Raw genomic sequence first — 72,089 nt, forward strand, 5'->3', positions numbered from 1 at the left:
GTAAGAGAGGACCATGAGTCCTAACTTCGCCACTGTTAAAGACAAATAAATAAATAAATAAATAAATAAATAAATAAATAAATAAATAAATAAATAAATAAATAAATAAATAAATAAATAAATAAATAAATAAATAAATAAATAAATAAATAAATAAATGTTTGTACAGTGTACAGCGAGAATAAGTATGGAACTGACTCAGACTATAAGATATAGTTGTGGAAGAGTGTGTCTTGTGGTTGCTTAGTTTGGAAGCGGTAGTGGGAAAAACTAGTGTGACTGAGTGATGAGAACAGAAAGAGAGCGTGAACTGGTGGAATCGTGTGACTGTGTAAGCCTAGGTTATGGTCCTGTTGTGCCTGTTTAGTTGTGTAGTGTTAGATGGTAAGTCCTAGAGTAAACGCTACCAGTTGTGTGTTTATTTACCTGCCCTCCGTCACGTTACAATGCGGACAGTTGTATTCGAACCCACTATCTCTCGGATGCAAGCTGACAGCCGCGCGCCCCTAACCGCACGGGCAACTCGCCCGGTGCTGCAAAAAGCAATCTTCCTCTACCCTCGCCGACACACACGTGGCACTGGAAGAGTGCGAGAAAGTGGTTTCATTAACTTAGATGTTTTGCTGATCCTCCCTCTGTATGTAGAAACAACAAATATTTTCTATCTTGGCTTTGTTATGCTCTACAACATAAGAGTTGTAGATCATATACCAAGCCTATCGGAAAAACCTAAACATGATATGGTCAAATAGCTTACCTTAAACATTATTTTATTTCCTTTATTATACATTTTATAACCCAGGAAATCGTCCTCGGCTGCCTAACTAAACCCATCGTACCATCTGTGTGTACAGAATCGTACAACAGCCCCCGTAGTTTATGAACAATCTAAAAATATTGGTCTTTGTTCCTATAAATAATTACTATACTTTTATGGTTCACCGTAGGCTCGACAATACGGACGAAATCCTTAACGCCAATTATATTCCAGTGATGAAAACTAATGAATACATGAAACGATGGCAGATAAGAATAACACTTACATTATAACAGGAAGCGTACATGATGCCCATGAACAGGAGCAGTACAGCTGACCAGCACAGTGCAACGAGGGTAACTATTTTATGAATGCAAGCTCTCAACCGACCGACCGCAACCCCACGGCCAACTCGCTTGGTAGTCTTTCTTTTTGTACTGTTACTATTTTTCTCTTTTTTTTTTCGCTAGTTGCTTTACGACGCACCGACACAGATAGGTCTTATGGCGACGATGGGACAGGGAAGGGCTAGGAGTGGGAAGGAAGCGGCCGTGGCCTTAATGAAGGTACAGCCCCAGCATTTGCCTGGTGTGAAAATGAGAAACCACGGAAAACCATTTTCAGGGCTGCCGACAGTGGGGTTCGAACCTACTATCTCCCGAATACTGGATACTGGCCGCACTTAAGCGACTGCAGCTATCGAGCTCGGTTATTTTTCTCTTGGTTCTACATATATCAGTTTCATGATTGTGGTTTCTATTGCTTTTTGTTATCACAGTTTTGTCTTCTAGAGCAAAAATGTTCGCCTTACAAGACTAAAGACTGCACACCAAGTAACATGTGTAACTCTTCAGAATATGCTTTTCCGTATAAGTACGGGCGAGTTGGCTGTGCGGATACGGGCGCGCAGCTGTGAGCTTGCATCCAGGAGTTAGTGGCTTCGAACCCGACTGTCGGCAGCCCTGATGATGGATTTCCGTAGTTACCCATTTTCATACCAAGCAAATGCTAGGGCTGTACCTTAATTCAGGCCACGGCCGCTTTTTTCTCACTCCTAGGCCTTTCCTGTCCCATTGTCGCCATAAGACCTATCTGTGTCGGTGCGACGTAAAGCCAGTTGTAAAAGAAAAAAAAGTACTAGAAGTTAATCCATCAGTGTCTAACACTACTGTATGTCATTTCACTTTTCATATGTCCTTCTAAATTCCATGTTCATATTCAGACCCTAATAAAAAGTAATGTAATGTACGTTTTTTTGTACGTTACGTTACGTTATATCAACGAAGTTTAGGTTATAGGTCACGTTCTATAGGTTACAATATTTGTGTTAATGTGCTGTAGTTTAGTCACTTCACATTTCGCACTGGTATGTTATACAGTATGATCGTACTTACTGGCATTTACTATCATTCAGTGACAGTGAAACGGCCGTAGCCGTGTTGAAACACCGGATCCCGTGAGATCTCCGAAGTTAAGCAACATGGGGCGTGGTCAAGATTTGGATGGGTTGCCACGCGCTGTTGGTGAGGGTTAAGGGAATGGAAGAGCGGAAAGGAACTGGCCACGCTACTTTATGTAAATTCCGGCTCAGGCACACCTCTGCGGAGGTTCGGACCTGCTCTTCGAGCAGAATACACCCTTACCTCATCTTAGTGACAGTGACAACCTTCCCAGCCATCATTGGGTACGGCCAATCGCAGTTTACATGCAACCTGTTCTAACCGCTCCACCGAGATAGTCGGAGATAAGATTTGAAGTCGCAATTTACGTACGTTTGTCAAGTCACTGCTACACAATGGTCAAGCTTGAAGTAGTTCTACGAAATCTAGGCCGTTCTTTACAGGGAGCATTTAATCAAAGAGAATGTCAGCCTGCAAAAGAAACGATAATTATACTGAATGCAAGATTAGATGGAACATTGCGTGCTTTCTAGGAAATAACAATCACGCACATCCTCTGACACCATTGCGAAGCTGTTCGGATGGAATATTCATCTGTGATACTGAAAGTAAAAAGAATCAGTCTGAGGTCATTAGAGCATTTGAGCGAACAACATGGACTTTGACTGTAACTTACCATCACGGTAGGATACAGATCCCTACATTTCTAACTTTTCATCAACGTTATTACATACTCTAATGACATAGGACTGAGAATTAAGTTACTATGACGGTTGTATGTTATTTTCTTGGCCCAGGCCATGTTTAAAAAGAAAAGTAAATTAATATTGGATACAGTCAGCAAGATTCTAACTGTACGATATTATAATTATACGTACGTATTATATTTCCACAATCCTCTGTGAAAGCTATTCTAAGTTGTGTGACTGAGGCGTTTCTAAAGAAGGAAGTTTGCATTTAGGTTTCATGTAGACTACATGTCCTGGGACATGCAGAAAATTCTTTCTTATCATTCATCTGGAGAAGTGATATTCGGAAACCGAAACTCGATATTGAAATCCACCGTACAAGTACTGTTCCGGTCTTGATTGGGATTAATTAACCGTTAATTTATTTTCGTCAGCCTCTGTGGTGTAGTGGTTAGTGTGATTAACTGCCACCCCCGGAGGTCCGGGTTCGATTTCCGGCTCTGCCACGAAATTTGAAAAGTGGTACGAGGGCTGAAACGGGGTCCACTCAGCCTTGGGAGGTCAACTGAGTAGAGGTGGGTTCGATTTCAACCTCAGCCATCCTGGAAGTGGTTATCCGTGGTTTCCCACTTCTCCTCCAGGTAAATGCCGGGATGTTACCTAAATTAAGGCCACGGCCGCTTCCTTCCCTCCTTGTCTATCCCTTCTACTCTTCCCATCCCACCAAGGCCCCTGTTCAGCACAGCAGGTGAGGCCGCCTGGGCGAGGTACTGGTCATCCTCCCCAGTTGTATCCCCGACCCAGAGTCTGAAGCTCCAGGACACTGCCCTTGAGGCGGTAGAGGTTGAATCTCTCGCTGAGTCCGAGGGAAAAACCAACCCTGGAGGGTAAACAGATTAAGTAAGTAAGTAAGTAAGTAAGTAAGTAAGTAAGTAAGTAAGTAAGTACTAGAAAGTAGTAGAACGAAATAATTGCAGTTATGCACATCGCTAGCCCCGTGGTATTGGAGTAACGTGCCTGCTTCTTATCTGGAGACCTCGACTTTGAATTACGTCCAGTCCAGGGATTTTAATTCTGGATCGAGGGCCTGCAACTGAATTCAGTCAGCATCATGAAACCAACGGAGGAGCTGTCTGATACAACAGGCAGACGACCCCGTCAAGAAAGCCAAACAATACGGTCGAACATGTCACCGCATTGATTGCCAGACTCTACAGTGTCTGTATTGTACCATTCTGTTAATTCATTAATAAGCGATATTTAACGCAGAAGTAGTATTGCGCAGCATGACGCCAACTGTAAGGGTATGATGCCATATAGAACGCGGGAACTCAGGAGGTGATTACCTAGGCAGGGTGTGGCTATGCACAAGTGAAACAGAAGATATGTGGGAGGAGGAAAGAGAGATAAGAATTTTGTTTTGGGAAGTACCATACCAGGTTCACCACGTCACAGGAATTGAGTGATATCTCCTCTATCTGAAGGCTTTCGAGGATAATAAAAGGATGAAAATTATCTCCAGAATTTTAAGAAGGCAATGATACGTTTAAAGCTGTTAATAAGTAATGAGATTAATAACTACGTAATAATCCAACTACCGTGGGAAACTGTTTAGTGGCTGCATACCAAACTCAAGAGGGTTTCGAGGGAGTTTCCCCAGCGTCGCTTTGCTTTCTGCTCCTTAAAAGAGCTGAGAGATATGGAGGGAGGTTGTTCATTCGACGGTGAGATTGCTGCTAGTGCTTGTCGCGTGTCTGTCTGTATTTGCGCAAGAAACATTTGTTTAGGACAAAGACTGTGATTACTTTAGTGCAGTTGCGCTAACGTTTATTCAGTGGATCGGTGATCCATAAACCTTCCAGTAATTAATCAATTGTATGATTGCATTTAGACGTTTTACAGTGAGGTCGCGAGTGCCTAATTAACCGACTGTAGAAAATGCCGTACATATAGACTTCATCATGAAGCTGTACGGGTAACCATGTAAATATATTACGAAGTGCGGTAAAAGTGCAAGTACAAACTAAAGCCATTTGTGTTATTCCCGCTAGACTTACGAGTCTGAATCAGTCGAGCATGAGATAATGACAATTTGTTCGACCGATTAAGTTGCTGATTTCAGATAGTAGATATATTCCTTACATACATTCGTGCGCGGTTAAGCAGCTAAAGGGGAACAATAATTTTTAACGTCGCAGATAGCCAGCACTGATTTCTGTCTCAAAAATTAAATAAAAGTACCGGGAGTGATGTACTGTTAATAAATTAGGCATTTCATTCTAGTGAAGAGTGTGCCGTGTTTCAAGAGACGTGTGATACGAGGCCTTCCGACCACAACCTCAAAAAGACGGCTTCCTGAACGAGCTACCCATGGAGACTGGACCCAGAGGATCGACCCAGGACCACATCGCTACCATGATGGGCTGACCAGGCACAGCCTAACCCTGACAGGGATAAGAAGGTCACCAAAATGATAGATAAGTGAACCACACTTGTAAGCATGTGTTAGGGTTAGGGGGTCGTTACGCAGAAATGTAGTAATGGAGTATGTAAATAATTGAATATGACGGGATTATAGCCCATCAGGATGGTTATTAAAGTGATTTTGAATCACTAAATTGTAAGGCATAGATGTTTTTATGTAGCAAATAGCGACGTGAGCTATGTTACGTGCTGGGAAGAAGAATGCCTGTTGTTACTTAAGGTCGTTTAGTGAATATTAGATCAGTATATTCCTTAGTATCTGGCGTCGGATAAAATTTCCCTGTATGTAAGGATCATTTGGATTAGTTTATCGCTCCCTCTATTGGGAAGAATAGATATATCTGCGTAACGAAGTGTTTGCATGGTGCATGAATACGATTTATATGCATGTATCTATTCGATTGAATCCTGGTAAATTAAAACCATGTTGTATGCAGTGTCATTAAAATCTTTGACTTCGTTTCACTCTGCCAAGCATGGACCCGAACCGCGGACCTCGAGGGTAACAGGCACGTCATAAATATAGATGGTCGTGATTTTACGAGAAATAGTACGGTATAGTACTTTGTATGAAATGAATTAGGCCCGAGATGGTCAGTTATTAGAGCCAGATATGTGTTGTTGTTTGAGTCATCAGTCCATAGACTGGTTTGATGCAGCTCTCCATGCCATCCTATCTTTTGCTAACCTTTTCATTTCTACGTAACTATTGCATCCTACATCTGCTCTAATCTGCTTGTCATATTCATACCTTCGTCTACCCCTAGCGTTCTTACCACCTACACTTCCTTCAAAAACTAACTGAACAAGTCCTGGGTGTCTTAAGATGTGCCCTATCATTCTATCTCTTCTTCTCGACAAATTTAGCCAAATCGATCTCCTCTCACCAATTCGATTCAGTATCTCTTCATTCATGATTCGGTCTATCCATCTCACCTTCAACATTCTTCTGTAACACCACATTTCAAAAGCTTCTATTCTCTTTCTTTCTGAGCTAGTTATCGTCCATGTTTCACATCCATACAATGCCACGCTCCACACGAAAGTCTTCAAAAACATCTTTCTGATTCCGATATCAATGTTTGAAGTGAGCAAATTTCTTTTCTTAAGAAAGCTCTTCCTTGCTTGTGCTAGTCTGCATTTTATGTCCTGCTTACTTCTGCCATCGTTAGTTATTTTACTACCCAAGTAACAATATTCATCTACTTCCCTTAAGACTTCATTTCCTAATCTAATGTTTCCTACATCACCTGCCTTCATTCGACTGCACTCCATTACTTTTGTTATGGACTTATTTATTTTCATCTGGTACTCCCTACCCAATACTTCATCCATACCATTCAGCAACTTCTCGAGATCTTTTGCAGTCTCAGATAAAATAACAATATCATCGGCAAATCTCAAGGTTTTGATTTCCTCTCCTTGGACTGTGATTCCCTTTCCAAATTTCTCTTTGATTTCTTTTACTGCCTGTTCTATGTAAACATTGAAAGGGAGAGGGGACAAACTGCAGCCTTGCCTCACTCCTTTCTGGATTGCTGCTTCTTTTTCAAAGCCCTCGATTCTTATCAATGCAGACAGATTTTTATACAGATTGAAGACAATTCTTCGTTCTCGGTATCTGATCCGTATCATCTTCAAAATCATAACTAGCTTGGTCCAATCAACATTATCGAATGCCTTTTCTAGATCTACGAATGCCATGTACGTGGGCTTGTCCTTCTTGATTCGATCCTCTAAGATCAGACGTAAAGTCAGGATTGCTTCACGTGTTCCTACATTTCTTCTGAAGCCAAATTGATCTTCTCCCAACTCAGCTTCAACTTGTTTTTCCATTCTTCTGTAAATAATACGTGTTAAAATTTTGCAGGCATGAGATACTAAACTAATGGTGCGGTAGTTTTCACACCTGTCAGCACCGGCTTTCTTGGGAATAGGTATAACAACATTCTGCCGAAAATCTGATGGAACTTCTCCTGTCTCATACATCTTGCACACTAAATGAAATAACCTTGCCATGCTGGTTTCTCCTAAGGCAGTCAGTAATTCAGAGGGAATGTCATCAATTCCAGGTGCCTTGTTCCTATTTAGGTCACTCACAGCTCTGTCAAACTCTGACCTCAAAATTGGGTCTTCCATTTCATCAGCATCAACAGCCTCTTCACGTTCCAGAACCAAATTATCTACATCTTTACCTTGATACAACTGTTGGATATGCTCCTGCCATCTTTCTGCTTTGTCTTCTTTCCCTAGAAGTGGCTTCCCATCTGAGCTCTTAATATTCATACACTTAGATTTCCTTTCTCCAAAGGTTTCCTTGATTTTCCTGTATGCAGCATCTACCTTTCCCAGGACCATACAGCCTTCGACATCCTTGCACTTCTCCTTCAGCCATTCTTCCTTAGCTACCTTGCACTTTCTATCCACTTGATTCTTTAATCGCCTGTATTCTTTTCTGCCCTCTTCATTTCTAGCATTCTTGTATATTCGTCGTTCATCAATCAGGTCTAGATTCTCCTGAGTTATCCACTGATTCTTAGTTGATCTTTTCTTCCTTCCTAACATTTCTTCAGCAGTCCTACTGACTTCATTTTTCATGGCTCTCCACTCTTCCTCTACAGTGTTCCCTTCAGCCTTTTCATTTAGTCCTTGTGCAACACGTTCCTTGAAACAATCTCTCACACTCTTTTCTTTCAACTTGTCTAGATCCCATCTTTTTGCATTCTTTCCTTTCTTCAATTTCTTCAACTTCAGATGGCATTTCATGACCAACAAGTTGTGGTCATAGTCCACGTCTGCTCCTGGGAAAGTTTTGCAATCCAACACCTGGTTTCTGAATCGCTGCCTAATCATAATGAAGTCTATTTGATACCTTCCAGTGTCTCCAGGTCTCGTCCATGTATACAGCTGTCGTTTGTGGTGTTTGAACCACGTATTGGCAAGGACTAAATTATGATCAGTGCAGAATTCAACCAGCCGACTTCCTCTTTCGTTCCTTTGTCCCAATCCAAATTCTCCTACTGTACTACCCTCTCTTCCTTGGCCTACCACTGCATTCCAGTCTCCCACCACAATTAGATTCTCGTCACCTTTTACATATTGTATTAAATCTTCTATCTCCTCATATATTCTTTCTATTTCTTCATCATCCGCTGAACTAGTAGGCATATAAACCTGCACTATTGTGGTGGGCATTGGTTTGGTGTCTATCTTGACGACAATAATTCTTTCACTATGCTGGTCGTAGTAGCTTAAACGCTGCCCTATTTTCTTATTCATTATTAAACCAACTCCTGCATTTCCCCTGTTTGATTTTGTGTTGATAATTCGGTAGTCACCTGACCAAGAATCTTGTTCTTCCTGCCAACGTACTTCACTTATACCAACTACATCTAACTTTAGCCTATCCATCTCCCTTTTCAGATTCTCTAACCTACCACAACGATTCAAACTTCTAACATTCCACGCTCCGACTCTCAGAATGTCAGTATCCATCTTCCTGACGATCGCCCCCTCTCGTGTAGTCCCCACCCGGAGATCCGAATGGGGGACTAGTTTACGTCCGGAATATTTTACCCGGGAGGAAGCCATCATCAGTACACCATTCATACAGAGAGAGCTGCATGTCCTCGGGAGGTAGTTACGGCTGTAGTTTCCCGTTGCTTTCAGCCGTGTAGCAGTATCAACACAGCTAAGCCATGTTGAGTATTATTACAAGGTCGTATCAGTCAATCATCTAGACTGCCGCCCTTGCAACTACCGAAAGGCTGCTACCCCCCTTTCGATGAACCATTCGTTAGTCTGGTCTCTCAACAGATACCCATCCGATATGGTTGCACCTGCGGCTCGGCTATCTGCATCATTGGGACACGCAAGCCTCCCCACCGCGGCAAGGTCACATGGTTCGCAGAGGAGGAGAGCCAGATATATAGAACGAGAATTGGCTCCTTATTTTGTTGTAGGCTTAGGTTTGTCAAAAGAAAAAACGAAATGAGAACCCTCTTGTGATACTGTGTCCCGAACGTAGTGGAACTGGGTCGCTGGCTGCCTTGTTTACAATTTTTTTAAAGCGAGGGGCAGGCTTTCATGGCTAGACGGACCGGTCAATGGCCCATGGCTAGACGGACCGGTCAATGGCCCAACACGGTATTCCAAGAAGTCGCAGACATTTTTAAAAGCCAAGATTGTAAGGGATTCTTTCTTTCATGCTGAGAGTTGTGTGTGACAACGATTCTTCCTTTCCTTTTTGTTTCTCTTTTTCTTTTCCACTTACTTGTCAATATACATGTGTATTTATATATATGATATCTTGGTACTAAGGAATTAGGATTATTAGTTTATCTAGTATGTATAAAGATTACTCAGAGGGTATGGGTTCACATCCCCATGTATTTTATATGTGGTCGGGTAACGTGTAGCTTCAGCGTTGGGTTTATCTTAGTCGGCGTTTGTAACATGCATTGTTGCTATTTAGATGTAAATATTTCCCCAAAATGTGAGGGAACCTTTAGTAATACTGTTATTTCTGCGAAACATCTCTAATCCTGGCATCACGTTTTATTTTATAGATCTATTGTTGCTGTTCCATATAAAGGACCTATTTTCTGTTCACTGATCTACTCCAACGCAAAGCATCATCACGCTATTTTATTTTGTACCGCCATTCATTCTATTCTTTGGAAATTATAGATGTAAGCCTTTAGGGCGTTTATCTTTTGCACTACGAGTGCGATCTGTTGTAAAAAAAACAGGAAAATGGTTTGTAAAAACAGACTTATGATTGATCAAATTATATATTTAAATAGCAACTGAGTTCCTCATTTCCGTAATTTAAGGTAATAGATTTATATACCTGTCCTAACGTACTCTCGTCACAAGAACCCCAAATCGACCGTCTACCGGTTGCAGCTAGGCTGGTGCAGTTATTTACTGACAGGTAAGCAGGTAAGTTCAGTAAGGAATTATCGTTTACGCCCTGTAGGGTATAGTATGGACCACCAGATTCGGCAACAGTCAAATTGCCAGGCCATGGCCCTCTAGGGCTGTTGTTATGCACCTACAAATTACAGAGATTTTACCTAAGGGTTCACACTCCGAAAGTGACGGTGGTGGTGAGGATGATCATTTTAAGGAGAAAGGCTCTGAGATCATCATCCTCTATTAACTCCAATCAGGGAAGGAAGTATGAACGTACCAGAAGAAGGAAAGAGAGGTCAAGGCCTTTCACAATAACACCGTTAGGATCGCAAGTGAACTATAATTACAGTCCAGATAAAAACATGACTCGACGAGCTTAGCACAAATGAGGAAAACGAATGTCAGACTCACAAGAGAGAGTTGCTGAGTTCGAACAAGGAAGAAATGTACGGAGAGCGCGCAGTTACAAATTGCACTGCGTTCTTGGATTTCCACCCCCAGCAGGGTCAGAGAACGTAGTATTTAAGTTTGGATCTGGAAGTAATACAGTAATAGCTCCAGCAAGGACGGGTATGGAGAGGAGAAGAAGTAGAACTGTAATAACTACTGCTCATACAAATACACGAGTCTGATCTAAATATATACCTGGATCACGCATATTAATAGTTGTAGTAATAAAATTAACAGCTCCCAGAATACAAGAAACCCTCACTAAATGTACCAAGAAAATTGGTAAATCAACAGAAGCCCCATCGAGGGCGATTCCTGAAGATAGCTCAGGGTACATAGTTCAACCCTTACCTGCACCGCTTTCCACCAGGTAACTTCTAAGTAATAGTGTGAGTGTGGGAGGTAATTTTAAAAAGCTGTCCGAATCCACTAATAAATGGTTAGCGTTCTGGCCTTTGGTTCAAGGGGCCCGAGTTCGATTCCCTACCGGGTCGGGGATTTTAACCTTAATCGGTTATTTCCACTAGCTCGTGGACTGGGGGTGTGTGTGTCGTCCTTAAACAGGAAATAAAAGGAAAAACAAGTAAAAAGTAAGAAAACATCAGAAAATGGAAATAGTTAATATGTATGAAAGGACAACAAGAAGAAAAAGAAACATATTTAAAAATATGCTTATACTGTATTGTTTATTGGAGAGAATGCCATGTCAGGGGCACCAAATATAAGTTGAACTAATCAATTTCCGAATCCCCCAATTACAGTAGGCATTACTATGAAGAAAATTATTACAAATGCGTGGGTTTTAACAAATCGTACCCACTATTCTCGCCCAAGCACCGAAACTGAAATATAATGTAGCAATAACTTTATGATTAGTAGAGAAAATTCATTGTTGCCGTAGGATGGCTGAGGTTATAGGCGTAAACTGTAAATTTATTTGGGAGAATTTTCTCTCCTACCAGGCTTTATGTCAATAATGACATTATACTGCAGTTCTAATGGAGTAATGTAACTACTAGGGCTTAAAAATGTCTTTAGTTATAGCTTCGAAGGCTATTTATTTAGTTACGTTGAAGCCTTAAAGCATGGAGTAGACGACGGAACTAAAAGGTAAACCTGTGAGAGCAAGTACAACAGGGAAGAGCTGAGAGAGTTCATTAGGGTTAACGTTCATTCGGTATGGGAGAAGAGAAATGCGTTAAATGTTAATCGAAGGTAGTAGAAGAAGGTTAAAAGAGTTATGATTACCATAATGATTACAATGAATTGGTAGTTTGTATCGGTTAGGGTTTGAACGATCAATCACTTGGTGAAAATAAAAGGAAAGGAGAATAGAAATGCGTTAAATGTTAATCGAAGGTAGTAGAACAAGGTTAAAAAAGTTATTATTACCATAATGATTACAATGAATTGGTAGTTTGTATCGGTTAGGGTTTGAACGATCAATCACTTGGTGAAAATAAAAGGAAAGGAGAATAGAAATGCGTTAAATGTTAATCGAAGGTAGTAGAACAAGGTTAAAAAAGTTATGATTACCATAATGATTACAATGAATTGGTAGTTTGTATCGGTTGGGGTTTGAACGATCAATCACTTGGTGAAAATAAAAGGAAAGGAGGTAACCCACATATAGATAAAAGGAGAAGGAATATACAGCACTTTGCAAATTAATCGTTGGTCAAATTTAAAAAGGTTTGGTTAATATCGTAGATGTGACGGGTGCTGAATACTAGCAAAATAGATAAACTCAGGAATGTGTAAGTGATATAGTATAGTTCTCATATATTCTCCGTCCACTATTGAAGAAACTATCCAATCAACATGGTTGATTGAAGTTTAAGCTATTAATTTCTGTAAAGAATTTTGGTTTGAACCTCGGTTTAAAACTTAGCGAGGCAATGTTTTGTCACGTTATCAAAATGAAGCAGTTCTTTCATCTTAACCCCTCTATTGTTCCCGGAAACCAAAAATGGAAGAGGGCGGCTGCCATTTTTAATAACAACGCTGAAGAGATTAGAGTTTGAAATATTCTAGAATCTGTAATGAAAGGATTACTTGAAAATTTTAAATATGAGGATGATAGAGAAGAGTAGTATAGCTGAATGCAAGTGTTTGCTCTAGGAAGTATTTCAATGAAGCTCCTTTCGATATAAAGACTTTTGTGTTGGTTATCAAGGGGATAAAGAATAGCAAGTTAATTTTCTATCCCATTCAAACCCCAAACCACGAAGTGGGCGGAACGGCAATGCGCATACCTAGCACTCAAGTGGCGGTAAACAGCAGCTTTGTAGGAGTTTCTTTTCTATTTGCTTTACGTCGCACCGGCACAGATAGGTCTTATGGCGGCGATGGGACAGGAAAGGCCTAGGAATGGGAAGGATGCGGACGTGGCATTAATTAAGGTACAGCCCCAGCATTTGCCTGGTGTGAAAATGGGAAAAAACGGAAAACCATCTTCAGGGCTGCCGACAGTCGGGTTCGAACCCACTATCTCCCGGATGCGAGCTGACAGCTGCGCACCCGTAATCACACGGCCATCTCGCCCGGTCGTTTTAGGAATATTAAAGATTAAAAAGGAGGACAATCTTATTTACGAGGTATGAAGCACGTAAGTTTTTGATACTTTAGGGACTAGTTTATGTATATTAGATACATAGAACGTAAATAATTACATGATTTACTCAGTTAGAGTAATCGTTTTAAACAAGGCATTTCATTGCTAAAATTTTTTTAAGTACATGTGTTAACGAATGGTGCACGTGGGATTAATCACATATAATTACTTATGGTTGAGAGATATTTGCGGTCACGTCTGGAGTTGCACGCTCAAGTTGCACATCTGTGCAATTTGGGGTGACGTCGAATTTTAAAAAAATGGGGAGGGGTCTTTATTTCTAATTGAATTAAATATAGTTGATTTAAGTTAGCAAGGGTTTTGGGGCCAACAAAAATTTTCGATTTTTTGGTCGAGGGCGAATTTAAGATTGAATTTAGTATAGCTGACTAAGTTTAGTCGCAATTTTTGGTCAATTTCAATAGTATTAAATATATATATATATAATTAGTAACATATAGAAAGTGTATTTATAAATAATAACTTATTGATGTGCAGGCTCCTAATAACCTAGTATTCTTTGTTTACAAGTTGCTTTACGTCGCACCGATGATAGGATAGAAAAGGGCTAGGAGTTGGAAGGAAGCGGCCATGGCCTTAATTAAGATACAGCCCCAACATTTGGCTGGTGAGCAAATGGGAAACCACGTAAAACCATTTTCATGGCTACCGACAGTGGGATCGAACCAACGATCTCCCGAATGCAAGCACACAGCTACGTGCCCCTAACCGCACCGCCAACTTTCTCGGTATATCCTAGTTAAGACCTATAAATGAGAGGCAGAAAAGTGGATCTGAAAGATATTTCTATCACTGTAGGGTGAATTAATCTACATATCTATATATATAAAGTAGCTTGTCCTGACTGACTGACTGACTGACTGACTGATTCATCATCGCCGAGCCAAAACTACTGGACATAAAGAAATGAAATTTTGGGGATATATTCATATTAAGATGTAGGTGCGCGCTAAGAGAGGATTTTTGGATATTCCGTCGCTAAGGGGGTGAAAAGGGGGGTGAAATTTTAAAATGAGTGTGTCTATATCTCAAAACTTTAAAAGTTTACAGATGTGAAAATTGGTATTTAGAATCTTCCTTAAAAATAAGGAAACACGTATTTTTTTGTTTCAGAAAATCCCAATAGGAGGGGTGAAAAAGGGGTGAAAAAGGGGTTGAATGCCTTTAATCAGGATACCGGTACTTATATTTCAGAAACTGAAGATATTACAGACCTCAAAATGGTACTTTTGATCTCTTTCAAAAATAAAGAAACACGTCTTTTTTTGTTCTTGGAAAATTCAATTAATGGGAGGGTGAAGAGGGGGTGAATTTTAAAATGAGTGAATCTATATCTCCAAACATTTAAAGTTTGCAGATGTAAAAACTGGTATTTAGAATCTTCATTAAAAATAAAGAAACACGTATTTTTTTGTTTTCGGAAAATCGCAATAGGAGGAGTGAAAAGGGTTGGAAAAAGGGTTGAATGCCTTCAATGAGGCTACTTATATCTCAGAAACTGAAATATTACAGACCTGAAAATCGGTGTTTGAGATCTCCTTTAAAAGGAAAGAAACACGTATTTTTTTGTTTCTGGAAAATCCAATTAAGGAGGAGGTGAAAAGGGGGTAATATTTTAAAATGAGTGTATCTATATCTCAAAACTTTTAAAGGTTATAGATGTGAAAATTGGTATTTAGAATCTCCTTTAAAAATAAAGAAACACGTATATTTTGTTTTCGGAAAATCCTAATAGGAAGGGTGGAAAAGGTTGAAGAAAGGGTCGAATGCCTTTCATGAGTCTACTCATATTTCAGATCCTGAAGATATTACAGACCTGAAAATTGGTGTTTGGGATCTCCTTTAAAAAAGAAACACGTAATTTTTTGTTTTTGGAACATCCAAATATTGGGGGGGGGGGGAGTGTGAAATGGGGGTGATGTTTTAAAATGTGTGTATCTATATCTCAAAACTTTTAAAGTTTATAGATGTAAAAATTGGTATTTAGAATCTCCTTTAAAAATAAAGAAACACGTATATTTTGTTTCCGGAAAATCCCAATAGAAAGGGTGTAAAAGGGTGAATAATGGGTTGAATGCCTTTAACGAGGCTACTTATATTTCAGAACCTGAAGATATTACAGACCTGAAAATTGGTATTTGGGATCTACTTTAAAAGTAAAGAAACACGTATTTTTCGTTTTTGGAAAATCCAAATATTGGAGGGGGGGTGAAAAGAGGGGTGAATTTTTTTAAATGAGTGTGTCTACATCTTAACACTTTAAAATTTACAGATGTAAAAATTGGTAGTTAGAATCTCCTCTAAAAATAAAGGAACACGTATTTTTTGTTTCCTGTAAATCCCAATAGGAGGGGTGTAAAAGGGTGAAAATGGGTTGAATGCCTTTAATGAGGATACATATATGTCAGAAACGAAACATATTACAGAACTGAATATTTGTATATAGGATCTCCTTTAAAAATAAAGAAACATGTATTTTTTAGTTTTTGGAAAATCCAATTAATGGCGGTTAAACAGGAGTGACAAATTGGGGTGAATTTTTTGAAAGACTATATCTACAGAATATCTTGGAAACGTAAAATGTTACAGACGTAAAAAGTGGGTGTTTGGAATCTCCTGTAAATGTAAAGAAACATAGGTGATTTGTTTTTGGAAACTCCACTTAAGGGGAACTCAAAAGGGGTGAAATTTAAAAATGGGAATTTCTACAGTATATCTAAAAAACTTAACATGTTACAGAAGTGAAAAATGGTATTTTTTATCTCTAATAAACATAAAGAAACGTGTATTTTTAGTTTTCGGAAATATCACTTGGGAGGAAGGGGGTAAAAGTGACTGAAAATGGTGTTAAATTCTTTTAATTCGGCTACTGATATATCAAAAATGAAGATGTTACAGACGTGAAATTTGATATTTTCAATCTGCTTTAAAAGTAAAGAAACACGTATTCTCTTAAAATCCAATGAAGCGTGGGGGGGGGGGGGGTGTGAAAGAATTGAAACATTAATTGGCTTAATTGTATGAGAATACATACATCTAATAAAAACTAAGGGAACACGTATTTTTTTGTTTCCTGTAAATTCCAATAGGAGGGGTGTAAATGGGTAAAAAACGGGTTGAATGCCTTTAATGAGGATACATATATGTCAGAAACGAAAGATATTACAGAACTGAAAATTCGTATTTGGATCTCCTTTAAAAACAAAGAAAAACGCGTTTTGGGCGGGAAACCATCTTGGAGGGCAGGAGTGTAAATGAGTTGAATTCCTTTCATGAGGACACATAAATCAAAAACTGAAGAAGTTAGAGTCATGATAATGGGTATTTAGAAGATCCTTTACTATTAAAGAAACAAATATTTTTTGCGGGAAATTTCACTTAGTGGGGGGGGGGGGGAGTAGTGTGAAATGAAGTGAAAAAAGTAAATTACTTTTATGGGGATACTTATATCTCAAAACTGAAGGTAATAGACGTGAACATAGGTGTTTGGAATCCCCCTTAAACATAAAGAAACAAGCCTTCTTTTAATTTTTTGGGAGGGGGGTGGCGGTAAATAAACTTGATGGCGGTGGGGTGTAGAAGGAGGTGAGATCAATTGATTTTACTCTTATTAATGTTCTTATAAGGATCCTCCGTTGCTCAGGCGGCACCGTGCCGGCCTCTCACAGCTGGGTTCCATGGTTCAAATCCCGGTCACTCCATGTGACATTCGTGCTGGACAAAACGGAGGCGGGACAGGTTTTCTCCGGATACTCCGGTTTTCTCTGTCATCAGCCATTCGAGCAACACATAATAATAATAATAATAATAATAATAATAATAATAATAATAATAATAATAATAATAATAATAATAATAATAATAATAATAATAATAATAATAATAATGTTCCGGACCGTCGTCAAATCTGCGGACCGCGCTGGTAACGGCTCCTGGACGGGTAATAACTAAGAATGCAGTCCGGCCGCGGGTTCAGTGCCGCCAGGGCACCCAATATGACACCATTCCGGATCTCCTGAAGGATTTTATCCATATTTAAAATGATTAAAGGAAAAGATGGCAAAGATTTACGGACCCAACTGACAGGGAGGAATACCTGAGCCTAGCCCGGGAAGTACGAAATCGATTGCTGGAAAGGAAGATTGAAAAATGGGAGGAAACGTGCTGTAAAATAATAGAAAACGAGTCAGATCGGGAATTTTGGTGGATTCTCGCAGAAAACGAGTCAGATCACGAATTTCGGCGGATTATATATCTAAAACAATAAGCATTCAATTATAAATTTCAGTATAATACCGCAGCGAAGCACGGGTATCTTGCTAGTATCTATATATATATAAAGTAGCTTGTCCTGACTGACTGACTGATTCATCATCGCCGAGCCAAAACTACTGGACATAAAGAAATGAAAGTTTGGGGATATATTCATATTAAGAGGTAGGTGCTCGCTAAGAGAGAATTTTTGGATATTCCGTCGCTAAGGGGGTGAAAAGGGGGGTGAAATTTTAAAATGAGTGTGTCTATATCTCAAAAATTTTAAAGGTTTACAGATGTGAAAATTGATATTTAGAATCTTCTTTAAAAATAAGGAAACACGTATTTTTTTGTTTTCAGACAATCCCAATAGGAGTGGTGAAAAAGGGTGGAAAAAGGGTTGAATGCCTTTAATCAGGATACCGCTACTTATATCTCAGAAACTGAAGATATTACAGACCTCAAAATTGGTACTTTTGATCGCTGTCAAAAATAAAGAAACACATATTTTTTTGTTTTTGGAAAATCCAATTAATGCGAGGGTGAAAGGGGGGGTGAATTTTTAAAATGAGTGCATCTATATCTCAAAAGTTTTAAAGTTTAGAGATGTAAAAATTGGTATTTAGAATCTTCATTAAAAATAAAGGAACACGTATTTTTTTGTTTTCGGAAAATCCCAATAGGAGGGATGAAAAGGGGTGAAAAATGGGTTGAATGCCTTTAAAGAGAATACTTATATCTCAGAAACCGAAGATATTACAGACCTCATAATTGGTACTTTTGAACGCTTTCAAAAATAAAGAAACACATATTTTTTTGTTTTTGGAAAATCCAATTAATGCGAGGGCGAAAAGGGGGGTGAATTTTTAAAATAAGTGCATCTATATCTCAAAAGTTTTAAAGTTCAGAGATGTAAAAATTGGTATTTAGAATCTTCATTAAAAATAAAGGAACACGTATTTTTTGTTTTCGGAAAATCCCAATAGGAGGGGTGAAAAGGGGTGGAAACTGGGTTGAATGCCTTTAAAGAGAATACTTATATCATAGAAACTGAATATATTACAGACCTGAAAATTGGTATTTGGGATCTACTTTAAAAATAAAGAAACAGGTATTTTTCGTTTTGAGAAAATCCAAATAATGGGGGGGTGAAAAGGGGGGATGGATTTTTTAAACTGAGTGTCTATATCTCAAAACTTTTACAGTTTATAGATGTAAAATTTGGTATTTAAAATCTCCTTAAAAAATAAAGAAACACTCATTTTTTGTTTTCGGAAAATTCCAATAGGAAGGGTGGAAAAGGGTGAAAATGGGTTGAATGACTTTAATGAGGCTACTTATATTTCAGAACCTGAAAAATGGTGTTTGGGATCTCCTTTAAAAGTAAAGAAACACGTATTTTTGGTTTTTGGATAATCCAATTCATTGGGGGGGGGGGGGTGAAATGGGGGCGAATTTTTAAAATATGTGTATCTATATCTCAAAACTGTTATAGTTTATAGATGTAACAATTGGTATTTAGAATCTCCTTTAAAATAAAGAAACACGTATTTTTTGTTTTCGGAAAATCCCAATGGGAAGTGTGAAAAAGGGTGAAAAATGGGTTGAATGCCTTTAATGAGGCTACTTATATTTCAGAACCTGAAGATGTTACAGACCTGAAAATAGGTATTTGGGATCTACTTTAAAAATAAAGAAGCAGGGATTTTTTCGTTTTTGCAAAGTCCAAATAATGGGGGGTGAAGGGGGGGGGTGAATTTTTAAAATGAGTGTGTCTACATCTTAAAACTTTAAAAGTTTACAGATGTAAAAACTGGTATTTAGAATCTCCTTTAAAAATAAAGAAACACGTATATTTCGTTTTCTGTAAATCCCAATAGGAGGGGTGTAAAAGGGTTGAATGCCTTTAATGAGGATATATATATCTAAGAAACAGAAGATATTAAAGAACTGAGAATTTGTATATGGGATCTCCTTTAAAAATAAAGAAACACGTATTTTTTGTTTTTGGATAATCCAATTAATGGCGGTTAAACAGGAGTGACAAATTGGGGTGAATTTTTCGAAAGACGATATCTACAGAATATCTGAGAAAGGTAAAATGTTACAGACGTAAAAAGTGGGTATTTGGAATTTCCTGTAAATGTAAAGTAACATAGGTGATTTGTTTTTGGAATATCTCCTTAAGGGGAATTAAAAAGGATTGAAGTTTTAAAATGAGAATTTCTACAGTATATATCAAAAAACTTAATATGATACAGAAGTGGAAAATGGTATTTTTTAAATCTGTATCTAAAATATAGAAACGTGTATTCTTAGTTTTCGGAAATACCACTTGTGTGGAGTGGGGGGAGGGTGAAAGTGACTGAAAATGGTGTTGATTTCTTTTAATTAGGCTACTGATATCTCAAAAATGACGATGTTACAGACGTGAAATTTGATATTTGGAATCTGCTTTAAAAGTAAAGAAACACGTATTTTCGGAAACTCCAATGAAGCGGGGGGGGGGGGGGGGGCTTGAAAGAATTGAAAAATTAATTGACTAAATTGTATGAGAACACATACATCTAATAAAAATAAAGTTGTTACAGACGTGAAAATTGGTATTTGGATTTCCTTTAAAAACAAAGAAAAACGCGGTTTGGGGGGAGGAGGAACCATCTTGCGGGGCGGGAGTGAAAAAGAGTTGAATTCCTTTCACGGGGACACATAAATCAAAACTTAGGAACTTATAGTCTTGATAATTGGTATTTAGAAAATCCTTTAGTATTAAAGAAACAAGTAAGTTTTTGCCGGAATAGTCACTTGGCGGGGGAGGGGGGAGGGTGAAATGAAGTGAAAAAAGTGAATTATTCGTGTGAGGTTTCTTATATATCAAAACTGAGGGTAATAGACGTGAACATTTGTGCTTGGAATCTCCTTTAAAAAAAGGAAACACTCCTTCTTTTAATTTTTTGGGGGAGGGAGTAAATAAAATTAACGGCGGTGGGGTGTAAAATGAGGTGAGACCAATTGATTTTACTGTTCATAATGTACTTATAAGGAGCCTCCGTTGCTCAGGCGGCCTCTCACAGCTGGGTTCCGTGGTTGAAATCCCGGTCACTCCGTGTGACATTCGTGCTGGACAAAACGGAAGCGGGGCAGGTTTTTCTCCGGATACTCCGGTTTTCCTGTCATCATTCATTCCAGCAACACTGTCCAATATTTCAATTCATTTGTCATTCATCGACCATTGCTCCAGAGGAGTGCTTCGGCAGCCGGCACAATTCGTATTGTCGCCGCTAGATGGGGCTTTATTCATTCAATTCCTGACCCTGTCGAATGACTGGAAACAGGCTGTAGATTTTGGATGTACTTATTCTGATCATAAAACGATCATTTTTTATCTTTCCTGCGTTCGATTTCAGCAGCCATCTTTTCCTTGGGAGAACGTTCTTAGATTACAGTAGACTCTCCTGGCATATAAATAATAATTTGAGCACATTTGAAATAAACGATAGGAATGAGATTGACCGTCAAATTGTTCACCTCTATAATAAGGTCAATAATGCACGGAAGTATGTCATTCGTATCGCCAGAAATCCCGCACACTTGCCTAGGCGCGACATTGGTGCTGGTCACATGCTCATCAATGACAGTGGCAGCAGATGTAATTTACCGCCAAGTAGCGGTCTTGCATATTGCTGTGGGGTCTAGAACATCTAATAATAATAATAATAATAATAATAATAATAATAATAATAATAATAATAATAATAATAATAATAATAATAATAATAATAATAATAATTTTCTGGACCGTCATCAGATTGTGCGGACCGCGCTGGAAACGGGCCGTGGTCTGGTAATGACCACGAATACAGTCCGGCCGCGGGTGCAGTACCGCCAAGGCACCCAAGACGACACCACGCCGGATCTCCTTCAGGATTTGATCCATACTAAAAATGATTATAGGAACAGATGGCAAAGATTTAGGGACCGCGTGGAATACCTGGAACTAGCCCAGGAATTTCGAAATCGATTGCTGGAAAGAAAGATTGAAAAATGTGAGGAACTTTGCCGTAATCTCTCAGAAAACGAGTCAGATCGCGAATTTCGGAGGATTATTTATAAAATGTTAAGTATTTAATTATAAATTGCAGTATAATACCGTAGCGAAGCACGGGTATCTTGCTAGTATTAAATATAAATCTATATTAATAAATGTTTATATAATATATAAATGGACCTTGGGATTTAAGTACAATATCCTATAACCATTATGAATTTAATTTCAATAATGAACTAAAAATGTGATATAACATGTACATTTATAGCATATGCACTGATTTAAGTGTGTGTATATGTATCAAGAACTGTACACACACACACACACACACACACACACACACACACACACACACACACACACACACACAAAACATTGTGATTAAATTAAATAATTATTACGTGGGGCAGCCGGCTAGTAGGTTGTGCATGACCAGTTAACAGTAAATGGGGGGGGGGGTAATTGATCCGTGTGTTATTGTATGATTAGAAAATAGATCGTATTGGGGCGAAAAACACGATGAAAATTGAACGGGAGATAGTACTCAAGTGGCGTTCACTGAATTGTGTTTGTTATTCAGTGGGGTGCTACTTTACAAGTGTTTGTCGGAACATCGACACATGGTTTAGTCGTAGTTTTATTCTTGCTTAGCTGTTTACTTTTTATATATTTTTACATGTGAATTTTTGTGAGCACATCAATACTTAGAAAGTGTAGCGTGATTTAAAATTAATTATCATGGAAGCTTGGAATTAGTAATATGGTATGTGGCCGGACAAAGTCGTGTCAGCCGCCCTGGTTATACGTAGGGCTAAAGTAAACATTATTAGTACAGAAGTTAATAGACTTTTTATAAGTTTAAAGGTAGACTTTTAAGGTAGAATTTGGAATCTATGTAAGGCTTGGTAATAGTATGAAGCTTTGAAATTTAAATTATAAACTACGGTTATATACCCTATCATTTTAAATGCGAAGGTTTTTACTTGAGTAGTAATAGTCAAGTTCTTGAAATTCAAAGAATTTGGCGGCCTTTTCAGAGGAATCTCTCCTGTAATCGATAGTACACGTTATATTCGACTTAGTTTTGTTCTCAATTTGTTTACCGCCGGCGTAAGATTACTTCTTAGAACGATAATAATTTTCTTAATTTTGTACTACCGGGCGAGTTGACCGTGCGGTTAGAGTCGTGCAGCTGCGAGCTTGCATCCGAGAGATAGTGGGTTCGAATCCCAGTGTCGGCAGGCCTGAAGATGGTTTTCCGTTGTTTCCAATTTTCACACCAGGCAAATACTGGGGTTGTACCTTAATTAAAGCACGGCCACTTCTTTCCCACTCCTAGGCCTTCCCTATCCCATCGTTGGCATAAGACCTATCTGTGCCGGTGGGACGTAAAGCAAATAGGAAAAAAACTGTTGTGCTAGAATTTATGTCAGGTCAAGGTACAGATTAAGGCTAAGTAAGAGATGGATTACAATTAAAAAATGTAAATGGATCTTGCATTGAAAAGGTGTATTTGATGGTGGATTCAAGGTAATATTGTTATATTATAATAGTATGATCTTAGGTCTAAAACATGCACACATGTTGCTTTTGGACTTGTTACTATCATTTGTTGTGGGTTTTATCGAGATTATACTCCGCAACTCTTCGTTTAGAAGCATCGCAGTACCCATTATGTTAGACCTGGCTGTTCTCTGTTCTTCCACCATAATAGCGTCGTCTCCGATATGTTGCACACAACTCCCGTGCAGTTCACCCGTCCATTTATGTCGGGGCCATTTCGTCCGCTTCGTAAGTTCTCTGTGTTTTAAATCACCTGTAATTTTACAACTGCATGAGAATTGAGTCGCATATTTCTACAAAATCAACCAAGCAACGTGAATAAAACAAAACCAGAACAGACACAACGGAAAAAACATACACTTTCGAGACAAAATATGCAATCGCTTCTTTAAAGAATTGTCAGTTAACTCTCGTGTTAAAAATACAGCAAGTTCTGGACAATATTCCTCTCGGGGTGACACATAATCTTTGTTTATACGAACTCAGACATATCCACAAGGTAACACACAACACAATGACTTCAAAGACTACAACGTACTTCGAACTCTGACGTGAAGAGGGCAGTTTGTAGGTGTGCGTTCTCTAGATGTTTCGTACTTGTTCGAGGGCTACGGGTGGTTGCCGAAAGTCATATTTTACACATGTTGCTTTTGGAATTGTTAGCATCATAAGCTGTGGGATTTACTGATATTCTCCTCGACAACCACGCAGATCTTCATTGTCACTTCGGGGGTTTTATGGCCGCTACTCCATGCTCCCAGTTCGAGAGTGGTAGGGAGGTAGGTCTCACGGCCCCAATTATCTAAGTACCAGTGAAAAAAAATATAGAGGTACTTTTAGAGGAAACCGCACGGTCACCACTAATCAATAATTACTGTTACTAGAGGTAAAACACCGTATCTCTCTCTTAGTCTTCTGAGAGTGAGTGCGGTTTGTTAACGTTATACTACATGCGGTATCTCTGCTAAACATTACAACCGGATCAGCAGTTGCTACTGCAATTAGCGGCGGAGTATTGGGATATCAGATTAAGTGAAGTTGATTGTCCGCCTCCATAGCGACTTCCAGCGAAATGTTATGTTGTAATATTGGGATACTCTTAATTTCGCGTGGCTATAACCATTGTAGTTTTCACATCATGAAATACTACTCGTATTACTTATGGAAGGCCCGCTCGGCGTTGCCGGTTCGGCAAGAACTTTTATCACAGGGAAAATATCACTCTTCTTTTCACAATAAACGTGTCTGAGCACGGATATTATTATTATTATTATTATTATTATTATTATTATTATTATTATTATTATTATTATTATCAGATTATAATCTGCTTTACGTCGCATTAACACAGATAGGTTTTATGGCGACAATGGGATAGGAAAGGGCTAGGAGTGGGAAGGAAGCGACCATGGCGTTAATTAAGATACAGCCCCAGCATTTGCCTGGTGTGAAAATGGGAAACTACGTAAAACCACCTTCAGGGCTGCCGACAGTGGGGTTCGAACCCACTATCTCCCGATTGCAAGCTGATAGCTATGTGACCCTAACCGCACAGCCATTCGCTTGGTATTATTATTACTGTTATTATTATGATTATAAGAGCTAATAAGCAGGGACGGTTAATATATATTCATCCACGAGAGGTGATGCACATTTTTCTAATATAAAGTAACCTCGTGTCCTCCTCCCAGGGGTAGTGCAGCTCTTTCCAGGCACACCTCCATTGGAGGTAAGCTGCATCTACCATTTTAACTACAAACCAGACTTCCTTCCAATCTTACATTTCTGGCAGTACCGAGAATCGAACCCGGGCCACCGAGCACGGCAGCTAATAGTGCTAACCGTTACGCTACGGAGGAAGACATTCTTCCAATTATTTCATATTTCGTAAACCAATACGCATTGATCGGCTCCTTGAATGCATGGTCAGGGAAATGGCCTTCAGGTCATAGGGGCCACAGTTTCGATTTCTGGTCGGCTCGAGGATCTTATGTGCGTATAGTTAACTTCTCAGGCCCTGGGACTAGGGCTTGTGTTTGTTTTAATACACTTCCCTTCACCTATGCACAACACACTGCACTATTAAACACCGCAGAAACATACAATAGGAATATATCACTGTACAAAGGGTTAGCGTCATGAAAGGCGTCCGGCCGTAAAACTAGGTAAAATCCGCATGATATGACGGTGCTAAATAAATGGAAAATAACAGGAAGAATAATAATCTAACATCTACCCTTTGAGAAGTGTTCATAGTAATTCAAATGTTCTTTCTTTCTTTCTTTCTTTCTTTCTTTCTTTCTTTCTTTCTTTCTTTCTTTACCGTCCAGAATTGGCTTCTCCCTCGGACTCAGCGAGGGATCCCACCTCTACCGCCACAAGGGCAGTGTCCTGGAGCATGAGACTTTTGGTTTGGGATACAAACGGGGAGGAGGGCTAGTACCTCGCCCAGGCGGCCTCGCCTGCTATGCTGAACAGGGGACTCGTGGGGGAATGGGAGGGTTGGAACGGATAGGCAAGGAAGCGGGAAGGAAGCGGCCGTGGTCTTAAGTGATGTACCATCCAGGTATTTTGCCTGGAAGAGGAGTGAGACACCACGGAAAACCACTTCGAGGATGGCTGATGTGAGAATCGAACCCCCTCAACTCAGTTGACCTCCCGAGACTGAGTGGAGCCCATTCCAGTCCTCGTATCACGTTTCGAATTCCGTGACATGGCCAGTAATTGAACCCGGTCCTCCATGTGGAAGCAACTAATCACACTAACCACTACACCACAGAGGCGAACAATTAAAATGTTGCATGAACGTTATATCGGATGTTTCACCTAAGGGTCGTCACGTGTGTCACGTGTCTTTTCTCTGGTGTTTCGGAAGATATTTTCAATTTCGTTTCTCATAATGTGTAGGTAGAGTCAGCCCAAACAAAGAATGCTCATGAAGTACTTCATGCGACATCCAGTGTCAACGAAAAACGTCGATATGTTTCTCACTGGAAACGAAATGTTGTTTAAAGTGTAATTTTATGTGGCCAATCGATAGACCGGCCTCAGATTAATATCGTGCCACATTCTCTTTAAGGTTATTTATTGAAGGTGACAGTACAACAAGAGGAATACTTAGTAATTCCTGTAGCGGTTGGCTCTGTATGACAGGAGTGTGGAAGCAGCACGCGGCGCGTTCAGGCGAGGAATTGTACCGAAATGTTGTACTGTCACCGTCCCCGTGTCTCGATATCTTTCTGCGATTGATCTACTTTTCACATAACACTTTCTATTTGTTCAGCGTGTCTCAAAGTTAATCGAACATTGCTCCTGGATGACTGATTCAAACGCGTTATTTATTATATTTTTCAATTCCTTTACCTCGATATTAACGTAATGTCGTCCAACGTGACCTTACCCTTTGTCCTACAGAGATAAGATGCATTGACCATATAAAAATATACATATACTGTACCCGTAAAAATTGTTCATATCTTTAAGGCGCTTGATATTAAATTCACGAGCATGATTCTTAACTTAGGGAGTGGCTTTATCATTGGAGCTGGTACAGAGAGAGGTATAGTTATCAATTTTAGAGATTCCTTTGATAAATTGAGTTTATTGATCATCAAAAGCAAGTTCATATTACCTTCGTACAGCAGCGTGGAAGTGTCGTGGCTGGTTGGTACCTCCAAGTCCTGGGATGGTCCTGGACATCGACTGGGCAGGGACCACACCTGCTCGGATGAGGAGTTCTGGAATGTCTCGAGGTTCTGGAAATGTCTCGAACATTGGCACTCGTTCCTGGGTTCGATTCGAGACGTAATTCACACTTGAATTTCCTGCACGGCACTCCACACATTCATGGCACTGTCTGAACAGATATGACCTTTTAATTATGGTTTCTGCACTCTAGATATTAAATCAAAACGTTCTGGAATAATCACTCGAAGAACAAGTACTGGTAGAAATGCAAGTTCATAATGCAAGCTCACTGTAAGTCAGAATGTTCTAGAGTATTACTGTCACTGCAGTCCTAAACGCATACTTCTGAAGATTTAAAACATATTGGCAATGAACTGAATAAGTAGCACTCGGAAACTGTCCTGTTCCGTCAATAGGCGAAGTGAATAGCCATTAAAGAAAATAATATTTGAAAGAAAAAGTCTGACTTCATAAATTATGGATCCCTCAAAATACTGGAAAGTTCTAGGCTTTCTGGGAACGCTATATGCGTATTCCGAATTGTCACAGTCTTTAAGAATCAAAACATAAGTCCCTGTGCAGCACTTGGAAAGTACTGCATATTTCACAATTAGACGTAATGTTGAACGTCCCCTAAGTTTCATAGTCTTTACAAGGCGTAAATTCAATGAGGCACTCGAGAAAACAAGTCATATCGTTCACACGAAATTTTATGTTGATAGGACACAAGTTCATCCTACACGCTCGGAAAATTTCAATGTTCCAGAAATTGATTCAAAAAATACAAGTTCGAATAAGTTCGAAACGTAAGTTCAATGCGGTACACAACACTCGTGAAAATTCAAAGCCCTTTCAATCCTCGTCGAATAAGTAAGTCCCTATGAGGCACTTCAAAAAAATAACAAAGTTCCAATGTGTAGAAATAACAAAGTTCCGATATGTCAAAAATATTAAAGTCCCAACACGACACTCGAAGATAATAAAGTTCCGTGATGTCAAAATATTAAAGTCCCAACACGACACTCGAAGAAAATAAAGTTCCAACGTGTCGAAATATTAAAGTCCCAACCCGATACTCGAATAAAATAAAGTTCCGATGACAATGTTCCAATATGTCACCTTAAGAAAATAATAAAGTCTTATCGCGACACTTGGCGAAAATAACAAAGTTCCAATGAAACGCTTCCGAAAAAATAACGAAGTTCCTATATGGCACTTTAAGAAAATATCAAAGTCCAATCACGACACACGAAAAATAACAAAGTTCCAATGTGTCAATATGACAAAGTTCCAATACGATGCTCGCAGAAAATAACATAGTCCCATCCAGGCACTTCAAGAATATGTTAAAGTCCCGATACAACTCTTAGAGAAAATACCGAAGTTCCAATACTTGGATTTCGCAGACTGTCAACCAGAAGTTCGACATACACAATACTTCTCCTGTCACCCGCGTCACAGAAACGGCGGAGTGACAGACACTGAATTCGTAGGTCGGGCGGTCCTCCTTTTATACACGTTCGCGTGGAAGTGTCTAGAACTCGGGTAATATCTACCCTTATAACTTCTATAATACTCGGTGGAGTTTCTTGAAATCTTGACAGATGACGTCCATTGTAAAGGTTTTTAAGATGGCAGTGTCAAAATAGCGATAAAGTACCTCAAAATGTACTTTTGAGGGTGAGCTGGAACATTACCATATATGGTAGAGGATAGCTGGCTTACGGCGGCCACGTCACTCGCTGGGTACGTCACTGCGTTCGGCGGGCTGACTACCTTCCACCTCGCCCGAAATTCAACAAACATACTTCGGACTTTTCTCGTAGCGACGTTCCCGGTACAATATTGAAACAGGAACGCCCGTACTTCAGTTTATCGGAGAGCATGAGGAACGACAAGGCGTGTACGGCCCATGCTAAGAGAGTGAGAGAGAAGGGTAGTGAAAAAAAATTTCATGATTAAGTGGATCCTTCAGTTTATTCAATAGATATGCAAAGAATTATGTCACCTTTTACAGCTGAATCGTGGAGTTGTCCCTGAAGGCGTGGAGAGGACGTCGTCCTGCGGCGGCTGCGTCGTCTTGCGGTCGGCGTCGGCGTTGTCTTCCCTCGTTGGTGTTTTCTCTGTATTAGTGTTGATGACTCGAACCTGAGGCAGGAACGGGGAAATGTGGAGCTTCCACATTGGACGTCATGGGACACTGGTGTGACACTTCTCTAAGGCGAAGCACGCCGAAATAGTTCCCACAGCAGCAAGGATAAAGTTAGAGTCACAGTTCCACGAGGATAAGATGGAAGGAATTATCGTATTTTGAATAATAAACAAACGAAAACAATCTAGGACCTTCCGAGGTGCAGTGATTAAGCACTTCATAAAGAAAATTAAATTTACCGGGTACAGTCTCTGCACTGTACTCCATGAGCACAATACACTTGTTGAAATAAATGACAGTCCAAGTTCTATTACGTCGTAATTTTTAGAAGATTATCACTGGCACTTAAGATCATACGTGATTCTGAACAGGTTATGATGGGAATTGGCATGGTTCCTCGGAAAGAAATCACGATACTGCATTCCACTGTCTTTAAGAGGGAATGTTGGCACAGTTTATTATGAACACAGTTCGACGGATAGACATAGTCTTTAAATGAAATGAAGGTCGGCACAGTCTATGCTAGAAACACTGTCGCTGTTTTCACACAGTCTTTAAATGAAATCAAGGCTGGCACAGTTTATGCGAGAACACAGTCTTTAAATGAAATCAAGGCTGGCTAGAAACACTATCGCTGTTTTCACACAGTCTTTAAATGAAATCAAGGCTGGCACAGTTTATGCGAGAACACAGTCTTTAAATGAAGTCAAGCCCACGGAGAAAGCTTTTAACACGAACGTTCTGAACTCAAGTATACAGCCGGACCGAGTGACGAATTATGTCGCGACGTGCTTACTTGCACACACTCACTGAACTCACGGCTTACTGCCGACTCCCCTCACTCTCTGCCTACAGCACACTGCAGCTGCACATTGCACACATTCTGCCTTACCCCAGGCTGGCGACTCGCTTATATTGCCGAAGGCCGGTGGGCGTGGCTACACATGTAGGCCCCAGGAAAGTTTTATATCTTGGCCATCTTCACACCGATTGACACGAAATTTCGGCTAGCAGCGTTCATTATTCCTGCCTGCAAGGTGACGTTATTGAAATATTGAGATTATATTTCGTTCATGCAGCAATGCTATGGAACACGAAGGAACCTTCTGCGTGACGTCGCTTGTCCTTGGCCGGTGTTCTAGAACGTCGCGAGCTTGCTTGCAGTTCCCACTATGCCTGTGCGCTCGGCGCAAGTTTTAAATGCTTACGGCCGGGTGTTAGCGAGCTCCTCTTAATAAAAGAATGAAACGTGAATGCTCGTAGGGCGTTCCCGTTTCATCTCCCCCCCTGCTCGGGAAAAAGAAAATTGCTGGGCGATTTTCTTTTTGCTCATCTCCTAGTAAAGTATTTCTTGAGATTGGCTGAGTTGAAGATTCCCTCAATGTCGCTATCTGCCCTTCCTACTTCGTAGGCACCATTATCTAGTGCGGTAAGTATCCTGAAGGGTCCTATGAATAAGGGACAAAATTTGGCGTAAATACCCTGGTCGGGGTGCGAAACTGCAGGCTTGCGTATTAATACCAGGTCATCCACTTGTAAGGGTTGTCGAAACTTGTGATGTCGTAACTTCTTTTCTCGGATTTGAGCAGCATGTCGTAATTGCCGAAGTGCCTTGGTAATGCGAGCTTGTTGGCTCACCGCTGCATCAGGTTGATCAGGCAAAACTCGATCCCAAGGTCTGTCAGGAGTGAGGCCTTTATGTACACTCAAAGGGATGTCCTGAATACACTCATGCATGGTGGTATTGACGATCCTTTGCATAATGGGCAGAACTTCAACCCACTTCCAATGCTGTTGTCCGCAATACAATCTACAGAATCTGGCAATTTCTCGCATAACCCGTTCGGCTGGGTTGGCTTCCGGGTGTCGGATGGAGTTCATGATATGCCTTATCTCAAGTTCTTCCAGTGCAACTTGGAATTCCATGGAGGTAAACTGACTTCCATGGTCTGTTAAGAGAAATTCCGGCTTGCCCATCTCGGGAATGATGTTTCGACGAATCCTGCGGAGAATGTTCCCGGTATTTGCCTTCTGAATTGGAAGCAACATAGTGTATTTAGAAAATGCATCTATGGTGACAACAATGTATCTGTTGGCACGTAACGCCTTGGGCAAAGGTCCACATAGGTCCATTACGAAGATCTGGCCAGGTTTTTCAGGTATTAAAGGTCGTGGATATTCCCGGAGGAGCCTGTTATTGGGCTTGATCCTTTGACAAATATCACAAGTCCTAATGGTGTTACGGATGTCACGGCGTAATTATTCCCACGTAAACCTGTCTCTAATCAGGTTTAGGACCTTGTCCGTACCGGCGTGTCCAGAAATGGAATGGCAATGCCATATAATAGCAGTCCTTATTCGAGGAGGGGCATAAATACGATCTGTTGTTCTAGCGAGGTCGACGTACTTGTGAAGTAGGCCATCATGGTAGCAAAAAATTTTGAGCTATCCTAGATATACGAGGATACTCGTCGTCGTCTTGAGGGATAAATCCTTTAAAAAAACGAATCAGCTCATGGCTTAGAGGATCTCTTCCTTGAGCTTGCGCTAGATACTTTAGTCGTCGCAAGAACTCTTCATCTTCATCATTCATGACTTCAATCGCATGGATCGAAACCTCATCTGTCGGATTCCGACTTAATGCGTCGGCTAGGATATTTTTCCTTCCGGGCCTGTGAACAACAGTGATATCAAATTGCTGTATAAACAGCGCCCATCGGGTTATCCGTTCGCTTGTAATGTCTGACTTGAGAATAAATGTCAGTGCTTGATGATCTGTGCAAATAATCACCGGATATCCAAAGATTATTTTCTTCCAGTAAATGAGAGAATGTACTACGGCAAGGGCTTCTAACTCTGTTATCATATAAGCCTTTTCATGGGGTCTCAACTTGCGGCTCATGAACGAGAGAAAGATGCGAACTTCAGGTTCCCTTGGATCAATTTGGAAAAGAGCTGCACCGATCCCTATGCGGCTGGCGTCACATTCAATATAAAAGGGTAGCTCGTAATTAGGATAGGCCAGTTGAACATTGTCTTTCAACATCTGTTTTGTCGCCACAAATGCTTTATCGCAGACATCAGTCCACTTCCACCTGTTGTTCTTCCTCAATAACTGCTGCAGGGGTGCTACCGTTTCAGTAAAATTAGGGCAATGCTGCGCGAAGAACTGGCAGAGGCCTAAGAATTGCCTGATGTGTTTCATTCTTGTGGGTTTGGGAAATTCTAGAATACATTGAATCTTAGCCGGATTGGGCTTGATCCCATTCCCTCCAATAAGATGGCCTAAAAACAAAACTTCAGTTTTGAAAAACTGGCTTTTCTTGGCGTTAATTTTAAAGTTCTTGGTCTGTAATTCCTAAAACACCTTATGAACATCTCGTACATGTTGTTCCAGGGACTCGGACGCGATGATGATATCGTCCACATAAATGGTAGTGATTGCCTTAACTTCATCGGAGAGTTGTTCCTCTAAGGCTCTGATAAGAACTGCACCAGAGTTCTTAATGCCAAAAGGGAGTCTATTAAAGGCATAAGTGACATTATCAAAGTTGAATCCGGTAAATTTCCGACTATCTTCATCCAATAAAATGTGAAAATATGAAGAAGCCATGTCCATAGCAGAAAATACTTTCATGTTATGAAATCTCCTAATTACATCCCGGAGTAAGGGAGGGTGGTCATATTCTAGCACAAGGCTATCGTTCAAAGCCCTCGCATGGAGGCATATGCGCAGATTACCATTTGGTTTTCTTACTATAGCCAGAGGATTAATGTAAGGTGTGACGCATTTTGATATGATTCCATCATTCTTCATCTGTTTAATGATGACCCGTGCTTCTTCCAAGTACTTCATGGGTATCGGATAAGGCCGTTTCTTATAAGGCGAAGTGTCAGTAACATCTAAGTGGTGCTTGAAACCCTTAATGACTCCAGGTTTCTCGGAAAATACATCTGGAAACTTCTTGAAAAGCTCTTGGATCGCCTTTATTACTTCATCATCATCGTAATCTGGGCTTTCAGCTACATTGGCGTAAAGCGAGAAGTTGTAGAGGTCCTCGTTCAACTCATCATCGATAATGGACGCCATCTGGTCCTCTACGGGTCCCACTTCCTCGGGTCGCCCCTCTTCGTGGACGCTTTCTTCGACAGGCGGAGCCTCGCTCATCTTGCCTTCTACTATGTCCACCGGGGTCTCACATTCCGGATTCTTCACGTCATTATAAGTAACCAACTGTAGCCCTACAGATTCGACGTGGAAAAATTTAATCACATTAGCGGGATAATCAATGATTCCCCCATGTTGAATGAGAAAGTCTGATCCAAGGATTAAGTCAAATTTCATTTGCGTCAAAATCAAAAATAAATGTTGGAACTTAACACCACCAATTTCTAACTCAAGAAACGCTTGGAATTTGCATTTAATAGCATTGTCAGGAACTATGCCTTTAACCTTAACTTGAGCAACCGGCAATATGGAGATGTAGGTCGTCTCCTGCGCCACATCTATTAATTTCTGCGAAATTAGTAAGGCTTGCGATCCTGAGTCTACTAAAGAGTGGACAATCATATTGCCTAACTTAATGATAATGATCGGTAAGCCGCGTTGTATCTGAGGCTGTCGTGGTGTTGAATCCTCATATAGTAAATCTGCATCGTCTAAATACCAATGGTTAAAGAGTGCGCTACATACTACTTCTCCTCCCTCCGGGCTTTCCGGCAATCTCTTTATTGCTTCGACAAAGTTTTTTTTGGTACCCGTAGCTCTTGGATCCATTTCCGTTCTCTCATTTCTTCTCTGCATCTCTGCCTGTTATTCCAAAGAAGCTGCACCAGGTAAGCCCTCTTCCCTGTTCTTATTCCTTACATATTCCGTAGTCTCTCTCCAACGTTTCTCTAATTCTTCCCGCTGGGAGTTCCTATTATCATTGGGTGGTTAGCTGCCTGCCTCCATGAAGGTCCAGGTTGAAACTTAGCCCTCCCTTCGTAGGGACGATTCCTAGATCTTCTGTACCGAAACGGAATATCTCGGCGAGTTTCTCTTTCTTCTCGCGGTTCTGGATTTACTTGAACCGGAGTCTTCATTTCCGTAAAGTTGGTCGTAGTTTCTTTGGTTCGACCTGCTTTTGCTGCGCTCTGAGTGTGCTCAGTATCGAGTCTCCTCAGGACATCATCGAGCTGCTCCAATTCCTGGACGTTTGCTGCCACCAATATTTCCTGAACTTTTCGTGGAAATTGCAGCGTTATGACCTGAATAAGTTCTTGCTCCGGCAAAGGAGGGTCGAAAAACTGCATCTTTTTAAGCTGAGATATAAGATAATCTGAATATCGCGAGGAATTAACGGATGTGTTATACTTTCTGGAGTATAATTGAAGTTTTATCAGGTGCTGAGCCTCAGCACTCCAAAATCGTCTAAGTAAGGCTTCCTTAAACTCTTCGTAAGTGTTAATACTGAATTTAAAAGCGGTAAACCACATTAACGCCTTGCCTTCTAACAATCGAGATGCTATTCGTACACGACGGTCGGTCTTAACGTGATTTTCTTGAAAGAACTCTTCGAGGTTGAGGAGAAACTCCTTAGCAGTATACTCCTCCTTCCCCGAAAATTTGGCTGGTTTTTCCTCAGTTATTTTAAAAACTGTGGAAACATTCATGGATTCTCCACTAGTGTTGTGAAGACTAGATGATGAAACATCCTGTTCGATTTGCGATACTTTGCTGTTGAGAGCTTCTATACCTCCTTGGAGTTCAAGTTTTAGGGTTTTAATTTTCCCCTGTACGGAATTCTCAATTTCCTTGACCTCCTTTTCTATGTCGGTCTTGACTTCCGCTACATCGCGACACATACGAGTAATCTGCGTGTGAGCATTATCTAACTGAGTCTTGACACGTTTATCGGCCTCCTCTTGCTGACTTTTCAGAAGAGTAATTTCGTTTCCCAACTTCATGAAATTATTTTTAACAGATTCATGAAGTTTGTCTTGAATAGAAGCGATTTTAGTTTGCGCAAGAGATAATTGAGCATGGGACTCTTGAAATTCTTCCTTCAAGCTTTCTACTTCTTTAAGGACTTCCTGAGAAGAAGACGGGAAAGCAAGTTTTAAGTCCTCCGCCACTTGTGATTTTATATCTTGCTTAATGGTTTCTAAGTCACGTGTTAATCTTTCATTTATTTCCGTAAATTTAGAATCCATTCTTTTGTTAGATTCTTTAAATCGTTTTTCAATTTCGGCACCTGCACTATTGAGCCTACGTTCCAAATTCTTATTAACTTCTGCAAACTTTTGATCAACAGATTCTGTCAATTTTACAATGTTGGCATCATTAGCCTCCCTTAGTTGAGTGATACTACGATTAGTTACTTCATTAGACTCCCTAAGTTGACCTATACTAGCCTTAGTGGCTTCCAGGGCCGCGTTAGATTCTTTAAGTTGAGCTCCTAAAGTATTATTAGATTCAGCAATCCTACGCCCGAGATTAGTGTTACTTTCCGTAATCCTGTCATTTAGACTCATTTTTAAAGCCTCAATGGCAGCTAGTATATTTTCCATATTAATGTCGTTATTTTCAAAAAATGCAGAAAATACAATCATTCACTTCATACGTAAAATCACCATTATTGTCCAATGGTAAAGTTCAAAATTTCACCAACACAAAATATCAAACACTTGTGCATAAAATTAAATATCACCATTATTGTCCAATGGTAAAGTTCAATGTTTCACTGACATAAATATCAAAAATTTATATGAGACTGTGCATAAATATTATGCCTGAAATGTTTTACATAACAAGAGAAAGAGAAAGAAAAAATAATCACTAGTGCCATAAACTTAATCAGAGTTCTGTGCCAAAAGTTTAAAATTTCGTCAAAGTCATTGAATTGATCTTCGTAAAATTTTAACACATTCACTGAACTGGAATTAACGTATGTACTATGCACTTTTATTTGAATTGGTAAGTTAAGATATCACTGATTTCAAAGTTAATTTTTATCACTTTACTCTCTTTAATCTGGCCCCAACGTCACGGGTGCCACTATTCACTCTCTTTAATCGGGCCCCAACGTCATGGGTGCCACTATTCACTACCTTTAATCGGGCCCCAACGTCATGGGCGCCACTATTCACTACCTTCTCTCTGAAACAGGAACGCCCGTACTTCAGTTTATCGGAGAGCATGAGGAACGACAAGGCGTGTACGGCCCATGCTAAGAGAGTGAGAGAGAAGGGTAGTGAAAAGAAAATTCATGATTAAGTGGATCCTTCAGTTTATTCAATAGATATGCAAAGAATTATGTCACCTTTTACAGCTGAATCGTGGAGTTGTCCCTGAAGGCGTGGAGAGGACGTCGTCCTGCGGCGGCTGCGTCGTCTTGCGGTCGGCGTCGGCGTTGTCTTCCCTCGTTGGTGTTTTCTCTGTATTAGTGTTGATGACTCGAACCTGAGGCAGGAACGGGGAAATGTGGAGCTTCCACATTGGACGTCATGGGACACTGGTGTGACACTTCTCTAAGGCGAAGCACGCCGAAATAGTTCCCACAGCAGCAAGGATAAAGTTAGAGTCACAGTTCCACGAGGATAAGATGGAAGGAATTATCGTATTTTGAATAATAAACAAACGAAAACAATCTAGGACCTTCCGAGGTGCAGTGATTAAGCACTTCATAAAGAAAATTAAATTTACCGGGTACAGTCTCTGCACTGTACTCCATGAGCACAATACACTTGTTGAAATAAATGACAGTCCAAGTTCTATTACGTCGTAATTTTTAGAAGATTATCACTGGCACTTAAGATCATACGTGATTCTGAACAGGTTATGATGGGAATTGGCATGGTTCCTCGGAAAGAAATCACGATACTGCATTCCACTGTCTTTAAGAGGGAATGTTGGCACAGTTTATTATGAACACAGTTCGACGGATAGACACAGTCTTTAAATGAAATGAAGGTCGGCACAGTCTATGCTAGAAACACTGTCGCTGTTTTCACACAGTCTTTAAATGAAATCAAGGCTGGCACAGTTTATGCGAGAACACAGTCTTTAAATGAAATCAAGGCTGGCTAGAAACACTATCGCTGTTTTCACACAGTCTTTAAATGAAATCAAGGCTGGCACAGTTTATGCGAGAACACAGTCTTTAAATGAAATCAAGGCTGGCTAGAAACACTATCGCTGTTTTCACACAGTCTTTAAATGAAATCAAGGCTGGCACAGTTTATGCGAGAACACAGTCTTTAAATGAAATCAAGGCTGGCTAGAAACACTATCGCTGTTTTCACACAGTCTTTAAATGAAATCAAGGCTGGCACAGTTTATGCGAGAAACACAGTCTTTAAATGAAATCAAGGCTGGCACAGTTTATGCGAGAACACAGTCTTTAAATGAAGTCAAGCCCACGGAGAAAGCTTTTAACACGAACGTTCTGAACTCAAGTATATAGCCGGACCGAGTGACGAATTATGTCACGACGTGCTTACTTGCACACACTCACTGAACTCACGGCTTACTGCCGACTCCCCTCACTCTCTGCCTACAGCACACTGCAGCTGCACACTGCACACATTCTGCCTTACCCCAGGCTGGCGACTCGCTTATATTGCCGAAGGCCGGTGGGCGTGGCTACACATGTGGGCCCCAAGAAAATTTTATATCTTGGCCATCTTCACACCGATTGACACGAAATTTCGGCTAGCAGCGTTCATTATTTCTGCCTGCAAGGTGACGTTATTGAAATATTGAGATTATATTTCGTTCATGCAGCAATGCTATGGAACACGAAGGAACCTTCTGCGTGACGTCGCTTGTCCTTGGCCGGTGTTCTAGAACGTCGCGAGCTTGCTTGCAGTTCCCACTATGCCTGTGCGCTCGGCGCAAGTTTTAAATGCTTACGGCCGGGTGTTAGCGAGCTCCTCTTAATAAAAGAATGAAACGTGAATGCTCGTAGGGCGTTCCCGTTTCAATATATATATATATATATTGATTTGAATGTAGGCCAATAGCTGATCTCTGAAACACTGTTAATATCTAGTACTATCCATTTAGTTGTGGTAGTCAGAGCAATTATTATTTCGTTAAGAAAAACATATTGAGCTCTTCTTACAAAACCCATCTTATCACCGGAAACAACATAAATCGTGCTCATCGAATAACAGGCCCCTTATGACCAGCGGATAGTCAAGTCAATAAAGCATCTTCAGGTGTTTTTTTATTGTTTTGTCCTTCCAAATATTTAACCCGACTTTCATCGAAGTATACAGTATTCCTTTCCTCATTACTGAATGGTCTCAATGTCCTTAAATACGAGTGTCGTCGCACTATAAACCACTCCTTTCCATCATTATTGCTTTATCTCCTCACTTTTGAATTGGAATCGCCTTTCTTTTACCAAACAATAAAAAGTTGGATATTTAAAATTATGCACATCTTTATCATCATTAACTTCCTTTATTACGGCATGAATTGTAGCGGGAGGAATTTCGAAACCCTAAGGACCAAATTTGTGTCGTTAAGTCATTACGTACTAAATCATTATATTTCACTTCCCTACCGGTATTTTTACTTAAGCCTAGTTTGCTTTTACCCTCTCAGTGTGGTGATTGGCCCTTTGTTAATTTATTTCCTTAATCAAATGGATGTTTGCCTGCTGACGCCAAGGTCTCACGGATATTGGCAACAATGAACGATTGATTACGTCCTGGGTTCTTTTCCTTCAAGCAGTCGAAACCTGTTAATTAAAATATCCTTCCTCTCACCACTTTTAATTATCATTTGCATGAGACCCATTACGTTCACCAAACACAAGTTCAATACACGATTAGTCACTGCTGAGTACGTGTTAAAATAACAGAACTTTCAGATACACTGACACACAACAGTCGAAAAAATATTCAAACCGTCAAGAGGGCTATCGCAGACAGGAATGGTGCGACACACGGTAACTAAGAGTGGCTTGCCTCATCAGATGGAACGAATATAAACAACTGAAATACAGTGTTATCAACTTGAACTGATAAGGTGTGTGAATAACTCAATATGCCACACTGCTATCAGCTAAGCCAAACAGCTGTCTTTCGGTACGTGCTACTTTCGCATAGTCTAGAGCCACACTTGCGTGATTACACGCTGTGTTACAGCGTGAAATCTCGCGTCAAAAATGCCCAACGCTGATTTGGACGGGTCCGACCACACACAGCGAGCTTTCCCGCCGCAGAACACGAGACAAGGTGCGTCTTCAAGGCCGCCCGCTCCCGAATGGGCCGAGGTCCATTGTGTTTGCGTGTTTTCTCGCTCAAATACAGTAGAGACAATACGCGACACTCTGCGATATATCGAGGGAGAGCGATTAGAGCTCTGTCTAGCGGAGTGACCTGGAATTAATGATTCTGTCATAAGAGCACGTGTATTTGTTTGTGAAGTTTTTGGCGTTATTTATGCGTTTGCATTAAGTTGACATAAGTAAATAGTAGCGTGTGTCATTCCTTTATATCTCCTGTCAATATGTGTGGAAAGATTTGTGCTGCGTTTGGCTGCAATAACTATGAAGTGCAGAAGGATTCGCGGTCTTTCTTGCGTTTCCCTCGTGACAAGAAAATGTAAGTATATACTGTGTTTGCATATATACAGGATGTACCAAAACTCGACGGCAAAAATTTAGGAATGGATTCGCCACATAGAGAGAAGAAAAAATATTATGAAAACATGGGTCCCGAAACGTATACTTACAGATTTATTCAAACTTTGTGACACAAATTAATTTTAGTAATATTTACATGTCCTCATGCAATCATTCAATCGACTCATCAACAGAGGTTCGCCATTAACATCTGGGCAGGCATTGTTGGTGATTCCATGTTGGGACTCTACGTTCTTCCGCATAGGCTTACTGGGCAGAACTACACGAATTTCTTGCGTAATGCATTGCCTGATTACTTGGAAGACATGCTACTTGCATCCCGTCGACAAATGTTTTTCATGCATGATGGGCTCCCGCACATTTCACTCTGCTGAATACCCATTTACCTGAGCGCTGGATAGGTAGAGGAGGACCGATTGCTTGGCCACTACCACACTCTCCTGACTTGAACCCCCCTGGACTTTTACCTGTGGGGACACGTTAAGACTCTCGTGTATGCGACTCCTATTCCTGATGAAGCAACTTTGTGTGAGTGCATTGTGACAACCTTTCAGGAAGTACGCACTACACCAGGCAGTTTTGATCGCGTGCATAACTCCATGCGACGACAGCGGAGGCTTGAATTCAAGCTGAAGGTCGTCACTTTGAACATTTCCTCTGATACATGCTCACCGAGCTCGATAGCTGCAGTCGCTTAAGTGCGGCCAGTGTCCAGTATTCGGGAGATAGTAGGTTCGAACCCCACTGTCGGCAGCCCTGAAAATGGTTTTCCGTGGTTTCCCACTTTCACACCAGGCAAATGCTGGGGCTGTACCTTAATTAAGGCCACGGCCGCTTCCTTTCCACTCCTAGCCCTTCCCTGTCCCATAGTCGCCATAAGACTTATCTGTGCCGGTGCGACGTAAAACAACTAGAAAAAAAAAGATACATGCTCAAGGTGTTTTAGCTGCCGTTACAGACGTACGGTGTAAATGTACAAAAGCTTGAATAAATCTCTAAATATACGTCTCCACACCCATGTTGTCATAAACTTTCTTTCTTCTCTCTATGTGAGGAATCCATTCCTAAATTTTTGCCCTCGAGTTTTGGTACACTCTGTATTCTTCCAGTTACAAACAGATTTTTATAGTACTTCCTAAATTTCTGACCTGCGCGACCCATATTTTAACTGGCTTAAAATATAATAAGCTTCTTTTGTATTAGTGCAGCAGTTCAGCTTCATTACCGATGTGTTGTTGTAGGTGTGATCTGTGGGTTTTGATTTAATTCAGGAAGACGCATATGCATATGTGTGTGGCTGGTTGTGTTCCAAGTTACACCATTTGGAATGCCGTAATGCGTTGTGAAGCGATGAAGAGAATATGGGTGACTTAAGAAATGTACACATTTTGTTGAAACAATATGATGATGCAAATTTGCTTAACCCTAATGGAATGGCAAGTATTTCTTATAAGGAAATTTTGAATGTTATTGCGGCTAAATTTATAGATTTTCTAACTGTTAGTAGGCTTCAAGTTAAAAGGAAGATTGTCCAGCTCTTAAAAGTAAATTCATTGAATCATGTGTATAAGGAATGTGCCGATATTTTTTACCGACACGTGTCCTAATGTGATGATACAATGCTTTTAAATGAGGAAAAATCAGATCTAGCCGTGGAAGTTCAGGCAGGTATGCTAAAGCAAAAAACGTAATGCTTAAATGAAAGATCAAGCCCTTTCAAAGCAATCCATTTCACATCTTGATTGTTGTCTAATTTCAGTCTTTAAATAATAACCTGTTAAGTAATTCCTCAATCATTTATCCAGAATTGCTTTAGCAACTTTGAAGTTAATATTTTAGTAACACTTTCTTTCTAGACGTAATTTATTTATCCATTTCCGTATATACATTTCCATTAATATTTGAATTTAGCGCGAATTTCCAAGTCACGCCACTAGGAGCGTCACTTGCGAATTGTCTCCCATTTTAACAAGGCTAAATCCGGAAGTGTCGCGAATTGTCTCTACTGTATTTGTCCAGGTCACTGCCTGGCCACACTTGAGGAATGAAGACGCTGCAGTATTGTGCTCTTGTTTGAAAATTTCGCGTGGTCCATCTGCGTTCGTTTTGCGCTTTCACATTGCGAAATGGAATTAGACTGTCAATTAATAATTTGGGGGGTACAAAATTACCCGTGCCTTTACGACACAAAGGACCAAGTATTCCAGAGTCATGAAGTGAGACGCGCTATTATCAGTAACGGCGCTGTGTTGGGGGAGACGTTGTGTTTATTTTCCTGATAGCATTTGTCAAGACGGAGCCTCCGTGGCTCAGACGGCAGCGCGTCGGCCTCTCACCGCTGGATACCGTGGTTCAAATCCCGGTCACTCCATGTGAGATTTGTGCTGGACAAAGCGGAGGCGGGACAGGTTTTTCTCCGGGTACTCCGGTTTTCCCTGTCATCTTTCATTCCAGCAACACTCTCCATTCTCATTTCATAGCATCTATCAGTCATTAATAAATCACTTTGGGAGTGGCGACCCCATCGTACTAATAGCCTATATCTGCTTCATTCATTCCATCCCTGACCCGGTCAATGACTTGAAAACAGGTTGTAGGTTTTCATTTTCATTTTTCAAAAAACACAAAAGGCATTTCAAATGACGTCTCGGACATTCTGTAATACTCAAAAAATTCCTCTTGGTTGCCTTTTAATTTGTTGTGTAGGAGTGCGAATTGTCCATTTGATGACCTCTCACTTATTATAGCATGGATTCAATAGTTTCTTTGACGACGACGACGAACAACCAACGCAGACAACGGAGTTATTATTTAGTGGAATTGCTTCCATATGCAGAAAAATGGTGATGCTTAGCTACTTCACAATATTCAGGTCACTAATAAAATATCGCCATGCAAGCACGCAAGTGTGGCTACGCCCTGACGTCCAGCTGCGTGAAAAACACGCAGTAACGCTGCTTGAAAACACGCGAGAGTGGCCCTAGCCTTACATAGCTCTTGAGAAGTTCCCTTGGCCTTGCGGTTTTCTGTATGCTTCGAAAGTTACTGAGAATATTGTGGACACCCATTACCAGCTCTTCGATATTAATGCCTTCAGACATGTAGAATATTAGCTTATTTACGACCACACCTGTGCTGCTTACGCTGAGAATATTGCTATTGAATTATCAGATTTCTTAGAATACACTGCACATTTTTTCTTGCTATATCCTTAACGTCGCATTAGCTACTGACGGTTTACGGTGGTGATGGGAAAGAAGAGGGTCAGTACTGAAAGGTAATGACTATAGTCTTAATTAAGGTACAATCTCAGCATTTTCCTGGTGTAAAAATTGGAAAACACGGAAAGCCATTAATGTGTTAGTTAAGTAATGGAATTACCTTACGAATGACAATTTTTATCAATTTATTTATTGAATAGAATGAGTAAAAGACAATGGGCGTCCGGAGAGGTATCAATGAACAAGCAGAACATTGCAGCTAACCAGCATCTTCACACGCGCGCTGTTCAAAAAGAAATTTCAGAATCGTGGACGTATTTTTTGTGAGGATATCTGGAGATGAAATATCGTTTCATAACTTTTGTACTCAACTTCGTCACTGAAGTTTTATTTTTGCTTATAAAACAAAAATTGGCCAGCAATGACATTTCCTATTGCTAAAACAATATCCTCACACTTCTTTGGAAATAAATTTTTCAATGTTTTAATAATAATAATGTTATTTGTTTTACGTCCCACTAACTACTTTTTAAGGTCTTCGGAGACGCCGAGGTGCCGGAATTTAGTCCCGCAGGAGTTCTTTTACGTGCCAGTAAATCTACCGACACGGGGCTGTCGTATTTGAGCACCTTTAAATACCACCGGACTGAGCCAGGATCGAACCTGCCAAGTTGGGGTTAGAAGGCCAGCGTCTTAACCGTCTGAGCCACTCAGCCCGGCTTTTCAATGTTTTAAAGTGAAATTAAAATTTAAAAGTAAACTCCTAGCGCCACGATCATGTTGTGGCACTAAAAATTACTGACCACTTTTCAGGAAAATTCCTTCTTTTCGGCATGATTTGAGATTCGGAATGAGACGTTAAAAATTCTATTTCAAAGGGAAGTTACTATCTAATAATTTAATAAATGTATAAGACCTATACCTATTTTTCTTGCTAACCATCGTATCCTCCAGAAAATTTCTTACGAAACCGCAATGTGAAGTACTTAAAGTGTTTAAGTATTTAAGCGTTCTTTTTATTATACCGCTTTTTCAACATCTGTGGGGTCACGGGTGTTGCACATGTGTATTTGGCCCTGTTTTCGGCCGGATGCCCTTCCTGACTCCGGCCCTATATGGAGGGATGTAATCACTATTGCGTGCTTTTGAGGTGCTTGGTAGTGTGGTGTATTGTCTGAATATGAAGAGGAAAGTGTTGGGACAAACACAGACACCCAGTCCACGAGTCAGAAGAATTAATCAGATGCGATTAAAATCCCCGAACCGGTCGGAAATAGAATCCGGGACCCTGTGAAGAGAAGGCCTCAACGCTGACCTTTCAGCCAATGATTCGAACCGGTAGGGTTTCGTCATATACAGACCTGGTACTCACTTTTGTGAACGTCGTTTCTGCATTCTATTAACACTAGAGTGCAGTTGTGGTGGAGCTGGGACCCGTCTCAAATGGTTATGAGCATTCCGAGGATCAAATAAGCAGTGCCTTCTTTTAATGTTCTCTTGTACTGGGGTTGGCAGTTCTAAAAAATTTGAATGTTGTACTTGGTAAATGGCAGCACGACTACACCTCATCACTTTTTAGGGCCGATGACCTTAGATTTTAGGCCGCTTTAAACAACAAGCAAGCATCATCACTTTTTATTTCTAAACTGAGTAATAAATAGTGATATTCACTGGTAAGTTCTTGAAATGTAGTCTTAAATGTTTTGGTTTGAAATCTACATTAATTTCACTAAGATATATATTTAATTCAGATCGTTATTCATATAAAAATATATAACCTTACGAATGTGAGTGTTGGGTCTTAACTAATGCTATTTATTTTTCGGTCAAGGCTGGTGAATCAACTTTTCTAAGATGGACAATTCGGATTTATCGAATGATCCAGACTGCATATTGCAGATACTTCAGACCTCAATTTAAGTGACTGTTGGTGATGACTGGAATAAATCCAGAGAAATTAATGTTGACGATGATCACGAAAGCAGGGAATCAGATATAAATGTAGGAAGTGACAGCGAGTACAGTTGCTGTGACAGTGGGCCGGCAAGGATTAATAAACCATTCCATTCGAAAGATTCACAACAGAGCACTGGTATTTCAGTTCCAGGAACCTCGAACTCCAGACTTCCATGAGAAAGCAGCACTGTGTACTAGCCAGCACTACTTACAAGAAGAAAACGAACAACTACGACCGCCACCTACGTCAGTGGAAATGAAAGTATGTTTTGGCATTCACTATTTACTTGGTTACTTAACATTTCCGTGTCTGAGGATGATATGGAGTTCGGGGTTTAGGAACGATCCCATAACCAGCGCAATGACAAGGAATGGGCATTTTTTACTGCGTGTTAATTTTCACATAGTGGACAGGTAACAGATTTCAGATTAAGTTAAAAAAGGCAACAAACAATGGAAAATTCAGGCAATAATTGATAATGTTAGGAACAGATACTTGAAAATTGAAAGGGAAGTTGGATCTTACGGTATCGATGAACAAATGATACCCCTTACAGGAAAATTTAATATGAAGCAGTACGTCCAGGCGAAATCTAGGCGAGTGGGTCGGAAGACTTCAAGACCGTGTAAAGTGAAGGGAGAGATGAAATATTAACTGTATAAATTTCAACATTATAAAAGGGCGTAACTGTTACCATGACTTGTTGGTTGCAATAAATGGCAAATACATTCTGTGTACCCCACGAAAGTGATTATTTAATTTTGTAACGATTAAGACCTATGCCTCACAATTGAGAGGGGTCACTTTATCGGAAAGTCTAGATTTTGAGTTTTGGAAATACTTGAAATATGCTCCACTTAGATTAGGATAACACATATAATTAAAAAATTGCGTTAAAGTATGAATTCGTTTCTACTTGGGCCTGTAGGGGTTACAATATTGTGCGAGTAATTCCAAAGAATGTTCTCACCATTGATGAGATATGTGTTGCGGGTTTAGTATTCCTCTCACATAGCGGCTTTCGCAGGCACCACGACGATATTTTATTTTTGTTCAGAAATCGACATATTTGGTAACAGTGAGCTTTATTCTCCTGTAAGGAAAGCATGCGCCATAACAGATGGTCGTGCCTTCAAGATGTGAGAACGGCACTGGCTTGGTGCAAACAGTGTAAATTAAACCAAGGGAAAAGTACATTACAAATTTTTCATACTAATATTAGAAGCATAAGGAAAAATAAGAACATTTTAGACGTTGTTTTGAAAGCATATGATCATAGGTTTGATGTCGTAATTTTAACAGAAAGTTGGTCACTGAGTAATGTAAATATAAGCAACCATGCCTTGTATAAATCTTTTTACAATGAGGGTTCAGTTAACAAATGTGATGGTGTTGTATTAATGGTAAAAAATGGTTTGGAGCACGAAATGGAAATTATTGAGTACGATGACTTTAAATTTCTCAGAGTAGTAATTAACTATGACAACAAGAAAGTAGCTATTACAGGAGTATATCGGTCACATGAATATCACAAACAGCGGTTTCTCAGTGCGTTAGATCATTATATCCAAGATAGATGCCATGTTGAAACCGAACTGATAATAGGGGACACAAATATAGACCTTTTAAATGAACACGACTGTGACGAATATCTCAACATGGTACAAGAAAGAAATTTTCAGTCCTTAATAAACAATCCTACTAGAGTATCTGGTACAAGTAAATCCTGTATTGATCATGCTTTGATTAAAAGTAGGTTGAGAAATGACGACATTCTGTCTATCATCTCTCAAAGTAAAATTTCAGATCATTATCCTATAATAGTAAGTCTCAACATTCAAAATGCCTCGGTCCCTAGTAATATACCAAATTTTCGACGTAACTGTTTTAAAATAGATCATTTTGAGCTTAAAAATCATTTAAGTAAAATAAATTGGGGAGACATCTTAAACAGCAGTGATTTAGATATCAAACTTGATAAATTCGTGAATACAATTAAAAGCTGCATGAGCCTGTCCACTGTTAAATTGAAATCAAAGGAAGTCAAAAGAACAGAATGGATTTCTTACGGTTTGGTAAAATCTATTCACACAAGAGACCGACTTTATCAACAATATTTAAAAAATAAGGATAACTTGGAAATTAAAGAACAGTACAGGAAATATAGGAACAAACTAAATGATCTAATTATGAAAACGAAAACTGAGTACTATAGGAATCTGATCAATCGCAACTCAAATAACCGGGGTAAGGTCTGGGGCATAGTCAATGAAATAACACAAAGGTCAGTTAGAAAAGAAGAGATCAAGGAAATCAGATATAAAGGTGAAATCTGGAAAGATGACATAAATATTTCTAATAAATTTAACAATTATTTCATTAACGAAACCACTGAGAAAGCAAAGCATCACAGACAGATTTCCGACTCCACATTAAATATCGCTCGCAACCCTCATACTTGCTTCCTTGCACCGGTAACAGAATACGATCTGAAGAGATGTTTGAGTGAAGTACATGAAAACAAAGCTGTATGAATAGACAATATTTCGGCTCGAATTATTAAAGAAAATATAGAGTCATTAAAGGAACCGTTGCTGAATATTATCAATGATTCCTTCACCTTAGGTTACTTTCCAAAACAGCTTAAAACAACAATAGTGAAACCTCTTCACAAGTCTGGAAATATTTGTGACATTAGAAATTACAGACCCATTTCGATAACTACAACAATATCAAAAATATTCGAGAAATGCTTAAAGAACAATATTTACCAATTTTTAGAAAAACACCAAATACTTTCGCCCAGACAGTTTGGATTCATTAAAAATCTCGGAACGACTGATGCTATATCCGCCTTAACAAAGAGAATATACGAAAATCTTAATTCTTCTCTGCTCTCCACAGGGATATTTCTCGACCTTGAAAAGGCATTCGATAGTGTGTCACACCGCTTGCTCCTCCAGAAATTGGAAAAATACGGCTTTAGGGGTAATGTGCTGGATTTGCTTGAGAGTTACTTGACAGATCGAGTACAGTATGTCAAAATTAATCAACATCTAAGCACACCAATGAGGATAATAAAGGGTGTCCCACAAGGCACAGTATTAGGTCCTTTATTGTTTATTCTATTTATTAATGATCTAGAGAAAACAATAGCAAATGCCGAACATACGCACGTCGTAACATATGCAGATGATACAGTCATTTATGTTGAGGGTGATAGCTGGAATCTCGTCAGACAGAGAGCAACTCGAGCACTGCTTAAAGTTCAAGCATGGTTAGATAACAATGAATTATTTCTAAACATTAAAAAGACAAAATTTATGAATTTTTCTGTAACAGATACACGAAACGATTTTAATGAATTAATTGTACACAACATCAACTGTAAATTTAATTGTAACTGCTACAAAATTTATAAAGTAAATAATGTTAAGTATTTGGGATTATTAATTGATTCGAACATGAAATGGAAAAGTCACATTACCGATTTAAGAAAGAAAATCAGAAGAACTGTTTATATATTTCATAACTTAAAATACATATCCAGTATAAAATTGTTAAGAGAGGTTTATTACGCTTTAGTTCAGTCTATTCTTAGCTACGGAATTTTGGCATGGGGAGGAGCCTACAAAAATGTAATCAATAAAATACAGGTTGTTCAAAACCTTATATTACGAATAATGTACCAGAAAGGAAGATTATACCCAAGTAGTCAATTATATGCTGAAGCAAATATATTTAATGTAAAACAGCTCTATGCCCTTGAAATATACAAATATATTAACAAAAACAAAAATATAATTGAGAACATTAAACATGAATATTCAACACGCAGTAAGATGAACCACCGTTGTATGTTATACAAACCCAAACTTAGCATAACAAAGCGCAATTTCTTGTACTTCATTCCAAAATTCTTTAATGTCCTTCCCGGTTCTTTACAAACTACTTTATTAGGTCAGAAAATGAGTCTGAAGTGTCTTAAATCCTTTGTCAGGGATAATAAAACTGTTATGGAAGAAATAACTAAATGAGAATATCACGTCACCATATCCAATTTCTATTCAATGCTCCACCATGTGCTGTTGATCATATCCGTCATTCACTCATACCCATACTCGTATTTCAGGCATCATTTAAAATATATTTCTCACTATGTAATTAATATTCTAAATTACCACACACAAGGTTTCACCTTACGTGGTATTTTACTGATATCTACTCGACTCTGTTGAGGTTGGTGTGATTTTGTATAATAATAATAATAATAATAATAATAATAATAATAATAATAATAATAATAATAATAATAATAATAATATATTTAATGTGTGCAAGAGATAGTTAGAAGTTCAATTTTATTTTAAGTATTAATATGTTGATAATAATACTACTACTTCTGTAATATATGTGGTTTAGTTATAAGATTAATATTTCTCAAGTAATAATGTTATTAGAAGAGTTATGTATATATAAAACAGAGTCCTGTAAATATGTAAACGACATGATGAATGAATAAATACTACTACTACTACTACCACTACCTTCTTTGAGAGTGGATAACGTCCTTCATGTATAGTATGGTGGAGGGTAGTGGAGTTTGTGAATTACAGAAATGTTGTGGTTATCACGAACACTAAAAACCAAGGGAATTCGCCATTATTGGTTCAAATCCCACGAACCGGCCGGAAACGGAACCTGGGACTCCGAAGCCTGAAGGCCAAGACGCTGCCCAGTCAGCCAAGGGGCGTAACAATTTTGGAATAAAAGAATCAAAGGCAATCTATGTCGTCTCTACTTCTTTTGCTAGCGGTTTAATGTGGCACTTGCTCACACAGGCTTTCGTCGACGATGGAATAGAAAAGATTTCATTGGAGTACGTTTAAATTTTAAGCCGGCCTTGCGGTATAGGGGTAGCGTGCCTGCCGCTTACCCGGAGGCCCTGGGTCTGATTCCCGGCCAGGTCAGGGTTTTTTACCTGCATTTGAGGGCTGGATCGAGGTCATCGCAGCCTACATGATTACAATTGAGGAGCTATCTGACAGTGAGATAGCAGCCCCGGTCTAGTTAAGCCAGGAATAAGGGCCAAGAAGATCCGTCGTGCTGACCACATCACACCTCGTAATCTGTAAGCCTTCGGGATGAGCTGCGGTCGCTTGGTAGGCCTTGGTCTTTCGGGGTTGTTACGCCATGGGGGTTTGGTTTGGTTTTGTTAAAATTTTAAACGGTATATTTTAACCACCACCATGAAACCCACCAGCTTCCTAGTGCAAGCTACAGCTACAATTGCCTAACCACGGTAGTCTCCACTTTGTCCAGACAAATTCACATGCACATACCCAGGATTGATCTCAGGGTACTTCGGCGAAACGGTGACGTAGAATGTTGTGAACCACAGAGGTGAAGAGACGTGCCACCATTATTACGAACACAGCATCTTTGGTCAAAAGTAAGCTTATAACTTGCTAACTGGATAGCGTAGACAAGCAAGTAATTAAGTAAAGAACTAATGAGAGCAGCTCTCAATTGAACATCTGGATATCCTCGAGCTACTTCATTAGTGACTGAGAGCTTCAGTACATCCGATATTACGTCTCTTTCTATCGCGCGCTCTTGCTATCCAGTTAAAAGAGCAATGAATTGCTGATACTGAAGACTTTTGAGAATGTTAAGAGATGTAAATAGAACTCAGATGGGTCAAAGATTTCTGAATGATGGAAAACGAGAAATACATGCTCATTTCATCAGGCATTCCTTCTTGCTCTCAAAGCAGAAATATTCTCCTAAGAGGTTACATAAAATCAAATGAAGGAATAGTGAGAATCGCAACGGTTAACTTGGTGAATGAAAGGTAAACTTCTTCACAACTAACGCTTCAATGCCTAAAGCTCAGTAAGCAAAGCTATTTTCCTCTTATTATGGAAGCTAATACAATGCTATTATAGTGGGAACTGAATGGGGGAGGACGCAGTCGTAATTTAAGTTACGGTGTTGTATAATAATCATGGTTAAAGTCTAGTAAATATATCAAAGGATTCGATTTCTCGTATTAACCATGAGGGCTCTGGGCTAGCTGTCGTCATCAGCTCTTTCCCCATACATGGTTTTCATTTTACTCAGAAGTTAGAAAAACTAATTTCTGTAGCAATGGATAGAGCCTCGATTTTTGTTACCGCACACGAAGAACATCATTAGTTCTTTGTGTGTACTTTGGGGGAATGGAGTGAGTCGCAGTCAAGTTTCTATCATTTCCGGGACCAAGAAATGCAGTACTCTTATACAGGGATAACACAACAGTGAAGAGCGAATAAAGAATCAACTAAAGTGCCATTAATAACAAGGCACGAGTTGTACCTCCGCAGCAAGGTTGAACCATTGCCGTTATTTCTGATCGAAATCATCAGCTATTTATTTATTTACTTATTTATTTATTTATAGGCACGGGTTGTTGGGAAATTGGAGCCTTAAGTTATTTTATATGTTAGTCTTCAACTTTTGACCAGTACTGTACTTCATGTTTAAGTAGTTAAGTAGCTTTAAATTCTACTCTTGACCACCCTAGATATGGTATTCCGTGGTTTCTTCCTTTCAAATTCAGGCAAATATTGGAATAGTGCATATAATATAGGCAACTGACACTTCTTTCCCGAGCTTAGCAACAATTTATTACGAATATACACTCAGATACAGACACAAAGATAACACAGACTTCATATCTACTAAAGTCATTGATCGATTGACCTAGACGTGTAAACTCCATGCACCTGTGTAAAGAATAATAGTTTGTAAAGTGTACATGGGATAGTATCGTTTTTTCAATTAACAAAATTTTATATCTCGTGGGGGCGAAGTAGCCGAGTTATTTGTCATTAGTTTCTCCCTAAGCCGGTCACAGTTCGAATACCAGCCTATGGATACAGAGGTTTCGAAATTATAGTCCTCTTCCTTTGGTGCAGATTCTACGTAATTTTAAATGTCTCGTGGTTATGATTACGATATCAACAGTTGCGTAAAACTACAAACGTTCTTCTTTACCTTGTATATTTTATGCTCTAAGTAAAAAGGAAACGGCGTATAGCTTTTAGTGCCGGGAGTGTCCGAGAACAAGTTCGGCTCGTCAGATGGAGGTCTTTTGATCTGACTCCCGTAGGCGACCTGTGCGTCGTGATGAGGATGAAATGACGATGAAGATGACACATACACCCAGCCCCCGTGCCAGCAAAATTAATCAATTATGGTTAAAATTCCCGACCCTGCTCGGAATCGAACCCGGAAACCCTGTGGCCAAAGCCCAGCATGCTAACCACTTAGCCATGGAGCCGGACAATGCTCTACGTTACTCCCCAAAACCCACGCCAGACCAAGAAGAAATAAAGTCTGAGGTATGAAACGGGCAACCACCTCTCCACTTAAGTCATAAAATTCAGTTGATATGTCTCGTAATGTTATTGCGTTATGATTTGGGCTTATCACCAGCCCTCCAACTCTCGTATTTCCAAATGTGGCCACACTCCCACTTCTCCCTCACAAATCTCATATCAGTAGGCCACACTCCGCTTTCCATGTCGCTGCAGCCAGGCGACCAAATACAGCGCAAATTATATCGAGTTGCCCGGATAGGAAGCCAATCAGTATTACGGTATCTCTTTTCCCCTTCATTAATTCAGAGCTGATGCCTATCTAGACCCCTTCCTATCAGCATTTACCCACAATTTTCATTTTCCTGTACAATATCCTCATTGTGGATCGCTGCAGAGGCTTGTGTTACGAGGAAGAGGTAATGCTGCTGTCAACATGTAGTGCATCACCGCTACCGCGAATTTTTGCTCTTCCTCCGTGTTGATATAATGTCACAATGCTGGCGGAAATAATAATAATAATAATAATAATAATAATAATAATAATAATAATAATAATAATAATAATAATCATAATAATAATAATAATTGATAGGGAATTTATCGTGGAACGCAGAGGTAAGGAGGCGAGTGGGGTAAATAGCTGGACAGAGGATCACATAGAGTAACAATTTACTGTAACAAAAATTGAAAATTTTATTTCCTTCCTTTATTAAAATTCAGAGAGAGAGAGAGTAATTTAATGAAATGGAAATGGCGTTTGGCTTTTAGTGCCGGGAGTGTCCGAGGAAAAGTTCGGCTCGCCAGATGCAGGTCTTCTGATTTGACTCCCATAGGCGACCTGCGCGTCGTGATGAGGGTGAAATGGTGATGAAGACGACACATACACCCAGCCCCCGTGCCAGCGGAATTAACCAATTATGGTTAAAATTCCCGACCCTGCCGGGAATCGAACCCGGAACCCCTTTGACCAAAGGCCAGCACGCTAACCATTTAGCCATGGAGCTGGGCAGTAATTTAATGATATAACAAGAAGCAGTTGAAATATTACTTGGGAATATTTACATTCAACAACGGGCTAGGCATACGGAATTTTTACCTTGATCTGTAGGCTGCTTCGAGGTCTACAAAACCTACGTCGTGCCAACTCATCAATTGTAGTGGTGGTGATTATTGTTTCCGGAGAAAAACGTGTCCCTCCACCGCTTTGTCTACACACATAGAGTGACCGGGGTTTGAACCACGGAATCCAGTGGTGTCTAAACATGCGTAACCATGTCGACGTCATCGCTACATGTTAAAAACAGAATAATCTTAGTATGGCACGTGCTCAGTCCCGTCGGAGACGGTCTGTCGGATGGAGGCGTAAAGCCTTAAGCATAAGGTCACGTCATCATAGTTATGTATGTTTAGACTTGCTTGTCACTGTCGGATGGATACATTAAGCTATTTACCCCCTCTAGTAGGAGAATCAAAATAGTAACGTGAAGGTCATCTGACCGTAAAACAGTGCTCTGTGTAGTTAGGCCCACTCCACGATGACGACCGGAAGGGCATCTGACCATAAAACTAGGTTAGGTCATATGTGCCTCCTCTGGTGTGAGGATCAAAATGGCGACGGGAGGTCGTCTGTCCGTAAAACTATGCCCTGTGTAGTTAGGCTCCTCATATTGGCGTCGGGAAGGGCATATGACCGCAAAAGTGCGTTCCGTGCAGTAAGGCTCCTCCATGTGGTTAGGTGTGCTCTCTTATGCGAATTCCCATTGCCCTACTACTCAAGATAGCGTCGCGAGAATCTCCATTGCCCTACTAAAGATGGCGTCGGGAAGGGCATCTAGCCGTTAAAATGATGTTAGGCCATCCAAGTTGGTGACTGTTGACTTCGGGATGGGTATCTGTCCGTAAAACTGAGGTTAGGCCCTCCAAAGTGGCGACAGTCCACGTCGGGAAGGGCATCTGCCAGTAAAACTGAGGTGAGGCCCCTCCAAGATGGCAAATGTCCACGTCGGAAGGGCATCTGACCGTAAAACTGAGGTTAGGCCCCTCCAAGATGGCGACTGTCCACGTCGGGAAGAGCATCTGCCCGTAAAACTGAGGTTACGCCCTTCAAGATAGCGACCGTGAGGTTAGGCATGCTCTTATGTAAAATCCACGTCGGGAAAGGCAACTTGCCGTACAAGTGAGGTCAGGCCCCTCTATGATGCGTCTGTGAGGTGAGGCTCGCTCTCTTATGCAAAATCCGCGAATCGGCATAGCCCTACTACTATACTAGTGGTCAATGACCTAGAGTCAGAACCCGCATGGGTATACTACTCGGGGTGGCAGTGGCGTAGATAAAAATTGTCCTGGTAACCCCCAGTTCATACTACTAATGTTGAATTGAATGAAAGAACTAAATAAATGATGACTGTTAACTGATAGCAACTGAGTGAGAACTTTCGTAGCAGAGCACATTATGCCACACTTCACGGCAGTGCTAGGGAGCTGTAACTTTCGGAGCTCCTAGGATTAATTTTCGGGGTTGGTTCGGCAGTCTTCAGAATGGTGGCCCTGTAGGTATTTCGGACGTCTCCAAATAAATTACACTCAGCGTGTTCCAGAGTTTCTCTTCATTCTCCTTCATCAATTCTGTTACCACAAAAGTAAATCATAATCATGCCTTTATGTTATCAACCAATGAAATCATGGCTTCCTTTTTGCTGTTATAATTTTTACACTCCACAATCCACAAACTTACCCCACTCCTGAAATCCTAACAAGCATATGTACCAAGAGTCTGCTATTTAGTTCAATTTAACATCTTTTCACAAAACCAAAACCAAACTTCAAACGCCAGGCCATGGCGCAACAGCCCCGAAAGGCATGCTCTACAAGACGCCTGCATCTCAGCCCAAAGGCCTGCAGATTACGTACGAGGTGTCGTGTGGTCGGCATGACAAATCCTCTCAGTCATTATTCTTGGCTTTCTAGACCGGAATCGCTCTTTCACTGTCAGATAGCTCCTCAATGGCAATCACGTAAGCTGAGAGGACATCGAACCAGCCCTCAGATCCAGGCAAGAAGCCTTGACTTGGCCGGGAATCGAATCCGTGTCCTCCGCGTAACAGACAGGCACACTAGCCCTACACGGCGGGAACACCATATTTTCACACAGAATACAAATATGAAGTGAACGCGGCGACACACCACGACCAAAGGAAAGTTAATTTACTCAATAAACCGAAAAACTTATCTATTAACAGTTAAAATATTGTCGTGTTACTTGTTAGAACTTAGTCATTACTCCGTAAGTTAGGGGAGAATCAGTAATAATAATAATACCAAACCATACCCCATTGGCATAACAGCCCAAAAGGGGCCATGGTTTACTAAGCGGCCGCTGCTCATGAGGAGTCGTGTGGTAAATAAAAGGAGTAATCTTAGCCGTTTTTCTTGGCTTTCTAGGCCGAGGCCGCGATCTCACCGTCAGATAGTTCCTGAACTGTAATCACGTACACCGAGTGGAACTCGAACCAGTCTTCAGATCAAGGTAAAAATCCCTGACCTGGCCGGGAATCGAACTCGGGGCCTCCGGGTTAGAGGCCTACAAGCTGAAGACTAGACATGAAAAATTAGAGTTCTTGTCCCTGCTCCGAACTCCTATCCACGACTAAGCAGAAGCCAGGAACAAGTCGAGCTTCTTCAGTGGCCCGGCTTTTCCCCAGCTTTATGTTTAATGGGATGCTTTACAGCGGGTGTTATTTTCAAGCGCGATATCCAGCACACTAAGCATACCGTGGCAGAGAAACAAAGAAACAGAAGGCAAACTTCAATTATTTTCAGAGTATTAAGTTTTATTTGTAGATGTACAACAACAAAATTTATTTCTCGAAATCAAAATGTGTACTTCATGTAAGCTTATTTCGCATTCACATATTTATTTAATTTCTTACATTTTAGTAACTTTTAATAAAAAATTCAAAATTCAATACAACATTAATCTCGTAGAAATGTTGTCAAGACATGGCATGAAGACATGAATTCTTGTAGTACGACAATCATTCACTTTTCACAGGGCCGATGACCTTCGATGTTAGGCCCCTTAAAACAACAAGCACAAGCATCATCACTTTTCACAGAAATAACGCACTAAAAGTTACATTCTGAACTTAATAAATTGAAGTGCTTTTAACTGAAAATTACACTCAATAAATAACACTTGTCACGTGCCCAAATATAACGAAAATTCAAATTGCTGCCAAAGAGTTAGATTTTCTTATCAAATTGAAGTAAAAGTCGTTGCAATCTTAATCATTACAAAGGCATATTTCACCATGTCTGTAACAAAATATAACTTTAACGTGGAAGACTAGGCATCAACGCAAGCATGTAAGGAGCAGATAGGTTGTTGTGAAGGAAAACTGTACCATTCGCATTATCAAGATGCAGCATTGAAAGTCTCTCACTGAGTACAAGTCCTGTTATGCTGTATGCGCGTTTGGTGGATGCACTAGTTGCTGGAATACGGAGAATTTTCTGTGTTACAAGTGTTAGGTTGGGAAGTATTCGTTTCTCGAGCCTGAGATGCACGTAGTGGTCAGGTGGCACCACATGGTAGGGAAACAAAGAACTGAGTTCTGTATTGCTCTTATGGACCTAGAAGAAGTGATCACAGCCTCTCTTAACCTCCCATAATCCCTCATGATTAAGTATAATAATGTACCGGTACTTTATATTGTATTATAAAAGGAAGGTAAAGAATGATGAGACATTTTTGCCCATTAGTTATTAAGGTAACTACTTAACATTTCCCATTTCATAAATTAATTCGCACCGAGCTCGATAGCTGCAGTCGCTTAAGTGCGGCCAGTATCCAGTATTCGGGAGATAGTAGGTTCGAACCCCACTGTCGGCAGCCCTGAAAATGGTTTTCCGTGGTTTCCCATTTTCACACCAGGCAAATGCCGGGGCTGTACCTTAATTAAGGCCACGGCCGCTTCCTTCCCACTCCTAGCCCTTTCCTGTCCCATCGTCGCCGTAAGACCTATCTGTGTCGGTGCGACGTAAAACAACTAGCAAAAAAAAAAAAATTAATTCGCACGGAAGAAACACAATGGAGGGAACAGCCATCGCTTTATTGCCTTCCTTCATTTCCCTTACGTGTTGCGTTGGCACGTGTACCACGTAATCCGTTACTCTGCTAATCGCCGAAAACGTATCACTGTTGTAGTGAAGACATTTATTTACCAGGTGGCTCCCGAACGCCGTACTTTCTACATATAAATGTCCCGCATGCACAAATGATGAATGGGATGTCTACCAACTGATTTTCACAGGGGAACTACTGCCAGCGGGCAGGTTACGTCAGAATATGAAGAGAAAAGAATCGGAGTGTCGCTCGTAGCATGTTACTCAGCGACACCGGTCTAATGCACACTTTGCATTAGTAAACCTCGTTTTCCACTGCATACTTCTAGGCTGGTGTATGGCATAGCCGCACTATATTTGCTGTCTGCATATCGACAATGTCTAGTGTGTTCAGCAGCGATGAATAGACAGACGTTATTTTAACCTCTTAACTGGGCATGACGTTTATATTCGTACGCCGATTGTTACAGGGTAATGGGCATGACGAATATATACGTACTCGTCTTTTACCGCGAATATCTCCTGTGTATGAGTTACTTTGCCGCCTTGTGTATTATTGTCTAAATTGATGTTTTCTCCGCACGATTGCAGCAAATACCACATGTCACACTCCTTGAAGCGTATTTGTTTTTATTTTACATCTGTGCGGTGCTACTTGTCCCCAGTAGGCCAAATATGGCAGCATCTAGTTCAAAGCGTAATTTCGAAACGCTCGAAGAAGATGAGATTATTCAACACTTAGAGGATGATTGGGACGATTTCTCTGCTCAGAAATCTAAAGATGAGTGGTTCGATACAGAGGAAGGTGACTCTGATAGTGAAAGTTGTTCTAGAATGAGAATGATGAACAAGATGAACAACATGGCGAATCGGATGAACGCGAAGTGCAGTTCTAGTGAGGTAAATGACGTAACTGACCGTGAAGTTAATGTAAAATCTTTCACAATGTCACTAGCATGATGTGTAAGTCATAAATATTCCCTTATTTTATTTGTTCCAATTTTAGGTGATAACATATGAACCAAACGCACAAATTTCAACCAGGTAAATGACCTTGCAGTTAAAGAAAAATGGTTCCGAATGTCACATTCATGATATTATATTTATAAATACCCCTTGTTTTTCTTTGTTTCAATTTTTGGCTGTGAAATATGGGCGAAACTATCAAATTCCAACCAGGTAAATGACCTTGCAGTTAATGTAAAAAGTTCTCTCTAACATGAAAATTAATTAATTAAAACTCCTTTAATTTACTTTTTGTATCACAGATGAATGATATTAATGATATTACTAACTTTTCCGCCTATACTGCCGTGTAACAACAATCTGCTTTAAAAATGCACAGGGTAGGTTACACCATGCAACTCAATAATACCCAGTTAAGGGGTTAAACTGGACAACCTGGTCTGAATGCAACAGAAGCTCCAAACAGATGTATGCCTTCTACACACGTATTTCGCAGAACAGTATTAGTTTTCGTTTCATACAATCAACTCCTTTATCGAGTGGAATGTCTACACGTGTATAAATTCATAAGTTATTCGATTTCCTTTACTGCATCTTTGGTGGGTCTACAAACAGTAGCGGCTATTTGGAGGTGGGGCGAGGGAGGGACAGTCGCCCCCCACCCACTTTTTTAATTTTTATTCCACATTAGCCAGGTGGAACTAGGAAGTATTTTAAAAAAGCTATTTGTACAAGCCTTGTTGTCTTATATGCTAAATCTTTCCTTTATTTTCTTTAATTAACATAATTATTGGCGGAAATACGCACAAAATGCCGTTATGACGCTAAGGCAATTGGCGCGAAGTCAGGTTGGAGGCAGGATCGGAGATGCTAGCCTTCATTGCGGGCGTGGCACTGTGTGGGTGACACAGAAAATGTGTTAGAGTAAGAGAGAGATGTGTGGAGTTTGTTTTGGGAGCCCTTTGCCACATTAAATAAAACTTAAGGCGGGAAGATTCAGGCGCGGCACTTCAGCAAAAATGAGTGATATCTACTCTCCCTGAAGACGTTTAGAGGAAACAAATATATGTCCATAATCCTCAGAATTTGAGGAATAGTATGATGTTCCCATGCTATTAATTTGCAACGAATTCAATAATTCTGCATTAGCACCTCTCACCGTGGGAAGATGTCAAGCATCTACATTCCAATGTGTAGCGTTTGTAGGGTAGTCCTCTGGCGTGGCGTGGCTTGAAACTCATTATAAATGCTGGCTGATGTGGAGGGAGGTATCGCATTATGCAGTAAGAGTTTCTCCTGTGCGTGCCGTGTGTGCGTCCGGCAGTATAATTATTATTGCGCCAAAAGTTCGCAACAGCTGAGAAGAGCTTTGTCGAGCCAGCGAGTTTGTTTACGATATTTTTGCTAGTAGGGAAGATTTCTCACACTACCCGAGGTCAATGACAGAAACTCTCCCTCCAGACAAAAGAACTTTCGTCTAGTTGTCTGCATTTTTCTTATTTTATTCTGTTTCTATTGTGTTAATTTCAAGTAATGAATTTGATGTCAATTATCGACATCCGTGTGCATATGTATTTATGGTGTTCAGGTATGTCAGATCGTCCGATGATTGTCGTTTTATAAATGAAATGTTTGCTACTTACCTAGAGTCGACAGTTCGTTACTCTCATAGGTTGGTGGAACCGCGTCCACATTAAATTCTGTGTTTGGATAGGGTAAATTTGTCCGGTGAGTGTTTTAATTTGTACTGTAATAGATAATAACCGTATGTAGGGGATTTCCGTAGGGATAATTATTGATCTGCGAAGCTTTACTAGTCCTAATACTACAATTTATCACTTCTATGCCAGGACGTTGTACGTCCAGGGCTTGTTCACTTCAGCGTAACATTTACAGGAGATAGTAACATTATGATAACTCAACGTGTTACGTAATTCAAAGACTCAATATTTATATAATCAGAAAGGATTGTATTTTGTAAATTTCACGAAGATCAGGTATCGCACTGGATTTTGGTGCATTGGCTTGTGTTATTCTGACGCTTTAGTACATTACTGTGCTTTCGTTTATTAAATTGATTGATTTTAAGTTGTTCCTCATTTACGTACATACAACGCAGAATTCCTGTCCATTTAGATCTGTAAGATCCTTTTAGTTATTATTTTATGGGCACCGAACCCGATACCCACCTTCTACTGAGGCTAATTGGAGCGTTTGGGACAGGAAAACAGGTAAATCATCGATCCACATATATTCTCTCGACTTATCCATTCATTTACGTTCTTATAGGTATATTATTTATCACTAAAAGTACTGTCTTACAAGATACTCTTTAATTTACTCAACTCCATATATTTATCTAATCAAAATCAATAAATTGCATCTACTACATAATACACAAAATATATAATAATATGAAGAAGCAACATACCCCTCTCCATGGAACAGAGTTCAATGCCCACAGAATTTCCCACTCACCTTTCTGCTCATCTACTCACCAACGCCACATCAGTCCGGAAGCAGTTGTTGAACTTTGATAAGTACAGAAACAGTTCAATTAGTTGAAATGGTGAGGGTTGAATACTACTACGTATACATTCATTATTTGTTAACACTTGTGCATAATATCACTAACTCCCAATCACTCACAAGTTTACGCAACGTAAATAATATTGAATATATATGCGCATGATTTAAAGTGATTTGTTATAAATCATTACTGATCTCCACTTAGGGCAGTAGCCCAGGTGGCAGATTCCCTATCTGTTGTTTCCCTAGCCTTTCCTTAAATTATTTCCAAGAAAGTTCCAATTTATTGAACTTCTCCCTTGGTAAGTTATTCCAATCCCTAACCCCCCTTCCTATAAACGAATATGTTCCCTAATTTGTCCTCTTGAATTCAAACCTTATCCTCATATTGTGATCTTTCCTAATTTTAAAGACACAACTCAAAATTATTCGTCTACTAATTTAATTCCACGCCATCTCTCCACTGACAGCTCGGAACATACCACTTAGTCGAGCAGGTCGTCTTCTTTCTCCCAACTCTTCTCAGCCCAAATATTGCAACATTTTTTTAACACTACTCTTTTGCTGGAAATCACCCAGAACAAATCGGGCTGCTTTTCTTCGGATTTTTTTCCAGTTCTTGAATCAAGTAATCCTGGCAAGGGCCCAATAAACTGGAACCATACTCTATTTGGGGTCTTACCAGAGACTTGTATGCCTCTCATTTACATCCTTACTTCAACCTTCAAACACCCTCATAACGATGAACAGAGATCTTTTTTCTATTTGCTTTACGTCGCACCGACACACATATGTCTTATGGCGACGATGGGAGAGGAAAGGCCTAGGAATTTGGATGGATGCGGCCGTGGCCTTAATTAAGGTGCAGCCTCGGCATTTGCCTGGTGTGAAAATGGGAAACCACGGAAAACCATCTTCAGGGCTGCCGACAGTGGGGCTCGAACCCACTATCTTCCGATTACTGGATACTGGCCGCACTTAAGCGACTGCAGCTATCGAGCTCGGTTGCGCTGAGATCTGTACGCTTTATTTACAATCATATTTATGTGAGTACCCCCAATGAAGATATTTCCTTATATTAACACCCAGGTACTTACAGTGAATCCCATAAGGAACGTTCACCACATCAACGCAGTAATTAAAACTGAGAGGACTTTTCCTATATGTGAAACTCACAACATGACTTTTAACCCTGTTTATCACCATACCATTGCCTGCTGCCCATCTCACAACATTATCAAGGTCATTTTGCAGTTGCTCACAATCTTGTAACTTATTTATTACTCTATACAGAATAACATCATCCGCAAAAAAAAGCCTCATCTTTGAGTCCACTTCTTTACTAATATATATATAATGTACCCATCCCGGGCATTTAAGGGCATCAATTAAACAATTCGGCTTCACAAATAAATATATATAAATGGAATTCAGGGATGAGAACCTTCAGAAATCACTTCCCGGGCTCGAAGTCCCATCCTCCCTACTTTCATTGCGACAACGGCTAAAGGTCAGAAGCATACGGGCAATGGAATGTTCGTAAAAGAAAATGGGCACTACATTAAAAATAAGGAGGAATACATTAATATTATTAAATGAGAAGAGTTTTGTTCCCAATATTTACTAAGAATCTTATTAAACTGACAGAACCACACGATAAAATACACGATATAATACCATATTATCACACATAAAAATCCGACTCGTTGGCTGAATAGTCAGCGTACTGGCCTTCGGTTCAGAGGGTCCCGGGTTCGATTCCAGGCCGGGTCGGGGATTTTAACCTTCGTTGGTCAATTCCAATGGCCCGGGGGATGGGTGTTTGTGCTGCCCCCAACATCCCTGCAATTCACACACCACACATAACACTATCCTCCACTACAATAACATGCAGTCACCTACACAGATGCCGTCCACCCTCATCGGAGGGTCTGCCTTACAAGGTCTGCACTCTTCTAGAAATAGCCACACAAAAACACATAAAAATCAAGAGTAAAGCAATCATTTGTATACAGTATGCCTCAACGTCTTTGTCAGTTCGTACATTGTTTTGGTTATCGCTTCAATCATCAATCAATCAATACAGATCTGCATTTAGGGCAGACGCCCAGGTGGCAGATTCCCTATCTGTTGTTTTCCTAGCCTGTTCCTAAATTATTTCAAAGAAATTGGAAATTTATTGAACGTCTCCCTAGGTAAGTTATTCCAATCCCTAACTCGCCTTCCTATAAATTAATATTTGCCCCAGTTTGTCCTCTTGAATTCCAACTTTATATTCATGTTGTGATCTTTCCTACTTTTATAAACGCCACTCAAACTTATTCGTCTACTAATGTCATTCCACGCCACCTCTCCGCTGACAGCTCGGAACATACCACTTAGTCGAGCAGCTCTCCTTCTTTCTCTCAATTCTTCCCAACCCAAACTTTGCACCCAGAATAAATCGAGCTGCTTTTCTATGGATTTTTTTCCAATTCTTGAATCAGGTAATCCTGGTGAGGGTCCCATACACTGGAACCATACTCTAGTTGGGGTCTTACCAGAGACTTATATGCCCTCTCCTTTACACCCTCATAACCATGTACAGAGATCTGTACCCTTTATTTACAATCCCATTTATGTGATTACCCCAATGAAGGTCTTTCCTTATATTAACACCTAGATACTTACAATGATCCCCAACAGGAACTTTCACACCATCAACGCAGTAATTAAAACTGAGAGGACTTTTCCTATTTGTGAAACTCACAGCCTGACTTTTAACACCGTTTATCAACATACCATTGCCTGCTGTCCATCACACAACATTATCGAGGTCACGTTGCAGTTGCTCAGAATCTTGTAAATTATTTATTACTCTATACAGAATAACATCATCTGCAAAAAGCCTTACCTCCGATTCCACTCCTTTACTCATATCATTTATATATATAAGAAAACATAAAGGTCCGATAATACTGCCTTGAGGAATTCCCCGCTTAATTATTACAGGGTCAGATAAAGCTTCGCCTACTCTAATTCTCTGAGATCTATTTTCTAGAAATACAGCAACCCATTCAGTCACTCTTTTTTCTAGTCCAATTGCACTCATTTTTGCCAGTAGTCTCCCATGATCCACCCCATCAAATGCTTTAGACAGGTCAATCGCGATACAGTCCATTTGACCTCCAGAATCCAAGATATCTGCTATATTTTGCTGGAATCCCATAAGTTGACTGCAGTGGAATAACCTTTCCTAAAACCGAACTGCCTTCTATCGAACCAGTTACTAATTTCACAAACATGTCTAATATAATCAGAAATAATGCCTTCCCAAAGCTTACATACAACGCATGACAAACTTACTGGCCTGTAATTTTCAGCTTTGTGTCTATCACCCTTTCCTTTATACACAGGGGCTACAATAGCAACTCTCCATTCATCTGGTATAGCTGCTCCGACCAAACAATAATCAAATAAGTACCTCAGATATATCCCAACCCATTGTCTTTAGTATATCCCCAGAAATCTGATCAATTCCAGCCGCTTTTCTAGTTCTCAACTTTTGTATCTTATTGTAAATGTCATTGTTATCATATGTAAATTTTAATACTACATTGGCCTTAGTCTCCTCCTGTATCTCGACATTTTCTTTGTAACCAACAATCTTTACATACTGCTGACTGAATACTTCTGCCTTTTGAAGATCCTCACATACACACTCCCCTTGTTCATTAATTATTCCTGGAATGTCCTTCTTGGAACCTGTTTCTGCCTTAAAATACCTATACATACTCTTCCATTTTTCACTACAATTTGTATGACTGCCAATTATGCTTGCCATCATGTTATCCTTGGCTGCCTTCTTTGCTAGATTCAATTCCCTAGTAAGTTCCTTCAATTTCTCCTTACTTCCACAGCTATGTCTAACTCTATTTCTTTCCAGTCTGCACCTCCTTCTTAGTCTCTTTATTTCTCTATTATAATAAGGTGGGTCTTTACCATTCCTTACCTCCCTTAAAGGTACAAACCTGTTTTTGCATTCCTCAACAATTTCTTTAAACCCATCCCAGAGTCTGTTTACATTTTTATTTACCGTTTTCCTCCGATCATAGTTACTTTTTAGAAACTGCCTCGTGCCTGCTTTATCAGCCATATGGTTCTGCCTAATAGTCCTACTTTTAAGACCTTCCTTTCTATCACATTTATTTTTGACTACGATAAGAACAGGTTCATGATCACTAATACCATCTATTACTTCAGTTTCCCTATAGAGCTCATCTGGTTTTATCAGCACCACATCCAGGATATTTTTCCCTCTGGTTGGTTCTATCACTTTCTGAATCAGCTGTCCTTCCCATATTAACTTACTTGCCATTTGTTTGTCATGCTTCCTGTCGTTCGTATTTCCTTCCCAACTGACATCTGGCAAATTTAGATCTCCCGCTACAATCACATTTCTTTCCATGTCGTTTCCCACATAGCCGACTGTCCTATCAAATAATTCAGAATCCGCGTCAGTGCTACCTTTTCCCGGTCTGTACACTCCAAATATATCAAGTTGCCTATTATCTTTAGAAATGAGCCTTACACTAGAATTTCATGTGTCTCATCTTTAACTTTTTCGTAGCTTACAAATTCTTCTTTCACCAGAATGAATACTCCCCCTCCCACCATTCATATCCTATCTCTACGTTACACACTCCGGTGCCATGAGAAATTTTTTGCATCCATTATATCATTTCTCAGCCATGATTCATCTCCTATTACAATATCTGGTAAATATATACCTATTGAATTACTTAATTCTATTCCTTTCTTTACAATACTTCTACAGTTCAACACTAACAAATTTATGTTATCCCTACTTGATTTGCAGTTCCCTGTTCCCTTATCACCGCTCCCTAGGCCACCCTGTTTCCATGAATGTACCTCCCTGTTACCCTTCCAAACAAATTTCCTAACTTATACGTACCACTGCGGTTTGAATGAAGGCCATCTGAGCGCAGATCCATGTCTCCTATCCACCCATTAGGATCTAGAAATTTCACTCCCAGTTTCCCACATACCCACTCCATAGTCTCATTTAAATCCCCAATCACCCTCCAGTCAGTATCCCTCCTACACAGTATTCCACTAATGAGAATCTCCGCTTTCTTAAACTTCACCCGTGCTGCATTTACCAGATCCCACACATCTCCAACTATGTTGGTACTTATATCAGCTTGCCTTACGTTGTTGGTACCAACGTAAAACACTACCACCTTCTCCTTCCCCTCCTCCCTCTCTTCTACTTTCCTCAACATCTGCCTCAACCTAATTCCTGGATAGCATTCTACCCTGCTTCCCTTTCCTCCACACACTTTCCCCACGTGTCTAACGATCGAATCCCCCATGACCAGAGCCTCAACCCTACCCACCTCATTTGATCCCCTCCCCCCCTGGTCAGCCCTATCTTTCCTGATAGCTGCAGAAGCTAATTCCTCCTCCCTTTTCTCCTTCCCATGACCCTGTTCCACCTGTCTTTTCCTATCCTCTACTCTACATTTCCCTTTCCTACCTTTTCCCTTCCTCCTACTTCCACACATCTCAGCAACAGTTCCCTGTCCCTCATCTTCCCTCTGTTGTTCTACCTGGAGTGACTCGTACCGATTTTGCGCAGACACCTGTCCTGAATTCTGATCCTGAATAGAGCCCTTAGCCTGCAATCTCCTTCCCCTTAGAACATTAGACCACCTGTCTTCTACAACTCCCCGCTTTCCTTCCCCTCCCTCTTGTACACCTACTGTAACCTGTACATTTTTTGTGGGAGTCCTATCTTCCTTCCTGTCTTCTGCGAGAATCCTAATTTATCTCCCTCAAACTCTCCAACTCCTCCCTCATACCCCTCAATGCCTCGCCACACCCACAGTTCGTACACTCGCGCTCCTTAGCCATTCTTACGGAAAAAATGAAAATAAAAATAAAATAACTTATTTGCAAAAAAAATGAAAGAACGGAGGGATATATTGTCTGCGATAGTACTTAAAGATCACACAACAATACGGTAATTAATATACGACTACACTACAATACTACTTGTCATACTTCGAATCACCTTACTAGCGCGCACTAATACTATATACATTTTACACATACGCAAGTTTATTTATCTCTGAGCTATGATACTCGATGGTATCTATTATCTGAATGGAGTGACCACAAGGTCAGGATGACACTATCTCATTAAGTCATGTTACTATTCGGCTGTCATGGTTGTGGAATTTAGGCAGATTAAATTAGTACGTTTTTTCACGCACGAGATTACATCGCCGCATATCGAATACATGGTCTATTTGACCACATCAATTACATATTATATTGAACACATAAGTATCCTGGGTTTTCCTGACCTTGTTATATTCGAAGCAGATCAACACAACATTGTTTTGCTACCCATCACCATAAAGACTTAAGAACAACAGAAATATATTACACAGAGAAATATTAAACACATTAGCAAACAATACACCTTGAAGATATGGCCTAGTCAAGCCATATGGTATCAGGTTAAATTCACCGTTCTGACACGAGTCGAACCCACGTTCTCCAGCTTCCAAGGTGCAAAAATCTGAAACTCCTATCACGAGCTAATTTAATAAATAAAAGTTGGGAGGGATACGTCCTTCACAGAATCATAAAATTATCAACGCTAGTCATAATATATCATTAGCATGGGATTATTAATGCAGTGGTAAGCGAACGGGACTTACTAAGACTAAAATTCTGAAGGCTTTTAGAGACAACTCCGTCCGCACCTGGGACCAGACCAATCCCCTCTCATCATAAATCTCTCTCTCTTTTCGTAGTCAGTGTTCTACCTAGCGAGCACAAAGACACTTTCTATTTTCTTTCTTTCTTTCTTTCTTTCTTTCTTTCTTTCTTTCTTTCTTTCTTCCTTCCTTTCTTCTCATTTTGGCTCGTTTCCAAGTACATATTTATTTAAGGGTCGCCAATTCTTATTTCTTATTATTCCGGCCATATACTGCCTAATTTAATACGTCGCGACAGCCATCATTATTCCAATTCTTTGTCATTCTGTCATCTCAAACATTTCACAAGTCTCATCTTCCCCATTGTCACGCTACTGCATCTCAAATCCACCTTATTTATTTACGTATGTGGAAGACGCTATTCCCACAGGTCATTTAAGTAATACCATCTCACTCGCCAAATTATATAATTCATAAGTTGCACCTCGGGCTTGAACATCTTCAGTGATCATATTTTTAATTATTATGGGATTTATAAATACATGCATTACCATGTGAAGCGAATACATCATCTATATTCAAATTATTATGAAGATCCATACCAGTTAGTAACATTAGGAAGAAATTATAAATTTAGCTGAAGCGCCGTTCTCCCTTAAACATATGCTTCACACGCACTAAAATTCATGGGATCTTAAGTACTAATTCATGCAAATAAGCTCGCTGAAATATTAATGATTATCCTTAAATCACAGAAGAAATCCTAATTAAATTAATAAAATAATATTTCCCAGTCACACGCGTATAGTGTTACCAACATTTAATATTATTAATGACATGAAATCAACAAACTGCTATTTACAAATATTTTGTCGTGTCAACGTGTAGATCTCATGTTTTATTATGTTTAAAAATGTACTTATCGATACTGCGTGTGGTTTTCTGTCATCTCGAGAGTACATCTGGCGTTTTTGGACCTCCATTACGATAGCTTCACTCTTAAATAGTCCTTGGTTCCTCGTACTCATGATACCATACATATCTCGAACTGAGGTGTTCTACTGTTGGAATGTTCGACGTTGATTCCAATCCTGGGTTCTACGATCACTCATGAACATACAGGCAAAAATGGAAACTGGTTAATGAACACTGTTTATGCGTTTTCAAAGAACCTACTGGTGACTAGATCCATTCATTAATTCAAATGGACTAACCCAAATAGCGGTAGGATTGTATAAATCACTATTCATTTCCCCTTTATCATACAACCTGACTAATAGTTACCACGAGTGTCCATGGAGTATGCAAACGTTTTCCTATCACGAACACTGTTCTTTAAATTACTGAGCGTCACTCACTGTTTAAATGCCTTCAAATTGGCCACTATTAATTACTGAATGTAATCGGCTGTCTCACTAATTCTAAGCAACCTGATTTGTCTGAACGTTCTCTGGTGATTGCATCATAAGCCGTAACTGAAGTCACAAATATTTAAAGGATTAAATGTTGAAATAACACCTCTATTAATTACTACTGTACTTTATCTCGTACCACACGGCTTATTTCGCGATATTTACACAGCACTGATATGTTTTCCTTCGACACAGCACTTCACACACTGTTATCTATCTATTTTTGCATAGTTCATCACTGACACGTAACTACTGCGGCCGCACGAATTACAATGGGATCCTGCATCTAGGTCCGGGTTTTATTTATAGTATTTGGGCTGAGTGGTCGCAGAGGTGGTAAACCACGCCCCCAATCAAAATTCCGCTCCGCTAAAGGTAATCTTTCAGCGACGTCACAGTAATCAAATTATAGCTCTTGACCATGTTTTGCACTGATCTAGTTTCATTTTTATCTGATCAGCGGGTTGTTCACAATCTCAAAAGTGTCCTTTTATAAATTCACGCGTCATGGTTTATCTCGTAACTGCTCCCACCTTTTTTCTCATGTTGCCAAATCTTAGCACTTGGTTTCAGTCTGCGCACTGCTATATGACGTGCGTCATAACCGATCTACTATTAAAGTATTGCGTTTATATGCATCAACAATTTGCATAAAATACGTCGGTTCGAATGAGACCTAACTTGTAAATTTTCATAGATTATCTCAGAAAAATATATTCTTCTTCTTAACAGTTAAATATGGTGGATTGGCACCAATGAATGCGGTGTTGAATCAGTAAGGAATTTTATTTCTTGGGGGTTAACACACATTAATTCACCCCACTCTCTGACAAAATACATTTTCACGCATAGCGTCATCTCTTCTCCTCTCTCGCACAGAATGAGAGCGCAATTTCAAGGCTCCGCGGTAAGACGCTATCCTTCTATCGATACAGCACAGAGACCTGCTCCCTTCGAACTTCCGTATCGCAACTCGTGTCCCGGTTTGGAACGTAAACTGCTTATTACGATATTATATGTCGCAGAATGTTGCGGAAAACGGCATATATTATTGACTAAACCTCCTAACTTGCCTATGGCATGGCGATGAACGGTTACAATAAGAAAACATGAAGGTCTAATAATACTGCCTTGAGGAATTCCGCTCTTAATTGTTACAGGGTCAGATAAAGCTTCGACTACTCTAATTATCTGAGATCTCCTTTCTAGAAATATAGCAACCCATGCAGTCACATTTCGTCTAGTCCAATTGCGCTCATTTTTGCCAGTAGTCTCCCATGTTCAACCCTATCATATGCTATAGACAGGTCAATCGCGATACAGTCCATTCGACATCCTGAATCCAAGATATCAGATATACCTTGCTGGAAACCTAAACGTTCATGTTCATTGGAATAACCTTTCCTAAACCCGAACTGCCTTCTATCGAAACAGTTATTAATTTCGCAATCATGTCTTATATAATCAGAAAGAATGCTTTCCCAAAGCTTACACGCAATTCATGTCAAACTGACTGGCTGTAATTTTCAGCTTTAAGTCTATCGCCCTTTCCTTTATGCACAAGGGCTACTATAGCAACTCTCCATTAATTTGCTATAGCTTCTTCATGCAAAAATAATCAAATACGTACTTCGGATATGGTACTAGAACCCAAACAATTATTGTCTTTAGTACATCCCCAGAAATCTTATAAATTCCAGCCGCTTTTCTAGTTTTTGACTTTTGTATAGGATTGTAAATGTGATTGTTATCATAGGTAAATTTTAATACTTCTCTATCATTAGACACCTCCTCTATCTGGACATTATCCTTATAATCAAAAATCTCTACATGCTACTGAATGAATACTTCTGTCTTTTAAAGAGCCTCACATACACACTCTCCTTGTTCATTAATGATTACTGGAATGACCTTCTTGGAACCTGTTTCTGCCTTAAACTACCTATACATACCTTTCTATTTTTCACTAAAATGTGTATGACTGCCAATTATGCTTGCCATCATGTTATCCTTAAATGACATCTTTGCTAGATTCAATTTCCTAGTAAGTTCCTTTAATTTATCCTTCTTTCCACAACCGCTCCTCACTCTATTTCCTTCCAGTCTGCACCTCCTTCTTAGTCTCTTTACTTGTCTGATAGTTACTTTTTAGAGACTCACTCATGCCTGCTTTATCAGCCATATGGTACTGCCCAATAGTTCTCCTTTGAAGACCTTCCTTTCTGGCATGTGTATTTTTAACTACGACAAAAACAGCTTCGTGATCACTAATACCATTTATTACTTCGTTATCTGTATAGAGCTCTTCTGGTTTTACTGGCACCACATCCAGAATATTCTTCCCTGTAGTCCAATCAGCTGTCCTTCCCATATTAACTTATTTGCCATTTGTTGGTCATGCTTTCTGTCGTTCGCATTCTCTTCCAATTGACATTGGGTAAAATGAGGTCACCCGCTACAATCACTATCTTTTCCATATTGTTTCCCACTTAGCTGATTATCTTATCAAATAATTCTGCATCAGCTTCAGCGCTACCTTTTCCCGGTCTGTACACTCCAAAGACATCAAGTTGCCTATTATCTTTAGAAATGTGTCTTACACTTTGAATATCATGTTTGTCATCTTTATCATTTTTGTAGCTTGCATATCCTCCTTCCACTAGAATGAATACTCCCCCTCCTAGCATTCCTATCCTATTTCAACGATACACACTCCAGTTCCGTGAGAAAATGTCTGCATCCATTAAATCATTTCACAGCCATGATTCAACTACTATTACAATATGTGGTAAGCATATATCTATTAAAATACTTAATTTTATTTCTTTCTTTACAATAGTTCAGCACTAACATTTTTATCTGATCCCTACTTGACTTCCATATCCCTAGTCATTTTGTTTCCCCGAATTTAAATCCCTATAACCATTCTAAACATATTTTCCAACTTATACGTACCATTGCTGTTTAGGCGAAGGCCATCTGAGCGAAAATCATTATCTCCTACCCACCCATTAGGATCTAGAAATCTCACTCCCAGTTTCCCACATACACACCCCATAGTCTCATTTAAATCCCCAATCACCTTCCATTCAGTATCCCTCTTACACAG

Source organism: Anabrus simplex, chromosome 2 (assembly GCF_040414725.1).
Source record: "Anabrus simplex isolate iqAnaSimp1 chromosome 2, ASM4041472v1, whole genome shotgun sequence".
NCBI lineage: Eukaryota > Metazoa > Arthropoda > Insecta > Orthoptera > Tettigoniidae > Anabrus > Anabrus simplex.